This window comes from Pseudophryne corroboree, chromosome 4, assembly GCF_028390025.1.
Source record: "Pseudophryne corroboree isolate aPseCor3 chromosome 4, aPseCor3.hap2, whole genome shotgun sequence".
Taxonomy (NCBI): Eukaryota; Metazoa; Chordata; class Amphibia; order Anura; family Myobatrachidae; genus Pseudophryne; species Pseudophryne corroboree.
The window spans coordinates 572870162-572942250 of NC_086447.1; the positions used below are offsets into that span (position 1 = coordinate 572870162).

Here is a 72089-nt window from a genome sequence, read left to right on the forward strand (position 1 = left end):
GTCATTAACCACTGGTGCGCCTTTAAGGCTGTTACCCGTGGTGCAACTATACAAGCTGGTGCCATCCTCAAGAAACAAGCTCTCCAGTTACAGTCAAAACTGGAGGTCGAATTACTGGATCTTGAGTCACGCAATATGGCCACTCCCTCTAGAACCCTCAAGAAGGAACTCTCCAGTGTTCGTAGCCAATTTCAAAAACTGCTTCTTGCCCGTACGCAAGCGGCTTTAAATAGATTGAGACAAAAGTTATATCTTCTGGGTAACAAATCTGGTAGAATGTTGGCCCGTAAGCTCCGAGCTCAGCAAGCCAGGAACAAGATCAAATTTGTCTACTCCCCCTCCAAACGGAAAGTCCTCAATCCTAAAGACATCACAAATCAGTTTGCACATTACTATGCTAAACTTTACAATTTACTGACTGACCCCTCTACCCCTCAACCCACCCCTCTCTCCATCTCTTCTTTTCTGGACGATCTCTCTTTCCCCACACTGAATCCAGAGCAACTGTCCGCCCTTAACGCCCCATGGACCCCTGCTGAGGTTGCTGCAGCCGTTAAGTCCTCTCCCCGCAACAAGGCCCCTGGCCCTGATGGGTTCGTCTCTGATTTCTATGCCTTGTTCATTGATGTTCTCTCTCCCTACCTGGCTGACCTCTTTAACAATTTCTCTGATCAAGGAACTTTACCGGCGGAACTTCTAGAAGCACGAATAGTCACTATTCCCAAACCCGGCAAAGACCCTGCTTATGTACACAATTACCGCCCCATTGCCCTCCTTAATACCGATATCAAATTATACGCTAAATTGATTGCGTCATGAGTGAACAGTTTTCTGCCATTGCTGGTACACCCGGATCAGACTGGTTTTGTCCCGGGCCGTCAGGCGTCGGACATTACACGCAGAGTTTTTAATTTGATTGATTCTCTCTCTACAGATCAGGGCCTTCTCCTGCTATCATTGGATGCTGAGAAGGCCTTCGATAGACTTAATTGGTCCTACATGCGTGAAGTTCTTCTCCGATTTGGATTCAGGGATCGCATCCTATCCTCTATTTTAGCATTATATAGCTCTCCTTCGGCCCGAGTGTTCAGCAATGGTTTCCTATCTGACCCTTTCCCAATTACAAATGGCACCAGGCAGGGATGCCCTCTCTCCCCCCTAATGTTCGTTTTGTCAATTGAACCCCTGGCTATTACAATTCGTGACAATCCCCACTTTCCAGCTCTACAGTTCGGCTCGTCCTGCCATAAATTAAGCCTTTTTGTGGACGATGTTCTTCTCTTTATTTCTGACCCTCACACCACTCTCCCTCTCCTGACCTCTATCTTACATGCCTTCAGTTTAGCCTCCTATTACAGACTTAATGTCACTAAGACTGACGCCCTGCCCATTAACCTCTCCCACGCTCTTTCGACCCTGCAATCTTCTTTCCCCTATAACTGGCAGGTTAACTCGATAACATACTTAGGTATCCGTATCCCTACTCGCACTCCCGATGTCTTCACCTATAATCTTTCACCTTTATTAGTTACATTAGAGGCTCTCTCAAAATCTTGGGCGACATACGAGGTCTCCTGGCTAGGGCGTATGGCTGCATTCAAAATGTCCCTCCTGCCCAAACTGATGTACCTGTTCCGCACGATCCCGTATACCTTCCCAAAAAAGGCCCTTTAGACCTGTTCTTCTATATTGACCAAGTATGTCTGGTCTTCTAAACCCCCGTTATTGGCTCACTCCAAAATGATTTTACCAAGAGCCTTAGGGGGCCTCTATTTACCCAGCATTCCTCTATACCAGGAACCTTCCCTGTTAGCCTCCCTTAAACATTATTTTATAACTGATTCTCTGGTATCTTGGGTGGAACTGGAACAAACACAAGCCCATTCGGTCCCCCTTGCGGATCTTTTCCGCATTCCCAAGATACTTCGACCTGCCCTCCCGCATCTTCTCCCATCCACTCAAGCCTCGCTTAAAACTTGGGATAACCTACCCGCCGTCCTGTTGTCACCTGCTTGCTGCATCGCCCAGGTCTCCATTACCACCCTCTCAGCGATTATCCCCCATCTAAATCTTTCGAAATGGAGACAGCTGGGCATACTATACCTGGGGGATGTATTGGATGGACTTTTCATGTTCATGTTCATGTTTTCATCCCTGCTCTCCAACAGAAATTCTCCCTTCCTGCTCTGGAACTTTTCCACTATTATCAGGTCACGCACTGGTGGAAATCGATCCATACCACCTTACTTACCCTGGATTCCACCTCGCAAGCCCTTTTCTCCCGGCTTTCTTTAAATAAATCCAGGGGTGATATCTCATTCTGGTACAAGCTACTGATTACCCCTATCTCCCCCTCTAAATCTACTGCTCAGATGAAATGGGAGTTTGATCTGGGTAGAACACTGTCATCTCTGGAATGGCGCACTGTTTTCCTGACCTCCCACTCCATGTCCCTATGCCTAAACCACACTGAAATGCATGTTAAACTAGTCCATAGACTGTATTTGACCCCCGACCGTTTACACAGGTTTTGGCCTACTTGCAGCGACAAATGCTGGAGACTCTGTGGATCAATAGGACATATCTACCACATATTCTGGTCCTGCCCGAAAATTACACAATACTGGTCCGAGGTGTTCAATTTGATTAATAAGGTTCTCCATACACAACTTACCCCAGACCTGATTGTAGCGTTGCTTCAGTTACTTCCCTCCCTCGCTCCTCCTTCTAGCAGATATGTTCTGGGACATATTTTGATAGCCGCTCGCGCTAATCTCGCTCAGTTATGGAAGCAATCTACTGCCCCGGTTCTACTAAACGTCATTCACAAAACGCACCACCACTACCTCATGGAGACTGAATACGTCCCTGTCTCCAACACCACTTCCTCCCCCCTGACCCGCTGGTCCCCATGGCAGGTGTTTGTCACCACTGGTCCAGGTTCCCAGTACTTCCACAACCCTTCTAACAGCATTACAGCCCATTTTAGCCTAACTGAACACCCTGTTAGTGAGTGATGGCATTGTAGGTCCCCTCCCGGAATAGTACCCTTGGTCTCATTATAATGTGGGCTTTCCTTCACCGGTTTTAATCGGAGGTAGGGTTATGTTTATGTTTCTGATTCAGTCCCCTTTCTCTCCTTATGCCTCTCCAGATCCCTCTCGACTTATATTGTTCCACACACTATGCCTTTTTAATACGATATCTCTGTTCCTTTTACACAGTTTCCACACCTGAGCCCCTCTTTCAACCTAATGTTCTCTGTCTGTTTTCCGCTTGAAGCGGTCTCCTCTCCTTTTTCTGCCCTCCGTATTTCTCTTGTCTCTGCTCTCTTTCTTATTTCTTATGTCTGCCATATTTGTTTCGAAGCACCTTCACCATTGTGTTACTGGATGCTCCCCCTCCCCTCCCCTGTGCCTCCCCCTGCACCCCCCCCCCCCTATATCGTGTTGCTGTGATATGTTATGTGCCCCCTTCCTTTTTTTTCTTTTGTACCCCATAAAATTGTTTTTCTCTAATAAAAACTATTGACGTTAAAAAAAAACAAGTGAACTGTGGGCCCAGGTGCAACAATATCCTTTAGGCACCAGGCCCCCCAACTCGTCACGGAACCCCTCCCCCCACATCCCAGTGACTAGCATTAGTAATAACCATAAACTACAAACAGCATTAGTGACCTACATTTACTTCAGACAGCATTAGTGACCACCATATATTACAGACAGCATTAGTGACCACCATATATTACAGACAGCATTAGTGACCACAATTTGGTACAGACATTGTTAGAGTTAACAATATGGTACAGACAGCATTAGTTGCCGCCATATAATACAGACAGCAATAGTTACTCTCATATACCACATAAAGCACTAGTGACCACTATATACTACAGAAAGCATTAGTAACTGCCATATATCACAGACAGAATTAGAGACTGCCATATAATACAGATAGCAATAGTTACCCCCACCTACTGTGGACAGCATTAAGCTCCCAATTACATCCTTCATCCCTTGGACACTCCAGGCAGGCATCCTGCAGACTGTGGAGCTACACAAAGCATCCTAAGCAGCCAGTGGCCCTACTAGGTATGGCATCATGACATTACAGGTTATGGGCAGGGCAGCATCGAGCCCTGTTTCCAGTCCTACTAGGAGGCCTATTTACTGAATCAAGACCTAAATTTAGGCACAATGTCAGTTTTTATTGGATAAGTGTTATTTTGGGATTGGGTTTATTTATTAAAGATTTGATGTCAGATACCACCATCTCCATACATCTCTATTGGGACAGTGATATTACATAATCAGTTAAGCTCTGTAAAGCTAAGCTTACCCCCAGGAGCGAAAAACAGATATGGAGGCAGGTTATACAGGATGAGTCTCCCATATCTGTTATTCTAAAAACCAAAATATACTAAAAATTGGAATATTTTGTGATGACCCCACCGTGCTCCCTCCAGGCTATCTGGTGCATGTGCACAGCGTCTATTCACTGAGACAGAGGGAGAGGGGGCATGCCAGCAGCTCACAGAGCGCTGGGCATGCCCCCTCAGTGACAGATTCGGGGAGCGTGGCTCACGATCGAGGCCCTCCTGCGACACCACGTCCCCTTTTGCAGGTCACGCCCCTTTTCAAAATCGTCCGCCGCTGCGCCGCGCGGATGTCCCTCTGTCCCTAGCTCAAATGTTGGGAGGTATGCAAATGTAATAGAGTGCGAGTCCATAACTCGCACCTCAAATTTTACCAAAAATTGCAAAAACAATAGACCAGGGCCCTCATTCCGAGTTGTTCGCTCGCAAGCTGCTTTTAGCAGCATTGCACACGCTAAGCCGCCGCCTACTGGGAGTGAATCTTAGCTTAGCAAAATTGCGAACGAAAGATTCTCTAAATTGCGAATAGAAATTTCTTAGCAGTTTCTGAGTAGCTCGACACTTACTCTGCCACTGCGATCAGTTCAGTCAGTTTCGTTCCTGGTTTGACGTCACAAACACACCCAGCGTTCGCCCAGACACTCCCCCGTTTCTCCAGCCACTCCCGTGTTTTTCCCAGAAACTGCAGCGTTTTTTCACACACTCCCATAAAACGGCCAGTTTCCGCCCAGAAACACCCACTTCCAGTCAATCACATTACGATCACCAGAACGAAGAAAAAACCTTGTAATACCGTGAGTAAAATACCAAACTTCTTAGCAAATTTACTTGGCGCAGTTGCAGTGCGAACATTGCGCATGCGCAATAAGCGGAAAATCACTGCGATGCGAAGAAAAATACCGAGCAAACAACTCGGAATGAGGGCCCAGGTTCAGATAGGCGAGTTTAGTCTCACATGAAATAAAAATTAACATCTGAGCAAAAAAAAAAAAAAAAACCACAGAACACCATAATCACCAATACCACCCCTATATAAACCACATCTACAGTCATTGCACCTGTGTGGGTGTAGGAATAGTGTTTTTTCATTGTGATATTGAACTGTATGTGAGTCATCTCATATCTTTGGAGGAGTTGCGCAGGAGGAAGGCGCAGGAACATCATCAGATCCCTATTAGGCTACAGGCCAGGCATGCCTACAGAGCACGGTTAGACATGGACTTCCTTTATGAACAAGAGGTGGTTCAGCTATTTAGGTTGAACTGCACATATCTCCTGAACTTATATGAGGTGAGAGATGGTTTGGAGCCTTTGACTGGCAGCAATTATGCATATCCACCAGCGGGATGCAGTCAGTTTACCTCCAATCAAAATCCCGACGTTCAAAATCCCGACACCAATTGACCGATGGTCAAAATCCCGACAAGGTCAAAATTCCGACATGGACAAAATACCGACATTTAAAATACCGACAAGGTCAAAATACCGACATGTAAAATGCCGACAGGTCAAAATACCGACATGTACAAGCATGTTATACTGATTTTAGACATGTGTGGTGAATGGGTATGATACGTTGGGTCGACAGTAACTAGGTCGATAGTCATTAGGTCAACCACTATTGGTCGACAGTGACTAGGTCTACACGGTCATTAGGTCGTCAAGGGAAAAGGTCGACATGGGAAAAGGTCGACATAAGTAAAAAAAAAAAATTGGTGTCATTTTCTTCGTAAAGTGACCGGGAATCCCAATTAGTGCACCATGTCCCCTAGCTTCAGGCAAGGTGCTGCGCTCTGCACAGGTTACTATTCCCAATCGTAGTCTGCGTGGATCGTAAAGTATGAACTCACGTCGACTGCTTCATGTGTCGACCTTTGCCACATCGACCTAGTGACCATGTCGACCTAATGCATGTCGACCAATAATGGTCAACCTAATGAGTGTCGACCTAAAAAATCGGATACCATGTTAAATGTATTGCATGTATCTTTCTGATCTCCACATACCTATGGGATTATGTGCAAGCATGCTCTATTTTGATGTGGTAAAGACAATTTAACACATATAAATTACTCTCTTTTTATGTGCACTTAAAGCAGCGTCGATACATCACTTAACCACTTGCCTGGCATGGTCGCATCAGATGCAACCACACCAGGCAGTGATTTATCTGACCTGGTCGCGCAGGTTGTGACCAGTCAAAAAAACAGTGTTAGCAGCAGCAGGGAAGGGAAAACTTCCCTCTGCTGCTGCTGTCAGAGGGACCGAAGGTCTCTCTGCCTTCCTGCACCCTCCCCTCAGTGTTGCCATGCTGCCGATCATTTATGATCGGTCAGATGTGCAGGACCTCCCCCCCCCCTCCCCCCCCCCCCAGACAATGGCAGCCGCTGGGAAAGTGTAAAACTAAAACAACCCCCCCCCCCCCCCCTAAGCCACCCCCAGATTCCCCCTGTGTACCTAGCAGCTGTCACCGATCTTATCGACCAATGTTCCGATGTTTGATAAAAAATTACAAATAAAAATGTTAAAAAATAAATAAATAATTTTTTAACTAAAATCATTTTGGGTAAAGTTAAATTCATGTCCTTCACCTAATTCACTTATTAAAAAAAAACCCAACAGTTTCTGAGCGTTTTTTTGGGGGAAAAATTGTCAGTTAACTGGTTAAGAATTGCTGTGTAAGAACTTAATTTTTTGTTCTGGAACAGGAATGTCAATGTATCTATTTTGATTGTTCTGCACCCTTAAAGCAACATTGTTCCTATTCCTAACCTTTATTCATAATCACTCTCATCAGTGATCCAGAGGATGTGCTGAATCTCACATCCCCTGCTGGAAGCCCCACCGAATAGGTGGGGAGGGCTGCGGGCAGGTGTAAAGGCCCCTACACATTTGGCGATCCGCTGCCGAGCTGCCCGACGGGCGACCCAGCGGCAAGGCAGCAGTGATGGGGGGAGTGAAGTTTCTTCACTCCCCCCGTCACCCGGCTCCATAGAAGTGCATGCAAATATGGACAATCTCATCCATATTGGCCTGCATGCATAAGCGACTGGGCACCAACGATGAACGAGCGCGGGGCCGTGCATTGTTAATCGTTGGTGCCTACACACTGCACGATATGAATGAGTTCTCGTAAATTAATGAACGAGAACATTCATATTGTTTATTAAAATCTATTAGTGTGTAGGGCCCATAAGAGCCTATCCTGGGCGGCTCTCTCCCTCACTGCCTGTGGCAGCTACAGCTGGGCATCGAATAGCTCTCCAAGCTACTGCCTGCCTCCATCCTCCTCCAACACCTGTATCATGGAGTGCTCTCTCCCGTCTGCTACTCCAGGACCATAATCCCCGGGAATCCCCGGGACCCTGCCACTGCCTGACTGGCTGCCAGCTGTCTCCGGTGCTGTCTCCCCAGTGCTCACCTCACTGTGGAGCCCTACTCGGCCGCATACTCATTGTGACGGTCGGGCCGGCCCTGCCTATATGCCTTACATGTAAACATTACAAATAATGGTATAAGGTGAGCATACCGATGGATGGGATCCCAGCTGTCACAACACCACCGCCAGGATCCCGTCAGGGGCACCATACCGCCACCGGAATACTGGCGAGGTAGGCGATTACCCCACTATGGGTGTCCATGACACCCATAGACGACACCCATAGAGGGAGAATAGAACCTGTGGCGAACTAAGCTCGCCAATGAGCCCGCAGCGTAGCAAGTGCAGCGAGCCTGCAAAGGGCTTGTTGCGCTCGCCCCTCCCCACCCCCTTTCCCCCACCGCCAACATTCTAATGACTGGGATCCCGACGTCAGTATCATGACCGCCGGGATCCCAGCCACCGGGATTACACACTGATCCCCAAATAATGTATACAAAATATATTTTTATTATAGCGCAAAATTCAAAATGCCCTTGGGATGTACTGGGATAATATTATGGTCACTAAAAAATTTGGGGTTTTAATGTATACACAAACCAAACAACATATGTGTTGTGTCATTTTAATTTATTTTTCAAACCCAAAAGTTTGTTCGTTATACCATGTACACTTTTATAATAGAGAAATAATAAGTATCATTGATATCACTTTATAACCCAAACCAACAATATTATTTTATTGTGAGTGCGTTAATCTGATTATGATAAAAAACACATCACATAGATTATGTCATACAGATGTAGGCGCACTCAGCTTTGCGGTCAAGTGTCCTAGTCGTGGCAAAGCTGGTGCAGCCAGTATGCTCATGTACAATGACACATGCACCGCGATTGGAAATACATTGGGCAGGGCCGGATCCAACAAGCGGCAACAGGGGTCGGTCGTCCCAGTGCCCCCACACATCATAGGCCCCCACACTCTCCCACTAATTGCACATGTAGCATCACTAGTGAAATCGGAGCACAGCATGATTCCACAGCGCAGTGTCTCCGATTTCACAAGTACACATCCACGGCCAGCCAGCACTTCCCTGCCGAGGAGTTCCTGCAGTCAGGAACTCTCGCGGGATTTCAACTGTTTTCTCACCGCCGCGGCCGCTGGGATGTCTGTGACGTGCTGGAGCTGAGAGTAAGGCGGCGCCATTTTACTCTCAGCTCCTTCCTCAGTGGCGCCGCAGCAGTGAGTGAGGCTCTGGCTGGCAGATGGGGGCTCTGCATTGTGTGGCGCCGCCCGGATGCCCCTACCGCTACTAACCCCAGCAGCTGCGGGTGGAGATGTGCTGAGATGCCTGGCTGGCATAGAATATATATATATATATATATCACACATTAGTATACAAACACTGAACTGTGTCTAACTGCCGTGCTGCAGGTGAGGTGACAGTATCATCTGCAGCACACAGCAATCAGACACAGTGCTGTGTTTGTATACTATATAGTAATATTTTATATATATATATATATATATACCCTAGCAGAATTTGTGATTTTCTGGCCATTTGTCAGAGAATATGAATGATAACTCACAAACTTTTCTTTCACTCATGGTTAGTGGTTGGGTGAAGCCATTTATTGTCAAACAACTGTGTTTACTCTTTTTAAGTCATAATGACAACAGAAACTACCCAAATGACCCTGATCAAAAGTTTACATACCCCAGTTCTTAATACCGTGTATTGTCCCCTTTAACATCAATGACAGCTTGAAGTCTTTTGTGGTAGTTGTGGATGAGGCTCTTTATTTACTCAGATGGTAAAGCTGCCCATTCTTCTTGGCAAAGAGCTTCCAGTTCCTGTAAATTCTTGGGCTGTCTTGCATGAACTGCATGTTTGAGATGTCCCCAGGGAGGCTCAATGATATTGAGGTCAGGAGACTGAGATGGCCACTCCAGAACCTTCACTTTATTCTGCTGTAGCCAATGACAGGTTGACTTGGCCTTGTGTTTTGGATCATTGTCATGTTGGAACGTCCAAGTACGTCCCATGCGCATGACTTTTTCTGGCTCATAAAGATGAGGTGTCAAAAGGAAACAAAAGAAGACACAGGAACATACAATTAGTACCTTTTTTTGGGTTCCGGGTTGAATAACCAGGTTAGACCCTTTCACACTGCACATCGACACGGGTCCGACCTGTGTTTAACACTGCTTTAATCCTGGGTTAAAATTCCTCGACCTGGGTTATTTCACTTTGGAGCTTTCACACTGCACCTCAACCCAGGTCGACCTGGCAACAATACGGTTTATTTTGGCGATGTGATGTAAAAGGGGTATAACTAATTTATCATTGTTGACTATTTTTATATTGTTCTTTTAATGTTTTATGAAACTTTCATAATGTTCTATCCTATGTGATTTGTTACTGATATAATCCACCAGCGCTTCCACTTCTTTTTACTTCAAAAACTGGGGTGTAAAGTAGTCTTTTCCTGCAAGACCACGCACATTTTAGCGAGGGCATGCCCATTTTAACCAGGCCATGCATAAAATTATTTTTTAAAATGTCTATGGGGGACGCATTTTAGAATGTCTATGTGGGGGGTGGGCACATTTTTTTAATGTTCGCACTGGGAGCCAAATTGTCTAGTAACAGCCCTGCTGGCTGTCCACAGTTACACTTGGACTGGATCCACTGGATTTAATATTATCACCTGTTGATTTTGTTCTTCATGAAGGACAAGTGGTGTTTGTGGAAGTGAACATGAAGGACCTTAATAATAGAAAGTATTGGTAAGTAATCATACTTAAATTTAAAAATGCCCACTGTCAGGGGCACCAGAATGTTTTGTGGTGATGGTGGTGGGTGCATAGTAAAAAAATACATTTTGGCGCTCCCCCCCCCCCCCCGATTCACCCCCTCCCCTGTGCGGGGAGCACTTATCTCCCCGAGGAGAGACTCCTACTTTAAAAAGGCTGCCGCCGGCACCGCAACTTGTTGCCCCATGTCCTGTCCTAGCTGGCTCTTCACTCTTCAGGGATGCATTACTGGGAGGAGGCGTGGCCATGCTAAGCCTCCTGGGACATCCCTGACTCCACCCAGTAATGCATCAGTGAAGAACCGGCTAGGACACGACAGGAGGCAGCACGTTGCGGCGCCGGCTGCAGACTTTTAAAGCAGGAGTCACAACAGGGATCTGGAGGTAAGCGCTCCCCCTCCCCGGCGCCTGCACCTTTTGCATGTTTTTTGGGGGGCATGCTGCCCCCTGCCCCCCCCCCCCCCTCCGTTTTGACGCCCCACAATATAATTTTTTTTTTTTTAAATTGTGGTTAGTCCAACAGCAATAACAATTTAGGGGTCTATTCAATTCTAGTCGGAATTGGCGTCAAGTCGGAATGACGGCACTTTTCGACTTACTTAGGTCGAATCAGGATTTGACCTATTCAACTTAGTTGCCGTTTTTCCAACTTGTCGGAAATTCTGACTTCTCGAAAATCACATGGTTCGGCTGATTAGCCGCGGATCCACATATTTTGTCGAATTTGCGACCATTTCCAACAAGTGTTTTGCCCGTTTTTGACAATGCTGATCCGACTTAAAAAAAAGTCGTCTCAGCATTGTCGAAAACGGGCAAAACCTGTCGGAAATGCCCGCAAATTGAATACTGAACTGTCGGATCCTCTCCGTCGGAGAGGATCCGACAGGAATTAAATACACTTCATAGACTACATATCATTGTTTTGTAATTGTATGAAGTAAGCATTTCTAAATATATAACTGATATTATTTAGGCCGCATGACATGGGTAAAAGGTTATGTGACTAAATGTCACGATACTGTCATTAATGTTACGTAACTTTAGGGATGGTTACTAAACCAGATACTAATTTAAGCACAGATTTTCTCATTCTCTTTTTTACAGGACTTACGGCAACATCGTCTTCCACACGTGGCTTGGTCCTTTTTGAATGAGCCTTCCGCCTCAAAGGTGCAGCTGTTGGGAGATTTTAAAAAATGTTTCTGTGGCCTATTTTGATACATTGATCAAACTTATCTTGTGGAATACACATAATTTTTGTTAACTAAAAAAAAAAACTTCAATTACAAATGTATCTTCTTAATCTAAAACTATTTGGGGTATATTTGTTAAAAAGTCAATATTGGTTTTATTTAAAATCGACCGGAATAGAACCACAAAATTGACTAAAGTGTTTCTATTCCAAATAGCTTATTTACTAAAAGTTGATTTTGAGTTATTTAAAAAATTGCTGTGTGATGTGAGTTCTATTTTACTAAAAGTGTTCTATTCATCAAAAATCTATCCCCCCACCAAAAAAAATAAAAATCAATAAAATCGAACAAACATCGATCACCCATCAACAAAATCGACTCTAAATATATTTTGGTCAAAACAGGTCACATGCACTGTATTACCCACAAACACCTTCATTCCTGGGCTAATTTGCATAGCCACGGCACTACCTCACCTGCCATAGACTTTTTACTCCAGAGTTTTGGCTATAAAAATTATTAGAATAACATAAAGAACATATTTCAAACAAATTCTTTGTATTTTTCACATACTTTATACAGTCAAAACTCTGACTTAAACGTTCATATTACAGGAAAGGCTCTGCCTCATCTGCCTCACCCCACCGTACATCACTGGTAGGAGCAGAGGTGTAGCGTGGAGCCATGGCTCCCGGAGCAAGCTCACGCGATGGCTTCCCCCCCTCCCCCGCGCCCCTATGTACACACACATTTTTTGCTATTCAATTGGTGCGGGTTTTTTTTTTTTTTTCCTCCCAGCCCCAGATCACGACCAGATTTTCCTAAAATCCATATCTTTAGGAAGATTGGTAGGAATTGCTTAATTACTTAGCTTAATTAGTCTGTAATTACTCACCTTCCGCAATGCTGCATCTCCTCCGGTTCTCTTTTTCTCCTCCAGTGTCACAGAGAGATCTTCCAGGGACGTCCAGGAAAGGTACATACTACCCCGCCCCTCTTCCACATATACTACACTGCAGCTTCTACCCTGAACTACACTCCCCACACACTACATCGCCATTACCCTGCATTTCCCACCCCGCACACACGACACTACCACTGCTACCCTGCACCCCACACACTACATCCCCGCTACCCTGCATCCCCCACCCCGCACACACGAGACTACCACTGCTACCCTACACCCCACACACTACATCGCCGCTACCCTGCATCCCCCACCCTGCACACACGACACTACCACTGCTACCCTGCACCCCACACACTACAACACTGCTACCCTGCATCCCCCACCCTGCACACACGACACTACCACTGCTACCCTACACCCCACACACTACATCGCCACTACCCTGCATCCCCCACCCTGCACACACGACACTACCACTGCTACCCTACAACCCACACACTACATCGCCACTACCCTGCATCCCCCACCCCGCACACACGACACTACCACTGCTACCCTGCACCCCACACACTACATCCCCGCTACCCTGCATCCCCCACCCCGCACACACGAGACTACCACTGCTACCCTATACCCCACACACTACATCGCCGCTACCCTGCATCCCCCACCCTGCACACATGACACTACCACTGCTACTCTGCACCCCACACACTACAACACTGCTACCCTGCATCCCCCACCCCGCACACACGACACTACCACTGCTACCCTACATCCCACACACTACATCGCCGCTACCCTGCATCCCCCACCCTGCACACACGACACTACCACTGCTACCCTACACCCCACACACTACATCGCCGCTACCCTGCATCCCCCACCCCGCACACACGACACTACCACTGCTACCCTGCAACCCACACACTACATCGCCGCTACCCGGCACAAAAATTTGTACCCCCTCCCCCGCACACACTAATAGGACATTCCTCCCCCCAGCACACATTAATAAGACACCCCTCCCCCCCAGCACATATTAATAGGACACCCCTCCCCCCTAGCACATATTAATAGGACACCCCTCCCCACCAGCACAAACTAATAGGACACCCCTCCACCCCAGGACATATTAATAGGACACCCCTCCCCCCCAGCACACACTAATAGGACACCCCTCCCCCAGAACATATTAATAGGACCTCTCCCCCCCAGAACACATTAATAGGACACCCCTTCCCCTCAGCACACACTAATAGGACACCCCTCCCCCCAGCACATATTAATAGGACCCCCCTCCCCCACAGCACACACTAATAGGACACCCCCTCCCCCCAGCACACATTAATAGGACACCCTTCCCCCCCCCCAGCACACACTAATAGGACCCCCTCCCACCAGCACACACTAATAAGACCCCCTCCCCCCGCACACACTAATAGGACCCCCCTCCCCCTAGCACACACTAATAGGACCCCCCTCCCCCCAGCACACATTAATAGGACCCCCCTCCCCAGCACACATTAATAGGACAGTTTCTCCCCCCACCCCCACCCTCTTTTGTTTATCTGCAGCAGCGCAGACTAACCTGAGCCTCCGATCCTCGTGTGGCTGGCTGGCAGTGCTGCTCCTTGTCTCAGGGCTGCTCTGACGGACAGGGAGTGGAGAGAGGGAAGCGGTGCTGAAGACCGCTGTGCTGTGTTTGAAGTCACAAAGGGGAGGGAAGAGAGGTGGGCGATACTGCTGCTGCTGCCTGTCTTCTTACATGACTAGTGCAGCGGGGATGAGTACTTAGGATGGGAAGGGCCCTGGCACAAGGAGGAGATTAAGAGCCGCCTCTGTTGTTCGTGCTGCGGCCCGGCGCCACAGCCCTTTACAGTGTGACAGGCGCTGAGCATCAGCAGGTTGCAGAGCAGGGAGGGAGAGCGGTGCCCCTCTCAAGCCCAGCACCTCCCTGCTTTGCAGACCTTGCTGAGCGGGTAGCGTCAGGCCTGCTTGTGCTGCCGGCGCTGCTGCAAGGCGCCCTCTGAAGTTTCTGGCGCCCGGAGTGTGTGCTCCACCGGAACCGCCCTCCCTACGCCCCTGGATAGGAGGTGCGTTTATTGATCAACCCTGGTCTATTTGTATGCACAATTTGAATTAGGTTGTTACAGAGAGTTAAGGTACACAAATTGTTTGGGTACTCACCAGATGGGCCCTTGGTTGGAGGTCGGTCAGTGTCCTCTATGCGGACTGCTTGGAGGACTTTGGCAAGAATTATCTGCTTCAACTCTTCCGTGTATGCCGTAAAGTGGATGGATATGGGGTGCCCACCTCCTGTCCTGTGAGCCTGCTTCATCTCATTTGCCATTTTACTTTTAAGGATGCGCTTCACATCATTGAACCTTTTCTTGACATTAGACACATCCCACTGGCAGGAACTCACACCTTTAACAGCATATATAATAGTCTGCCACATCTGCTTCTTCTGGGTCAAGGTAGCGCGGTGTGCCAGGTCTCCTAGGAGGAGATAGAAAACTGGTGCATTAGTGCACAATTTTCCTCATAGGTGAAGCGTACATTTCTGCCTGTGCATATATTTTTCCTGGTAATGGGCTACCAGCTGTCACTCTTGTATGTACTCCCACCGAATGTGATGGTCTACAATTGAAGGTAGACAATACAGCATTTCAGAGATGGTAGAGGTGACCAAACTTGTGTTCATATACTCCTCCCCAACACTGGTTTCCATGCAAAGTTCCTAAAGAAAAATTGGAAAAGTGCTCCCAATAGTGTAAGACCGTTTTAATAAAAAATAACATGTATACATAAAACAATTGGGTAAATTGGACTCTCACCAGCATAGATGGAATATAACCAGGTGTCCCCAGATGGTGTTGCTGTCAGCCAAGTGGAGGTCCAAAAGTCCCCAAAAGTCTCTCCATCAATGCGTTTCAACTCCAGAATGGTGTCTTTTTCAAGGAATTGATAGATCCACCTTCCTATTTACTGTGCAGTACCTTATCCAAGTGGTATTTAACTTTTCTTCTGCTTTGAATTACAATACCTTAATGCCCTGAGGTTTGGGGCTATGCAGAGCTGTAAGTATCTCTGTTATCATCACACTTATACATTTCTCTATAATTAGAAAAACCTGAATGAGCCTATGAATCTTCCAGCAGAAAAGGAGGCAGAAGAGTAGTCATTGCATGGTCAGAACAAGAAATCACTGACCCCCTGGCCCAGTCCACAAACTCATCGCAGTCAATGTAGGGGAGGGGGATTTGGAAGCTTAAAGTGTAATATGACACTGGAGGTACTGGCAAACAGGGCTGTCTTAACAACAGTGTAGGCCCCTGGGCACAGCAATGCATTGGGCCCCCTACCCATCCTCCAGCGGTAGGGGTGGGGGGTGATATCAGCATCAGCTTTAATGTCCCGCAGGCGGTAGGGGGTGTTCTATCTTCCACTCAGCATGTAGGACCTGGAGCAGTCATTTCTGCTAATTGCTCCTTTACTGCACAGATGGGACTAAACTGTAGAAGGGGGCATTGGACTGGATGAAGGGGCCCCGGTACATGACTTCCAGGGTGGTAGGGGGTGTTTAATACGTAGGGGAGGGGTGGATAGTGGAGTGGGCTTAATAATTATCATTTTCTAGTGGGAGGGCAGCTTGCTTGCAGATATCTCAAGTTCCTGAAAATATATTTCTTAGCTTTGAAATGGATACAAAAACTAGAGAGTCCCACCTTTCAGAGGTTTCTCGGGACTTGGGGGTCAGAGTTCAGGAGCCAGAGCAATTCACCAATGAAAATCTAAAACTGCATATTAGGCATGTGGAGCTGGAGCAGGGACCAGCAGCTTGAAGGCTGATATCTCTGGTTCTGGGCATAGTAGAAACAAGCAGTCAGTGTCCACTGAAAGGGAAGAGTCACAGCTTTTGGATTTTAGCCTCAGAAAAACTCTAAATCAGACAGAACCCGAGATATCTAGCTGGGAGGTGCAAAAAACAGGCTTGGATGGGGACCACTGCTTTCAAGTTGGATATCTCAGGTTCCACAGGGCCGATTTTCAAAAATCTGGTACCCCTGGAAAGAGGGGACCCTCAGCTATCAGACTAAGGCCCTTATACTCTTGGGGCCCTTGGGCAAGAGCCCATTGAGCCCATACGAAAAGACGGCCCTGCTGGCAAACATACCTGTAAGAAGTAGTTTAGGACCATAAGGGACCATATCACTCCTGCAACCCTTGTTGCTACATCCCATCCTCTGTTTTTTATATGCATACCTGACAGAAATATCAGATAATTTTGAGGGTGTGCACCATGCTGCTTGCATGGAAGCATTATCCAAGATTACAGAGCTGCATGCACCTTTACTGCCTTGAAATACTTTATTGCAATATAGTTGATTGTATATTGTTGTCAGTGGCGCCACAACCTTTTAGGCTGGGGGGTGGCAAGATTTCATTTAATTTTGGCACTACCTCAATGGCAGCAGGACTTACCCACCACACTACCTACCTGATGACAGAGATCGATCAATCTATCTATCTATCTATCTATCTATCTATCTACAGATGAAGCCGAACTCATCTGAGGCGGCTCCATCGCAGGCGTGCACTCCCGAGTGCACAGAGACGCTCCCATTGTGAGCGTCTCCGTCTGGGCATGTGACGGAGACGCTATCTCTTTCTAGTGAGTGGGGCACGTCTCTATCATGGGCGCGTGTGCCCGGCCGGATGAAGACACTGTTGGCGTTAGGCACGCCCGGGTGGGCGCGACTAGGCACAGACAGAGCCATGACTAGCGTGGCTCCATCTGTATCTCAGTGGTTCCCAAACTCGGTCCTCAAGTACACCCCAACAGTTCATGTTTTCCACCTCTCCTCACAGGATTGCAAGTGAAATAATTTAAAATGTGTCAGTGAGTAATGAATACACCTGTTCAACTGCTAGATGACCTGGAAAACATGAACTGTTGGGGGGCACTTGAGGAACGAGTTTGAGAACCACTGATCTATCTCTATATACATACACACACATTTATGTAAAGTGTTAACACCCCCGGGGTTCGCAGGGTATGTGTAAGTGGTTGAAAGAGGTATAACAGGTGGTGGAGGCTGAAAAGTACACTTGTCTGTAGCTGGCTGTCAGTTGCAAACAGTACTCACTTAGACCCAGGGAACGGAATTTCAAGCTGGCTATTCCTGCTGTAATGGCTCCTCACTCTCTTCCCAGCACTTTCCGCTTCTCCCAGCAGCCACTCACCAAACCACTTTCTCTCCTGAGGCCACATGACCTAACCCAGAGCTGCAGTTTACTCCTCCTGCCCCAGCACTTCTCCTGCTGCTGCAGAGCTCTAGCAAAAGTTCCTTAAATGGGCACACACAGGAGTGCCACACTCCTACCAGCTAAAAACATGCATGTCCTCAAGCATCTTGAGGCTTTCCCTAACTAGGCCTAAACACACAGACCTTGGCATTTTTAACTCACCCTGACTTACATCTGACAGCTATTTTCAAAATTCACAAATCTAACTTTGCAAAACATAACAAGTTTGTAACACTTTTTAAAAACACAGTGTACTCTTGTCTTATAACTTTTTTAAAGGTGCTGTTTCTTCTTCTGCCTTCTCAACGATATTTTCAACGATAGTATTCATTTTGTAATGTGTTTGAATCTTCAAACAGGGGGGTCATTTACATTTTCTTCTGCCACCATTGGTTCTACAGTTACTGATAACTCTTGGATTGGTTCAGGTTGAGGTACATGGACTGGTTCTATTGGTTCAGGTATTCTCACTGGTGTGCACAAAAGGTCCATGGGTCGAGAGAAATCACTTTCTTCTGCTGCAGGTTTAATTGTAGAATCTTCACTTCTAGACTCAACATTCTCATTGGACCAGGGCCATCTCTTGCACTCACTATCACTATGACTTCTTCATCCTCACATGATTCTTCTGAAGTTTCACAATTTGCACTTTAGGGTCCACTTCTGGTCTTTCCACTAATATCAAATCCTGGGTTGGACTTTTGGGTGCTACGCCTCCAATCAGTGATTTCTCTTTTTCCACCCTCCCCACTGGAATCTTGGCCATTTTGGTGTTCTTGTTGTAATTGGATGGTATGTTGCTCATTTCTCACTTCTTGTTCATCTACTGCCTTAACAGCTCGTAAGGCCTCTTGCAATCCCAATGCATAGTCTCTTAAAGTTCCTCCTGTTAGCTGTTTTCTCAGACAGAACTTGATCTTCAATTCAGGGATGGTGTGAAGCTCAAATATCTTTGCTAGACTTTGCAAAACTTGTTCTGCAGTTTTCTTGTCCTCTTGGGGCAATGATGCTACTTCTCTCAGAGCCGAACCCTTGAGTTGCATGGGTTAGGATTTCTACTTGTTGAGCATCTGTCAAGGCATACAAATGAAACATGGATCTTCTCTCTAAGGGCCTAATTCAGACCTGATCGCTAGGCTGCATTTTTGTACAGCGGGCGATCAGGTCTAAACTGCCCTAGCATATGCACCGCAATGCACAGGCGCGTCACACGGGTACAAAGCGGATCGCCACTCAGCGATGGGTTTGTGCAAAGAATCCATTCACACTGGCGTTCACAAGGAGATTTACAGGAAGAAGCCGTTTGTGGGTGTCAACTGACAGTTTTCTAAGAGTGGTTGGAAAAATGCAGGCATGTCCATGCGTATGCAGGGAGTGTTCCTGTCGTCAATTCTGGTCCCGGACAGGCTGAAGTGTTTGCAGTGGCTGAGTAAGTCCTGTTTGCACAGCTCTGCTACACACGCGTTCGCACACTTGCAAAGTGAAAATACACTCCCCTATGGGGCGGTGACTATGCGAAAGTAGAACTGCAAAAAAAACCTAGCGAGCGAACAGGTCTGAATTAGGCCCTACATTTTATAAATGTATCATATTTCTTTTTTCGAGGCTCTCCTGAATATGTAGGTAGCCAGGGGGTGCCAAAGTAATATTGTAACATTAAGTTGTTCAATTGGGCTTGTTAAGGAACTTTTGACAAGGCTTTGGCCACTCCTGGCTGTAGAGAGTTTGGGGCGTTATCAACTCACTGTTGCAAAGGTTTTGGGGCAATATCCCCACCTGGTTGTGGTGGATTTGGGACTACTGTCACTTGGTCCTGGTGTTGCGAAATGATCACTCTGGTAGAGGCTAAAAAGTACACTTGTCTGTGGCTAGCTGGCAGTTGCAAACAGTACTCCCTTAGACCCAGGGAACGGAATTTCAAGCGGCTATTCTTTCTGTAATGGCTCCTTACTCTCTCTCTAAAAATGGCCGCAGTGTTCACCCCTGTAACTAGATCTGACAGTGTCCGGTCCTCAAGTTACGGCGTATCACCGCCCGCTCACCGGCACTCCACTGCTCTCTTTAACAGAGCTGCTCTTACCGTCCAGAGTCTCTGTCCAGTTTACAGCTCCCACTCTGCTCTAAATTCCTCCATCTACCAGCACACACCACGCTCTCCATCTTCTTCTTCCCAGCACTCTCCGTTTCTCCCAGCAGCCACTCCCCAATCCGTTTTCTCTCCTGATGCCACATAACTGGACACAGTGCTGCAGTTAATTCCTTCTGCTCCAGCATTTCTCCTGCTGCTGTGGAGCTCTAGCAAAGGTTTCTTAGAGGGGCACACACACACAGTTCCAGGGTGCCACAACAGCAGCACAGAGGACACTATGGGGAATGCAGATAATAGTGTATTAAATGAAAAACACAACATTAAGAGGCCCATTTCCTGTTTATTGAAGTTTGGACTCAATAAATAGAATTTGTTATTGCCGCTATTTGGGCAATAAGAAATTAATTTTCATCCACATGTATTCAATATCACATCCAGGGATAGGTGCTCCGATAGGAGCCCATACCAGCATTGTGTAAACTAAAGTGATCACATCAGGGATCACTTTCATTTATGTTGCGGACCTACTGCACATGCACCAGTGGCTGCTACCAGGGAGGGATCTTGACAATCCCCACTCCGGGGAAATTTTGCGATGGGAAACAGGGAAACAAAACAGAAGTACTTTTAGGGGATACTTACATTTTAAGGGTATCCTGATTTTTTGGTTGATTTCCCACAAAATGTTTTTAATAAATATGCCCCAAAAACATAACTGTAACATGCGAGTGACTTTATATAGAAGAACAGGCAGGAACCAATCATAGCTCACCCCTGACTGAGGCTGTGCATGGAAGGTAATGAGACTCTACAGGGTACATTTTCAGCTGAACTCGGTTGTAAATGGGGGGAGGTCAGGGTGTGTTACGAGGGAAGTGGGTGGGAGGACAAAGGTGAACTGAGGGGGAAGAGGTGAGGAACATATGAAGTGGGAAGTGAGAAGGGCACAGGGATGGTCCCAGAGGACCAGCCCACAGTGAATAGCAACACACTGTAGGGTTTGGAGCTGGGTGCAGGTTGGAATAAGGCTCTGGAGGCAGAGGGAGAAGGGCTGTGTGAGGGTTGGAGGTGTACCAGCCAGAAAGGGTATTATCTCTGTCCTGACACTGCCCATTATAACTGTAGATAGCAGGCACACTGCGCCCCATGACCCAGTACTTTGACTAGAGCCTCTCAAATATTTGAGGGGGGGTGAGCCAACTCCTCTCCCCCCACCTGTTCCAGTGCTTATGATTGTAGTGATAGATTCTATTATACTGTGCCATGAAATATAGCACATTACAGTGCTGTTCTGATGTAGGAAAGTTATATGGAAATGCAGCTCTACAAATGCAACAAATTGTTTCTGAAGCAGGATAGCAGCTTTCAACTAAGCATTAAGCAACTATTATAAGGAATTATATCTTCCCTCTTAAGGTTCATTTTTATACTGTAGGTTTGTCTTGGGAGCAGTTGTATAGTACTTATGAGTTCTATTTACAATGTAACCGCAGGAAGTGGAATATTTCCTTGACTCTCTTTATCACGGTACGTGTGTAACCAGAAAGATTACTGTTTGCTTGTCATCCAAATATTCTCACCAATGAATGTCTAATAAGTAGGTGTTGTATCAAAAGAATGTACATGGCTAGCGCTGCTACCAGAGGAAGCCTGTCATATTGAAAGAGGTGTTATTGTTGAGGCACATTAAGCTTCAGTGACTAAGCTCAATTTGCTAATGTTTTAGGAGTAATGTTATCTAATGTGATGTCAGGAAACCAGTGGGAAAAACATGAAAGAGTAACAGTGGGTGAAAATGCATGGTACAGGATTGCTTTCATTCCAAATGCAAGGCAAAACTGGCAAGCACCTGCAGATCAAATGTCTTCCAATTTCCAATTTGTGGTACAGTCAATTGTATTAAAAATGGTTCAGTGATAACTAGACAGAGCATGATATTATAGTCACATTGTACTGCATAAACCGCTGGTTAGTGATTTCAGTGGAGCAAGAGTACTGGAAATGGAATACTGAGCAGTGTGAGAAAGGTGGTATAGTCAGATTATTTATCTTTCACCTTGTTTCAAAAAGTGTGTGTGTAGTCTTGACCTAAAAAAAACTCTGAAACCCTTTATCCTTTTTCCTACAGTTAAGTGTTCTGGTCGTTCCACAATATTGTGGGTAATATATTTCTAGTACGTTACAAGTGCATAGAAAAAACAAGTATGATTCTGCAATGAGATTAAGAATGATATTAGTAAAAAAGCCAACATTCATCTAATATTGAGACTCACAGCCTCTATTTCATCCTTTGGTGGTGCACCCTGAAGACGGTAATAACTTACTGAGTATACCAGACAAAAGAGAAGAAAAATTACTTCTTTTTGAAACTTCTTTGGAAAATTCATCTAAATTGTTTGATGAAGAGATTAAAACATAACTTTAATTGAAATACAATAAAATGTAGTCTCCTATCATTGTCAGGCCTATCATAGGATCTTTAAGTGTCGCCTAAATAAAAACTGGTATGTGTTCACACATATGTAACACCCTCTAATAGGTAGGGTGTGGACCTGCAAGTATTCATACTCAGAATTTTGGTTTGGACTATGTCAGGTGCATTGAACTTCTTAACCTGTTATGGTGTGTGTTCAGTTATACGTTTTCAATACTCTGTAAATAAACATCTCATGTGTTGGCCTATATCTGAGTCAATTGTGTCTCTCACCGGACATGTGAATAATTAAAGAAGAAAACCAGAATTAGAGGTGAATCTGCTGTCAACGTTAGGCTGGAAAGAATTGATTAACCCAGACCTACAACACCAGGTATTCCCAGGTGGTCTCCTACAGGGTACTAGCCTGGCCCTACACTTCATAGCTTCCAAGATCAGATGAGATTGGGCAAATACAGTGTGGTGTGGTAGTAGATCATTGACATTGTTGGTGCCTACAGGATCATTGATGAGAGTTCACAGAATAAAAAGGTTGAGAATGTGTTAGAGCAGTGACCTCCAACCCGTAGCTCGCGAGCTACCGGTAACTCGCCGTAGTATTTTCGGTAGCTCACATAGCGCACGGGCTTGGCCAGTCACTGGCACTCCTCCTACCTTCATTTTTAATATAGTGCCGGCAGTCAGCCAATCAGAGCTCATGGACCGGCAGTGGCAGCACCTGATTGGTTGCCGGACTGTGAGTTTTGATTGGCTCACTTACCGGCACCATATTTTAAATGCCCGCCGCCGGAGACTCTGTCGCCCTCACCGCAGCCGTTCTCCGGACTTCACAGGAGAAGCACGCGCTACACTCTCCTCCCCTTCTGTCCCTCATACAGGAGGAGCAGCACCGATGGCAGTAGAAGAAGCCAGCAAGGGTTAGCACGGTGTGGGGCACTGTATCGGACACTGCGGGGGGGGGGGGGAAGTTTATCTGGCGCTGCGGGGGGGCATTTTAAATGGCACTGCGGGGGGGAATTGTATCTGGCACTGTTGGGAGCATTGTATCTGGCTGGGGGGCATTATTGGTGTTTCTGGCGCTGCCGGGGGCATTATTTGTGTATCTGGCACTGCTGGGAGGCATTATTTGAATATCTGGCACTACTGAGGGGCATTATTTGTGTATCTGGCACTGCTGGGAGGCATTATTTGAATATCTGGCACTGCTGTGGGGCACTATTTGTGTATCTTGCACTGCTGAGGGGCATCATTTGTGTATCTGGCACTACGCATGGGGTGCATTACTTGTAGTTGTGAGGCCACACCCACTTTTGTGAGGCCACACCCACTTTCGCAGGAATGCACACGCATTGGGGAGAGGGGGTAGCTCCTTCAGAGGTTTCATTTTCCAAAAGTAGCTCACACCCCAATTAAGGTCGGAGACCACTGTGTTAGAGAGTATGGTATCAAGAAAAGAAAAAGTGAGAGAGGGAACAAAAAGGTGGTTCTGCTTTTGGTGTTAGACAATGTTGAAACATGCCAGTTGTGTGAACTGCCGCATGTAAAAGGAAGAATTTAAATCACCAATGAGAGTCCACTAAATGATAGGAGACAGTTATTAGACCCTAGAGTGGGAATCAGAGTATTGTTTTAACAAGATTAAAGCCTTTTGGGCAATGAGTCAAATGTAATGCTCTATAACAAAAACCATCAATTAAGGAAAAGCAGATGTCAATGAGTATGTCAATGAATATTGCTATGAGGATAAGCTACCTGTATTAGTTAGGTGTACCTCATATACATATAATGTATAACTGCCAAAGTAACATAGTGTTTTATACCTTCTATTGAGAAATGTGTGGTGTCCAGAGGGGCTCCCCCATTACCAAGGTGTTATAACCCATGTACTTTAAGTTAATTTAAACAAATAGCCATGGATATACAGAAAAGATAAGAGATTTGCGCAAGGGTAATGGTGGTGCTAGGTTAAAAATAAACCCATATAGTCTATGGACATTCAATAAGCATGCTCTACCAAGTGAGCTAATTACCCATGTCATAAAGCAAAGTCCCCTGATGCGCTGGTGATTAGTGCAGGTTGCCGGTTGGAAGACGATCCCAGGCTTGATCACTTCCTGTCCATCCCAAATCCCAGTGGCGCCTTAAATGCATAATGTTTTAATCTCTTCATCAAACAATTTAGATTAATTTTCCAAAGACTGTGCCAAAAAGAAGTCTTCTTTCTTCTCTTTTGTATTGTACAAGTGCAGTCATTCCCTCAGAAGGCAATGCTTAATCACTATTTAATGGTACGGAGAGATCGCACATTCTATTATAAAACAGACAGCATTTTCTACCACCATCAACCCGCAATCAGCTGAATGATTTTCTTGTGGAAATATAGTGCTGCATGCCTCCCACACATTCTATACTGTACTTTATAGGACAATGCCATGGTACAAACATGCTATAATGGGTGCATGTGGTGACCCATTGCTGTTTATATTGGCATTTCCTTTTTTTCTCATTACATAAAAAAGGTCCAAATGGAGTAATAACAGACAGACATAGAGGTAGGAAGGTCCTGTTTGCTAAGTTACTACCTATAAGGAAATAGGCATTGACACACAAGGGTTGGTGTTATTCACTGCATAATGGTCCACCAGATTGCAAGGGTTCTTGGTGGACTATATGATATGGTCAAATAGCATTGTTGGCCTGCGGTAGGAGCATGGAAAAGTGGAGAAAGAGAAAATGTGAGGATATGAGTCGACTGTACACTGGGGATGCAATTGGATAGGAAAGTTTACGAAGGTTACGCGCACAGTTTCAGAATTTGAAACGTTGTCTAAAGAGGTGAGTTTTCAGGGAACGCTTGAAGGGTTGTAGACTAGAGGAGAGTCTTACTGTGGGGTGGAGTGCATTCCACAGAGTGAGTGCACCCTGAGAAAGTCCTGCATTCGTAAATGTGAGTGAATAATGAGTGTGGATCAGACACGTAGATCTTGTTAAGATAAAGAGGTCAGGTTGGGAGATATTTTGAAATAAGCAAAGAGATGTACATTACTGTTGTTTGGTTAATGGCCTTGTGTGTGATTAAAAGCATTTTTTATTGAATACAGTAGAATACAGGTAACCAATGGAGGGACTGACAGAGCGGATCTGCAGGCAATGAACGTCTAGCGAGAAAAATTAGCCTTGCAAATGGATTGAGAATGAATTGTAGTGGTGAGAGTCTCTTTTTGGTAAGACCAGTAAGAATACTATTACAAATAATAAATGCAGGAGATAATGAGAGCATGGATTAGAGTTTTTTGCTGTGTCTTGGGTAAGATATGGTCATATTTTGGATATGCTTTTTAGATACATGTAACATGATTTTGAGAAAAATTGAGTTCAGAGTCAAGGATGACGCCTAGGCAGCGAGCTTGTGCGGTAGGTATTTTTGTCTAGTTCTCAACAGTGATAGAGATAGCAGGTTGGTAACTACTATTGGTCAGTGGAAATATAATTAATTCTGGTTTAAAGATATTAAGTTTGAGGTGGTTAGATGACATCCAAGATGAAATGGCAGAAAGGTATTCAGTGGTATGGACCAATACAGATGGTGACAAATCTGGGGAGGATAGGTAAATTTGGGTATCATCTGTGTACAGATGATACTGAAATCCAAAAGAGCTGATTAGTTTGCCAAGAGATGTAGTATAGATTGGGAAAAGCAAAGGACCTAACACTGAGCCTTGTGGTACTCCAACTAATAGAGGTAGCGAAGAGGAGGTGGATTCAGAGAAGCAGACACTGATAGAGCAATTAGATAGGTAGGATGAGAACCGAGAAAGGGCTGTGTTCTGAAGACCTAGGAATTGTATTGCTTGTATGTATGAAAAGAAAGTGGTCAACAGTGTCAAAAGCAGTATAATGATCTAGAAGAATTAGAGGTGAGTAATGGCCTTTAGACTTAGCAGTGACCAGATCATTCACTACTTTAGTGCTGTGGAGTGTTGGAAACGAATGCCTGACTGAAGTGGGTCCAATACGTTGTGTGAGTTAAGGAAGTGTGTGAGGTGAGTGTAGGAAAGTCTCTCAAGTAGCTTGGAGGGACATGGGAACTGAGAGATGGGGCAGTAGTTTAAGAGACAGGGTCAGAATTTAGTTTTTTCAGAATGGGAGTTATCACTGCATGCTTGAACAATGAAGGAAATATACTATTTAAGAGAGAGAAATTACAGATTTTAGTTAAGGTTGGGATTAGCACAAGAGACAAAACTTTACATCTTTGTGAGGGTATAAGAGGAGAGGTAGTTAAGTAGGAGGATGAGAAGAGTATGGATACTTCATCTTCACTTGTGGGATCAAATGAAGAAAAGGTGCCAGAGTTTTAGGCGGGAAATTGAGGAGGTCACTGGCTGAGGAAGAACATATAATTTCATCTTGGATCTTATCAATCTTTTCCTAGAAGTAGGAAGCAAGAACTTGCGCATTAATAGTGACTGGGGGGTTTGCTGAGGGAGGGTAGTGAAGGGTGATTTAAATGTATTAAAAAGTCACTTGGGGCTAGAGGCTTGAGCAGAGATGAGAGTTTGGAAATATGTTTGTTTTGGAAATGTCAAGGACATTACCATAGGAGTTGAAAATAGTCTTATATCTGAGGAAGTCACTTGGAGTATGAAATTTACGCCACTGGTGTTCAACTTTATGTGAGAGTGCTACGGTTGACATCAAGGCCTACATGGAGTGTGATAGGTAGCTGGAACCACTTCATCAAGGGCTATTTCTAGAGTCTAGTTCAGGTGTGATTAAGTCATCTCAGGAGAAGTGAATGCAGTAGCAGGTGATAGCAGTTGTTGCAGAGAGGTGGACAGTTCTTGAAAATTCGTTGTGTTAATATTTCTGCAGGTTTGAGGAGGATTGGAGGACTTCAGTGGCAATGAGTTTGAAGTGATAGAGAGAGAATGCAGGTAATAAGGTTGTGATCCAAGAGAGGGAAAGGAGTGTTAGTGAATTCAGACACTGAGCATAGTCTGGTGTATACAAGATCAAGGCAGTGGCCCTCCTGATGACTGGAGGAGTCAATCCATTGGCAGGGGCCAAGAGAGGAGGTTAGAGAGAGTAGTTTGTAGGCATGAGCTACAGATTTAAGACAATCAATCGCGATATTCAAATCACCCATGATGAAGGTGAAGATCTCACAGGATAGGAAGTGAGGGAGCCAGGCAGAAAAATCTTCCAGAAATTGATTTGGTTGCCCAGGTGGCTGATAGATAGCTGCAACACAAAGAGAGAAAGGAGTGTAAATCCTTATAGAATAAACATTCAAATTATGTGAATGTGAGTAATGGAACCTGCAATAGAACTGTGTATGTTAAGGATTGGGATAGGGATATTCCAAACCCACCTCCTTTATTGTTGCCAGACCTGAAGGTGTGTGTGAAGTGCAGACCACCGTGTGATAGTGCTGCAGAGGAGGCCAAGTCTGATGAGCCATGACTCTGTTATAGACAGCAGATTGCAGTTATTAGATATGAAGAGGTCATGGATGGATGTTAATTTGTTAGAAACAGAGCGTGAATTCCATAAGGCACATTTAGTGATTTGGAGGGTGATGGGAGACATGTGATGTTTATGAGGTTTGCTAGATTTATATACTGTTGCGAATCAGGTGAATGTGAGTGGGGCAAGTATTTGGGGCCCAGACTTGGTAAAAATGTCACCAGGTAATAAAAGTATGAGAGAGAGATAAATATAGTTGTAGGAGGTTTGTTAATGTTTTTTTTTTTGTGGTGAGAGGATGTGGATTATCAATAGAGATGAGCGGGTTCGGTTTCTCTGAATCCGAACCCGCACGAACTTCATGTTTTTTTTCACGGGTCCGAGCGACTCGGATCTTCCCGCCTTGCTCGGTTAACCCGAGCGCGCCCGAACGTCATCATGACGCTGTCGGATTCTCGCGAGACTCGGATTCTATATAAGGAGCCGCGCGTCGCGGCCATTTTCACACGTGCATTGAGATTGATAGGGAGAGGACGTGGCTGGCGTCCTCTCCATTTAGATTAGAAGAGAGAGAGAGAGAGAGAGATTGACCTGATTTACTGGAGCTTAGGAGTACTGTAGAAGTGTAGAGAGTGCAGAGTTTACTAGTGACTGACCACAGTGACCACCAGACAGTGCAGTTTTATTTAATATATCCGTTCTCTGCCTGAAAAAAACGATACACACAGTGACTCAGTCACATACCATATCTGTGTGCACTGCTCAGCCCAGTGTGCTGCATCATCTATGTATATATTATATATCTGACTGTGCTCAGCTCACACAGCTTATAATTGTGGGGGAGACTGGGGAGCACTGCAGTGCCAGTTAATAGTTATAGGTTATAGCAGGAGCGAGGAGTACATATTATATTAAAATTAAACAGTGCACACTTTTGCTGCAGGAGTGCCACTGCCAGTGTGACTGACCAGTGACCTGACCACACTGACCACCAGTATAGTTAGTAGTATACTATATTGTGATTGCCTGAAAAAGTTAAACACTCGTCGTGTGACTTCACTTGTGTGGTGTTTTTTTTTTATTCTATAAAAAACTCATTCTGCTGACAGACAGTGTCCAGCAGGTCCGTCATTATATAATATATACCTGTCCGGCTGCAGTAGTGATATATATATATTTTTTATATCATTATTTATCATCCAGTCGCAGCAGACACAGTACGGTAGTTCACGGCTGTAGCTACCTCTGTGTCGGCACTCGGCAGTCCGTCCATAATTGTATACCACCTACCCGAGGTTTTTTTTTCTTTCTTCTTTATACATACATACTACTACATCTCTTTATCAACCAGTCTATATTAGCAGCAGACACAGTACGGTAGTTCACGGCTGTAGCTACCTCTGTGTCGGCACTCGGCAGTCCGTCCATAATTGTATACCACCTACCCGTGTTTTTTTTTTCTTTCTTCTTTATACATACATACTACTACATCTCTTTATCAACCAGTCTATATTAGCAGCAGACACAGTACGGTAGTTCACGGCTGTAGCTACCTCTGTGTCGGCACTCGGCAGTCCGTCCATAATTGTATACCACCTACCCGTGGTTTTTTTTTCTTTCTTCTTTATACATACATACTACTACATCTCTTTATCAACCAGTCTATATTAGCAGCAGACACAGTACAGTACGGTAGTTCACGGCTGTAGCTACCTCTGTGTCGGCACTCGGCAGTCCGTCCATAATTGTATACCACCTACCCGTGGTTTTTTTTTCTTTCTTCTTTATACATACATACTACTACATCTCTTTATCAACCAGTCTATATTAGCAGCAGACACAGTACAGTACGGTAGTTCACGGCTGTAGCTACCTCTGTGTCGGCACTCGGCAGTCCGTCCATAATTGTATACCACCTACCCGTGGTTTTTTTTTCTTTCTTCTTTATACATACATACTACTACATCTCTTTATCAACCAGTCTATATTAGCAGCAGACACAGTATAGTACGGTAGTTCACGGCTGTAGCTACCTCTGTGTCGGCACTCGGCAGTCCGTCCATAATTGTATACCACCTACCCGTGGTTTTTTTTTCTTTCTTCTTTATACATACATACTACTACATCTCTTTATCAACCAGTCTATATTAGCAGCAGACACAGTACAGTACGGTAGTTCACGGCTGTAGCTACCTCTGTGTCGGCACTCGGCAGTCCGTCCATAATTGTATACCACCTACCCGTGGTATTTTTTTCTTTCTTCTTTATACATACATACTACTACATCTCTTTATCAACCAGTCTATATTAGCAGCAGACACAGTACGGTAGTTCACAGCTGTAGCTACCTCTGTGTCGGCACTCGGCAGTCCGTCCATAATTGTATACCACCTACCCGTGGTTTTTTTTTCTTTCTTCTTTATACATACTGTGACAAGAACACTGGGATAGTGTTTGAGGGCAGGTATATTTGTCCCAGGTTCATGTCTTACATGTTTTAGAAAATGTTAACTTCTAGGAAAAATGCTTTTTGTTTTGTCTGAACCTTTTCAGTTTGCTGTAAAAGCTGGGTAAAGGCTCTGAGAGAGAGATAAGGCGAGTTCTAGACATTGGGCCCAGTTCGGGTCTTTGGCCTCACAGAGGGCTAATCAGGGTTTCAGCTGTGTAAGAGTGTTATAGTGCTCCTAACCTGATTAGTATGGGCAGACTGCCTGGGAAGGCTGCAGGATCTGTGTGTGAGAGACACGCTTTCTGATGCAAGTAAGCTATACAGTATGTACTGAAGAACTCTGTGTTTTGTTTAGTGACAGTTAGGAATATCTTATGTTTAGTTAGTGCCGGACAGGCAAGGTATTTTTATTTTGGGGTTTGTTTTATTTTCTGTTTCAATAAAACTGGCCGGGGTCAGTTGTACCAGAAACTGGACTTGTGTTGTTCCTCAGCTGCTGCGTGCGGCCATATTCCCCAGGAAAAGGCGCCTTGCACCCCTACAGTGTTACAACTTGGTGGAGAATGCGAGCAACCCCGTTCTGCGCATAAGTGAAAGCAGCAGCTTTGTGAGGCCTGCAGAAAACGGTGGTTTATGCAGATACAGCCCAGTGTGAAGTTACTGAGACTCACCCCTGAGGGTTTGATATATGTCCTGGGTGAAAGCAGCTACAAAGCCGCCTGAAAAATCTGTCGACATGGAGGATCTGCTTAAAGCCTTGCTGCAAGCTACAGCGGCTCAGCAGGAGGCCAACCGACAGCAGCAGGTGGCAATGGAAGAAAATAGGAGACAACAGCAGGTGGCAATGGAGGAAAATTGGAGACTACAGCAGGAGGCCAACAGACAGCAGCAGGTGGCAATGGAGGAAAATAAGAGACAACAGCAGGCAGTTGTTGATGAACTTTACAGGCAACAGCGTCAGGATAGAGAGGCCTTAGCAGAAGTGGTGCAGAGACTTGCAGCTCGGGATGGAGATGTGGCCGTCAGTGCTCCAACCAGCTCTAGTTCTATACGGGCCAGTCACTTCCTGCAGAAAATGACAGAGGCTGATGATGTGGAGGCCTATCTGACCACGTTTGAAAGGACTGCCGAGCGTGAGAACTGGCCGAAAGCACAGTGGGCCAGTCAGCTGGCACCTTTCCTGTCAGGTGAGCCCCAAAAAGCTTACTTTGATTTAAGCCCTGCTGAGGCTCGGGACTATGATAAACTAAAGACTGAGATCCTGACCCGCCTGGGAGTCACGCTGTCAGTACGAGCACAACGGGTGCACCGTTGGCTGTACGCCATGGAGAAGCCTCCGCGCTCCCAGATGCACGACCTTATTCAGCTAACAAAAAAATGGCTACAGCCAGAGACATTAACTGGTCCCCAGATGGTGGAAAGAGTCGTCATGGACCGCTACTTGAGATCTTTGCCCATGGTCCTGCGCAAGTGGGTGAGCCATGGAAACCCGGGTACTGCTGACCAATTAGTGGACATGGTAGAGAGGTATTTGGCAGCAGAGGAACTACTGATGACCACCCAGCAACCCATAGATCCTCGACAGCGCCCTTCAGTAAAGACTGGTAAGACTGTTCCGTGGGAAAACGTTGCTGGGCGGTTAAGAGAACGCAAGGCTGGAGAGACTGTAAACACTGGCCCTGGAGACAGGCCAATGGGGCTAGAACGGTCTATGCTGCCCAAACGGGTTGATAATCGTGTGGTTAAATGTTTTAGGTGTGGTATGCCAGGTCATGTTATTGCCAATTGCCCAGTCACGCAAGAACCCATGCATTGTGATGCTGCCTTTGAATGTCGCAGAATGTCTTTCTTTGCTAGGTTAGCCTGTACTGTGGTACCTTCACCTGAGCTGGAAAAACAAATGTGTGATGTGTTCTTAGAGGGTAACCGGGTAGAGGCCTTGCTAGATTCAGGAAGTTTAGTTACCCTCGTGAAAGCTGGGTTAGTGAACCCCTTAAAGGTCCAGCAAATACCTATTGGGGTAACTTGCATACATGGGGATACCCAACATTATGCCACTGCTGAGGTGAATATAGAAACTTGTTGTGGGTCAGCAATGGTTAAAGTGGGACTGGTCCCTACCTTGGTGCATGAGGCCATAATAGGGAGGGATTTTCCTCATTTTTGGAAACTGTGGGAATCACGGTTATCAACAGATGTGAGAAGTAAAAAGCCAGTTGATAATACCGGTGATTTTATGGATGTACGTGGGTCTTCGGAACTTTCTGGCCCTTTGCCTTTTGCTAGTTTGGCTGGGGAAGTGACAGATGGGGAGTCAAGTGAGGACCCTCTTGCCGGGAACAGAGACATAGTAGTTAGAACTGAAAGCGTGCCTGACCTGGAGGTAAAGAAGGATCTGTTTGCGTCTGAACAGTTAAAGGATCCTACCTTAATAAAGGCTAGAGAGAATGTTAAGATTGTTAATGGGGAACCTGTGGTACCAGGTGACAGGGTTACGTATCCCCACATGGCCATCTGTAATGAGCTCTTGTACCACATTGTCAAAAGGGGTGAGGATGTGGTGGAACAGCTGGTAGTTCCCCAGCCTTATCGGAGAACGGTACTAGATTTAGCTCATAGTCACGTTACCGCAGGACATTTAGGGGCAGAAAAAACCACTGAAAGAGTTTTACAAAGGTTCTTTTGGCCAGGGGTTTATAAAGAAGTGTCTGAATATTGTTCTTCCTGTCCTGAATGCCAGTATCATGCCCCTAGACCCCATTTCAGGAGCCCACTAGTTCCCATGCCTATTATAGAGGTCCCGTTTGACAGAATAGCCATGGATCTCGTGGGGCCCTTGTTAAAGTCTGCTCGGGGCCATCAGTATATCCTGGTAATTATGGACTATGCCACTCGATATCCTGAGGCTGTCCCTTTACGCACTATCACAACCAAGGCGATAGCTAGGGAGCTGGTGCAGGTATTTAGTAGAGTGGGAATACCAAAAGAAATTTTGACTGACCAAGGTACTCCATTTATGTCAAGGATCATGAAAGAGTTGTGCAAGTTATTTAAGGTCACTCACCTCAGGACGTCCATCTACCATCCCCAAACTGACGGGTTGGTGGAAAGGTTTAATAAAACATTAAAAAGTATGTTAAAAAAGGTTGTTGAGAGAGATGGGAAAAACTGGGATTGTTTGTTGCCCTACTTGTTAATGGCCATCAGAGAAGTTCCTCAGTCCTCTACGGGGTTTTCTCCATTTGATTTGTTGTATGGTAGACACCCCAGAGGGCTGTTGGATATTGCCAAAGAGACGTGGGAAGGACAGCCCACTCCTTATAGAAGCGTTATTGAGCATGTAACACAAATGCAGGATAGGATTGCAGCCGTGGTACCTGTTGTCAGAGAGCACATGGAACAGGCCCAAAGTGCTCAACAGAGGGTCTATAACCGGAGTGCCAAGATACGGGAATTTGCTCCTGGCGATAGAGTTCTTGTTTTGGTACCCACTGTGGAAAGCAAATTCCTAGCTAAATGGCAGGGTCCATTTGAGATTAGGGAAAAAGTGAATGAGGTTAATTACAAAGTATACCAGCCGGGAAAGAGAAAACCCGAACAGATCTACCATGTTAACTTAATCAAACCCTGGAAAGATAGGTTGTCTCTGTCAGCGGAGCCTTGCCCTTCGGTGTCTTCACCCCGGTTGCTTCCCGCAGTGAAGGTGTCAGAGACATTATCAGCTGATCAGAACAATCAGGTTAAAGAATTTCTCATCCAAAATAGGGAGGTATTTTCAGAGCTGCCTGGCCGAACGACCATAATAAAACATGACATTGTCACAGAACCAGGGGTCAGGGTTCATTTAAAGCCATATAGGATTCCTGAAGCTCAGCGAGAAGCTATTTCTAAGGAAGTTAAAACCATGTTAGAACTGGGAGTCATAGAGGAGTCTAACAGTGAGTGGTCCAGTCCCATAGTGCTCATCCCGAAGCCCGACGGTAGCATACGCTTCTGTAATGACTTTCGTAAGTTAAATGAGGTGTCCAAGTTTGACGCATACCCCATGCCCCGTGTGGATGAGCTTGTAGAAAGGCTGGGAACAGCCAGGTTTCTCACCACATTGGACCTGACCAAAGGTTACTGGCAAATACCTTTATGTGATAGCGCCAAAGAAAAAACAGCCTTTTCGGTTCCGGAGGGGCTGTACCAGTATAAGATGTTACCCTTTGGGTTGCATGGGGCTCCAGCAACCTTTCAACGGGCGATGGATAAAATTTTGAGGCCCCATAGAAAATATGCAGCTGCCTATTTGGATGATGTGGTAATTCACAGTACAGACTGGGGGTCCCATTTGGTTAAAGTACAAGCAGTACTGGACTCAATCAGAGAGGCAGGGTTAACTGCTAACCCAAAGAAGTGCTGCCTCGCAATGGAGGAGGTCAAATACTTGGGCTTCACCATAGGCAGAGGTCTGATTAGGCCCCAATTGAATAAAGTTGATGCTATTCAAAACTGGCCTCGTCCAGTGAATAAAAAACAGGTTAGGGCTTTTTTGGGAATTACTGGGTACTATAGACGGTTTATTCCTAATTTTGCGACCACAGCGGTGCCATTGTCAGACCTTACCAAAGGGAAGCAGTCAAATGTGGTGAAATGGAACCCTGATGCAGAAAAGGCGTTCCAAGCGTTAAAAGTGGCTTTGTGTTCACAACCGGTGTTGATAACACCAGATTTTTCAAAAGAATTTGTGGTACAGACAGATGCCTCAGAGGTAGGGATAGGTGCTGTGCTGTCCCAAACCAGAGATGGGGACGAACACCCTATCATTTATTTGAGTAGGAAACTCAATGAGCATGAAAAAAGGTATGCCATTGTGGAAAAGGAGGCTTTGGCCATTAAGTGGGCACTAGATACCTTGAGATATTACCTCTTGGGTAGACAATTCAGACTAGTGACAGACCATGCCCCTTTAAAATGGATGTATGTAAATAGAGGCAAGAATGCTCGTGTAACTAGATGGTTTCTAGCGTTGCAGGACTTTAAGTTTACTGTCGAACATAGACCGGGAACACAATTGGCCAACGCAGATGCATTGTCTCGCATCTTCTGTTTGGGGGCTACAAGTGTTCCGGCCCCTAGGTCGAAACAGGGGAGGGGGATATGTGACAAGAACACTGGGATAGTGTTTGAGGGCAGGTATATTTGTCCCAGGTTCTTGTCTTACATGTTTTAGAAAATGTTAACTTCTAGGAAAAATGCTTTTTGTTTTGTCTGAACCTTTTCAGTTTGCTGTAAAAGCTGGGTAAAGGCTCTGAGAGAGAGATAAGGCGAGTTCTAGACATTGGGCCCAGTTCGGGTCTTTGGCCTCACAGAGGGCTAATCAGGGTTTCAGCTGTGTAAGAGTGTTATAGTGCTTCTAACCTGATTAGTATGGGCAGACTGCCTGGGAAGGCTGCAGGATCTGTGTGTGAGAGACACGCTTTCTGATGCAAGTAAGCTATACAGTATGTACTGAAGAACTCTGTGTTTTGTTTAGTGACAGTTAGGAATATCTTATGTTTAGTTAGTGCCGGACAGGCAAGGTATTTTTATTTTGGGGTTTGTTTTATTTTCTGTTTCAATAAAACTGGCCGGGGTCAGTTGTACCAGAAACTGGACTTGTGTTGTTCCTCAGCTGCTGCGTGCGGCCATATTCCCCAGGAAAAGGCGCCTTGCACCCCTACAGTGTTACAATACATACTACTACATCTCTTTATCAACCAGTCTATATTAGCAGCAGACACAGTACAGTACGGTAGTCCACGGCTGTAGCTACCTCTGTGTCGGCACTCGGCAGTCCGTCCATAATTGTATACCACCTACCCGAGGTTTTTTTTTCTTTCTTCTTTATACATACATACTACTACATCTCTTTATCAACCAGTCTATATTAGCAGCAGACACAGTACAGTACGGTAGTTCACGGCTGTAGCTACCTCTGTGTCGGCACTCGGCAGTCCGTCCATAATTGTATACCACCTACCCGTGGTTTTTTTTTCTTTCTTCTTTATACATACATACTACTACATCTCTTTATCAACCAGTCTATATTAGCAGCAGACACAGTACAGTACGGTAGTTCACGGCTGTAGCTACCTCTGTGTCGGCACTCGGCAGTCCGTCCATAATTGTATACCACCTACCCGTGGTTTTTTTTTCTTTCTTCTTTATACATACATACTACTACATCTCTTTATCAACCAGTCTATATTAGCAGCAGACACAGTACAGTACGGTAGTTCACGGCTGTAGCTACCTCTGTGTCGGCACTCGGCAGTCCGTCCATAATTGTATACTAGTATCCATCCATCTCCATTGTTTACCTGAGGTGCCTTTTAGTTGTGCCTATTAAAATATGGAGAACAAAAATGTTGAGGTTCCAAAATTAGGGAAAGATCAAGATCCACTTCCACCTCGTGCTGAAGCTGCTGCCACTAGTCATGGCCGAGACGATGAAATGCCAGCAACGTCGTCTGCCAAGGCCGATGCCCAATGTCATAGTACAGAGCATGTCAAATCCAAAACACCAAATATCAGTAAAAAAAGGACTCCAAAACCTAAAATAAAATTGTCGGAGGAGAAGCGTAAACTTGCCAATATGCCATTTACCACACGGAGTGGCAAGGAACGGCTGAGGCCCTGGCCTATGTTCATGGCTAGTGGTTCAGCTTCACATGAGGATGGAGGCACTCAGCCTCTCGCTAGAAAAATGAAAAGACTCAAGCTGGCAAAAGCAGTAGCACCGCAAAGAACTGTGCGTTCTTCGAAATCCCAAATCCACAAGGAGAGTCCAATTGTGTCGGTTGCGATGCCTGACCTTCCCAACACTGGACGTGAAGAGCATGCGCCTTCCACCATTTGCACGCCCCCTGCAAGTGCTGGAAGGAGCACCCGCAGTCCAGTTCCTGATAGTCAGATTGAAGATGTCAGTGTTGAAGTACACCAGGATGAGGAGGATATGGGTGTTGCTGGCGCTGGGGAGGAAATTGACCAGGAGGATTCTGATGGTGAGGTGGTTTGTTTAAGTCAGGCACCCGGGGAGACACCTGTTGTCCGTGGGAGGAATATGGCCGTTGACATGCCTGGTGAAAATACCAAAAAAATCAGCTCTTCGGTGTGGAACTATTTCAACAGAAATGCGGACAACAGGTGTCAAGCCGTGTGTTCCCTTTGTCAAGCTGTAATAAGTAGGGGTAAGGACGTTAACCACCTCGGAACATCCTCCCTTATACGTCACCTGCAGCGCATTCATAATAAGTCAGTGACAAGTTCAAAAACTTTGGGCGACAGCGGAAGCAGTCCACTGACCAGTAAATCCCTTCCTCTTGTAACCAAGCTCACGCAAACCACCCCACCAACTCCCTCAGTGTCAATTTCCTCCTTCCCCAGGAATGCCAATAGTCCTGCAGGCCATGTCACTGGCAATTCTGACGAGTCCTCTCCTGCCTGGGATTCCTCCGATGCATCCTTGCGTGTAACACCTACTGCTGCTGGCGCTGCTGTTGTTGCTGCTGGGAGTCGATGGTCATCCCAGAGGGGAAGTCGTAAGACCACTTTTACTACTTCCACCAAGCAATTGACTGTCCAACAGTCCTTTGCGAGGAAGATGAAATATCACAGCAGTCATCCTACTGCAAAGCGGATAACTGAGGCCTTGGCATCCTGGGTGGTGAGAACCGTGGTTCCGGTATCCATCATTACTGCAGAGCCAACTAGAGACTTGTTGGAGGTACTGTGTCCCCGGTACCAAATACCATCTAGGTTCCATTTCTCTAGGCAGGCGATACCAAAAATTTACACAGACCTCAGAAAAAGAGTCACCAGTGTCCTAAAAAATGCAGCTGTACCCAATGTCCACTTAACCACGGACATGTGGACAAGTGGAGCAGGGCAGGGTCAGGACTATATGACTGTGACAGCCCACTGGGTAGATGTATGGACTCCCGCCGCAAGAACAGCAGCGGCGGCACCAGTAGCAGCATCTCGCAAACGCCAACTCTTTCCTAGGCAGGCTACGCTTTATATCACCGGTTTCCAGAATACGCACACAGCTGAAAACCTCTTACGGCAACTGAGGAAGATTATCGCGGAATGGCTTACCCCAATTGGACTCTCCTGTGGATTTGTGGCATCGGACAACGCCAGCAATATTGTGTGTGCATTAAATATGGGCAAATTCCAGCACGTCCCATGTTTTGCACATACCTTGAATTTGGTGGTGCAGAATTATTTAAAAAACGACAGGGGCGTGCAAGAGATGCTGTCGGTGGCCAGAAGAATTGCGGGACACTTTCGGCGTACAGGCACCACGTACAGAAGACTGGAGCACCACCAAAAACTACTGAACCTGCCCTGCCATCATCTGAAGCAAGAAGTGGTAACGAGGTGGAATTCAACCCTCTATATGCTTCAGAGGTTGGAGGAGCAGCAAAAGGCCATTCAAGCCTATACAATTGAGCACGATATAGGAGGTGGAATGCACCTGTCTCAAGCGCAGTGGAGAATGATTTCAACGTTGTGCAAGGTTCTGCTGCCCTTTGAACTTGCCACACGTGAAGTCAGTTCAGACACTGCCAGCCTGAGTCAGGTCATTCCCCTCATCAGGCTTTTGCAGAAGAAGCTGGAGACATTGAAGGAGGAGCTAACACGGAGCGATTCCGCTAGGCATGTGGGACTTGTGGATGGAGCCCTTAATTCGCTTAACAAGGATTCACGGGTGGTCAATCTGTTGAAATCAGAGCACTACATTTTGGCCACCGTGCTCGATCCTAGATTTAAAGCCTACCTTGGATCTCTCTTTCCGGCAGACACAAGTCTGCTGGGGTTGAAAGACCTGCTGGTGAGAAAATTGTCAAGTCAAGCGGAACGCGACCTGTCAACATCTCCTCCTTCACATTCTCCCGCAACTGGGGGTGCGAGGAAAAGGCTCAGAATTCCGAGCCCACCCGCTGGCGGTGATGCAGGGCAGTCTGGAGCGACTGCTGATGCTGACATCTGGTCCGGACTGAAGGACCTGACAACGATTACGGACATGTCGTCTACTGTCACTGCATATGATTCTCTCACCATTGAAAGAATGGTGGAGGATTATATGAGTGACCGCATCCAAGTAGGCACGTCACACAGTCCATACTTATACTGGCAGGAAAAAGAGGCAATTTGGAGGCCATTGCACAAACTGGCTTTATTCTACCTAAGTTGCCCTCCCACAAGTGTGTACTCCGAAAGAGTGTTTAGTGCCGCCGCTCACCTTGTCAGCAATCGGCGTACGAGGTTACATCCAGAAAATGTGGAGAAGATGATGTTCATTAAAATGAATTATAATCAATTCCTCCGCGGAGACATTGACCAGCAGCAATTGCCTCCACAAAGTACACAGGGAGCTGAGATGGTGGATTCCAGTGGGGACGAATTGATAATCTGTGAGGAGGGGGATGTACACGGTGATATATCGGAGGATGATGATGAGGTGGACATCTTGCCTCTGTAGAGCCAGTTTGTGCAAGGAGAGATTAATTGCTTCTTTTTTGGGGGGGGTCCAAACCAACCCGTCATATCAGTCACAGTCGTGTGGCAGACCCTGTCACTGAAATGATGGGTTGGTTAAAGTGTGCATGTCCTGTTTTGTTTATACAACATAAGGGTGGGTGGGAGGGCCCAAGGACAATTCCATCTTGCACCTCTTTTTTCTTTTCTTTTTCTTTGCGTCATGTGCTGTTTGGGGAGGGTTTTTTGGAAGGGACATCCTGCGTGACACTGCAGTGCCACTCCTAAATGGGCCCGGTGTTTGTGTCGGCCACTAGGGTCGCTTATCTTACTCACACAGTCAGCTACCTCATTGCGCCTCTTTTTTTCTTTGCGTCATGTGCTGTTTGGGGAGTGTTTTTTGGAAGGGCCATCCTGCGTGACACTGCAGTGCCACTCCTAGATGGGCCCGGTGTTTGTGTTGGCCACTAGGGTCGCTAATCTTACTCACACAGCTACCTCATTGCGCCTCTTTTTTTCTTTGCGTCATGTGCTGTTTGGGGAGGGTTTTTTGGAAGGGACATCCTGCGTGACACTGCAGTGCCACTCCTAAATGGGCCCGGTGTTTGTGTCGGCCACTAGGGTCGCTAATCTTACTCACACAGCTACCTCATTGCGCCTCTTATTTTCTTTGCGTCATGTGCTGTTTGGGGAGGGTTTTTTGGAAGGGACATCCTGCGTGACACTGCAGTGCCACTCCTAAATGGGCCCGGTGTTTGTGTCGGCCACTAGGGTCGCTAATCTTACTCACACAGCTACCTCATTGCGCCTCTTATTTTCTTTGCGTCATGTGCTGTTTGGGGAGGGTTTTTTGGAAGGGACATCCTGCGTGACACTGCAGTGACACTCCTAAATGGGCCCGGTGTTTGTGTCGGCCACTAGGGTCGCTAATCTTACTCACACAGCTACCTCATTGCGCCTCTTATTTTCTTTGCGTCATGTGCTGTTTGGGGAGGGTTTTTTGGAAGGGACATCCTGCGTGACACTGCAGTGCCACTCCTAAATGGGCCCGGTGTTTGTGTCGGCCACTAGGGTCGCTAATCTTACTCACACAGCTACCTCATTGCGCCTCTTATTTTCTTTGCGTCATGTGCTGTTTGGGGAGGGTTTTTTGGAAGGGACATCCTGCGTGACACTGCAGTGACACTCCTAAATGGGCCCGGTGTTTGTGTCGGCCACTAGGGTCGCTAATCTTACTCACACAGCTACCTCATTGCGCCTCTTTTTTTCTTTGCGTCATGTGCTGTTTGGGGAGGGTTTTTTGGAAGGGACATCCTGCGTGACACTGCAGTGCCACTCCTAGATGGGCCCGGTGTTTGTGTCGGCCACTAGGGTCGCTAATCTTACTCACACAGCTACCTCATTGCGCCTCTTATTTTCTTTGCGTCATGTGCTGTTTGGGGAGGGTTTTTTGGAAGGGACATCCTGCGTGACACTGCAGTGACACTCCTAAATGGGCCCGGTGTTTGTGTCGGCCACTAGGGTCGCTTATCTTACTCACACAGTCAGCTACCTCATTGCGCCTCTTTTTTTCTTTGCGTCATGTGCTGTTTGGGGAGGGTTTTTTGGAAGGGCCATCCTGCGTGACACTGCAGTGCCACTCCTAGATGGGCCCGGTGTTTGTGTCGGCCACTAGGGTCGCTTATCTTACTCACACAGTCAGCTACCTCATTGCGCCTCTTTTTTTCTTTGCGTCATGTGCTGTTTGGGGAGGGTTTTTTGGAAGGGACATCCTGCGTGACACTGCAGTGCCACTCCTAGATGGGCCAGGTGTTTGTGTCGGCCACTAGGGTCGCTTAGCTTAGTCATCCAGCGACCTCGGTGCAAATTTTAGGACTAAAAATAATATTGTGAGGTGTGAGGTATTCAGAATAGACTGAAAATGAGTGGAAATTATGGTTTTTGAGGTTAATAATAATATGGGATCAAAATGACCCCCAAATTCTATGATTTAAGCTGTTTTTTAGGGTTTTTTGAAAAAAACACCCGAATCCAAAACACACCCGAATCCGAAAAAAAAAATTCGGTGAGGTTTTGCCAAAACGCGGTCGAACCCAAAACACGGCCGCGGAACCGAACCCAAAACCAAAACACAAAACCCGAAAAATTTCAGGCGCTCATCTCTAATTATCAATGCATAAAGATAAGTAAAAAGCTAATAAGTGTTAATAAGAAGAGAGTGGATAATTGAGGAGGCAATGTGTTCAGAGAGGTGAGTTGCAGGGAAAATGAAGGATGCAATTGCTTTGGAGGAAACACCACAGAGTGCAATGAAGAAATAAAACTAAAGTTACATAAGGAAATTTACTAAGCTCCCGATTTTGACCGAGATGGTGTTTTTTCTTCAAAGTGTCATCTTGGGAATTTACTAAACTCAAATCACGGCAGTGATGAGGGCATTCGTATTTTTTCGGAACTCAAAGAAAAAAATTACGAATGAATACACCATCGGTCAAATACGCCTGTAATTTGGTAGAACTCTGTGAATTACACTTTTTAGTAAATTACCGAGTGCGCTCCATTGTAACCAATGGTGGGAACTTTGCGGTCAGCGGTTGACCGAAAGTAACCTCACCGCTGACCACAAAGTTCCCACCATTGGTTACAATGGAGCGCATAGGCGCTACATTGTATCACTGCCGTGTGCTGCCTGACAGACACTACAGGAGCACACAGCCAATCAGGAGGGTGCCACGACGTGGCGCTCCCTGATTGGCTGAAGGAACCCTCTTAGACAGAAGTCAAGGGGGGTTCCTGGCAGTCGGGGAAAGGGGTCCCATGTGAAAACATGGGGCCCCTTTCAGTGCGTGGTCGGGTGTCCGTTTTTTTATTTTGCAAAGTACGTGGATTACAAAAAGAACAGAAGAGGACCGATCTACACTGGATTTTGTGAGTAAAATTTTTTCCACAGGTACCCCATGGATTCTACATGGAGAAGAGGACCGACCCTCGTGTGAACATAGGTAAGTATGTATGTTTGGAGGTGTGGATGTATGTAATAAACTTTTACTTTCAAGGTGTGTGTCTCCTGTTTTTATTGGGGTATTTTTTTAGTAGTAGTACTACAGGTACCAGCGGGCCCGGTTTTCCTCTGCATGCTGGTACTTGTGGTTCTCCAAGTACCAGCTTGCGGGGGAGGCTTGCTGGGACTTGTAGTACTGCTACTAAAAACAATATTCACATTTTGACAAAAAGGCTATCAGCCCCCCATCCGCCGCCCTTGGATGGGGTGGACAGCCTCGGGCTTCACCCCTGGCCCTTGGGTGGCTGGAGGGGGGGGGACACCTTGATTTAAGGGGTTCCCACTCCCCCAGGGTACCCCGGCCAGGGGTGACTAGTTGGGTATGTAATGCCAGGGCCGCATGGACCAATATAAAAGTGTCCCTCGGCTGTGGCATTATGTATCTGGCTAGTGGAGCCCGGTGCTGGTTTCAGAAATACGGGGGACCCCTACGCTTTTTGTCCCCCGTATTTTTTAAACCAGGACCAGGCACAGAGCCCGGTGCTGGTTGATTAAATATGGGGGAACCCCTGTCACTTTTTCCCCCATATTTTTTCAACCAGGACCGGCTCAAAGAGCCCGAGGCTGGTTTTGCTTAGGAGGGGGGACCCCACGCATTTTTTTATTTTATTTTTAACAATGTTTTATTTTTTACGAAAGGTGCACAATGAAGCCCAGCATGGATCTCACAGATCCGGCCGAGATTCATTGTGTTAAAGTCGGCAGTGTTTTACAATTCACTCCCGTAAAACACTGCCAAAAAATACGAATGACATCGACATCGGTAAATACGAAAATGCAGAATACGACAGCTTAGTAAATTAGTCGTAATAAATTCAAAAAGTTGCAAATTTACACTTTCGATGTCATTCGTGTTTGAACTTTAACCTCATTCGGAAAAATACGAATTTTAGTAAATTTACCCCACAGTATTTAGACTTAGAGCATAATGAACTTGCTATTATTATAGTTAAATGTTTAAATACTTGTGTCAGGAATCGGCATTCAGTGATATCTCACTTACCGGCGCGCTGGTGTGCAGGCCTCCGGAGGTCACGGCCCCAGTCTGTGGCTGTATGAGCATCCTGTCTACGGAGCGCAGTACCCACTATTGTGGTGAACCCCTGAAGTCCATTCGGCGGGTGCCCTCCTGTGTACCGGCCATCTGCACAGCATGGGCGCCGCCATGACACTTGCAGTCAGCTGACCAGAGAGCACCCAATCCTGCACTGTGATTGCTCACATGATCCAAGTATCCAATGACTGCCGACCAGGGGGTATAAGTCCAGAGCATCGGCTCAGTGTCATCACCTTGGACAATGCGTCACATTGCTGCATAGCGTCTCCTGGTTCCAGTTTCCAATCTCCAGTTTTCAATCTCCTGTTTCCAGCGATCTCCTATTTCTGGCATCTCCAAGTGATCTCCCGGTTCCAGTATTCCTGTGGAACTACAGGTCCCAGCAATCACTTCAGCTCCAACTTCTGCTACAGTCAGCCTCCACCTTTTGCAGTAAGAGACTTTCTTCAGGTGCTATTCATTATCCTCACCTGTGTATGGTTAACTTGCATCCAGCATTGTGCTCTGGCATCTGGCACTTAATACAACCACTCCATATGTGTTTCAAGTTGTCTCCTGCTTAACCTTGCTTGGTTGTGGACTTTGCATTATAAACTGACTGTGTGAAGTATTGTTGCTGGCTTCTAAAATCAACTGTGGGAGTGATCACCATCTGATTGCTATACTAGTTTCCAGACTAGTTCATTGTCTGTATTTCATTGCCTAATTACTGCACTGGTTTCCAGAACAGCTAAATATCTGCGACTGTTTATTTCATCGTAGTCAGCATTTCTTGTACCATCCATCTCAAGTTATCATCTGCTTTAATTCCTGTATATATTCATGAGCATTTAATAAATATCATTACGCACATATCCTACAGCCTCCTCGTTTTCTCCATCACACCACCACTGACCCGCTAGTGCCCCCTCCGGGGACACACATAACCACAGATCTGACAACCTGTTTACTGGTGGTGTTCAGCTGTTCATTTTCAAACACTTAGTGTTATGAACAATATTAAGTAGATTTTTTTTAAACTACTCTTTCAAAGGCACAGATGTGGATGGCAGCTTCACACAAACAGCAGCATGGCAATGTTTTCACAGGGCTCCTCCAATCACAGCACAGAGGGATTGTGCTGTCCTACATATCTGCATAGGTTCCATTAATTCAAGGAAAGTGGAGGAGAGAGGTGAATTTTTGGGGGGAGACATAAGATTTTGTAGGGACACTTGATGGGCATATATGGGGCATTGAGGGAGCATAAATACGCATGGGGGACATCTGATTTATTATTCTTTATTAATTAAGTTTTTAACACTAGCATAATTTGTTGCACTTTACTGATGGGCTTAACAGGGGCACAGAGACATCTGGAAGACATATAAGGATCTAAAGACATATGATGGGCATATAAAGGGCACAAGAAGAACATGATTAGCATATAGGTACACATGAGGACATCTGATGAGAATGTAAGCGGCACCAGTGGGCATTTGATGGGCAAATAAGGGGTATGGACTCATCTAATGGGATTACAAAGTGCATGGGGGGACATCTAAATGGCATATGAAGAAGGAAGGTATATGATGTCGCAACACTGCGCAGCTAAATATGCAATATTAATTATAATATGAATCCTTTCTCAAGAGTGCTTTTAAGAAAGGATTCAAATCTGAAATGGAGGATCAATGAAGCATGGACCTGCTGCAGGATCTGAAGTCTGTTTTACCACCGTATATACTACGGAGAATTTGTCTTGCAGATTATCTTCTGGTGTTTACGGGACATTAGATTAATTGATGTGCCCTCACGTTTTTAAAATCCAGCAGGAAAAATACCAGAGGGGGCTGTGGTCACATGGAGGCGTATGTTTTATGCTACTTGTTTTATTATTCAATGTGTTTTGTATTTGTAATTAATATTGCCCCTTGAGATGCACAGTGTTGCAATATCATGTACTCAGGGCCGAAACTAGGATTCTTGTCACCCGGGGCAAGGCAGTAATGTGGCACTAGCCCCACCACCACCCACCCCACACAGGTCTATTTACTCGGGGACATATTCCATATAGATGCACTCCCTATGGTTGTACCCCCTATAGATACTTTCCCTATATATATGCTCCCAATAGATGCACTCTTTAAAGGTACTGCAAAGGTGTACATCTTCTAGACTTACCCCTGTTATATATACATTTCCTTTAAATGCAATCCCTATGGATGGGCTCACTATAGATGCTCTCACTCTGTAGCGGCTGTGATCTCCCATGCAGAGATGGCCGCACTGGGGTCGGTGTGTGAGGGCAGGGGGCTGCTGCTAGGATGATCCTCAGAGGAGCAGGGTGTGTGGTCAGTGCTGGAACTCAGCTGCTGCTGCCTCAGGTGTCTGTGTCTCTGTGTACAGTCACAGCTCCTGTCCTGGCATGTGACTGGAGGAGAGCCGTGGGGGGCACTGCCATGCACAGCCCGGTATAGAAGTCCAAGCCCGCTGACTGGCTGGGACACTGCAAAACTTTCCCAAGGTTTCCTCTGCCTTGGAGAGACTGAGCGCTGACACCCACACAGGCTGCAGCAGCGACGCTGGGAGCGAGGCACATGAAGATAGCTGCTGTATGTACGATGACCGTGTGACCGGGAGAGGAGAGGATGCGGCAGGGTTGGGAGGGCGGAGAGCTTGCATCCCCTCAAATCTGGCACCCGGGGCGTGTGCCCCCCTAGCAACCCCCCTAGTTACGGCAATGATGTACTTTATTTCTTTTTATGTTCATGAGATTTCATTTGTGGTATGATACTGTATGTATGTGTCTCCGTCTCCAACCTGACCATAAGTTAATGCAAATACATTTGTGTGAATACTCTGTCAAGACCTGAAAATTATTGCTTTTTTCCAACTTCCCATGTTAAAGTTAAATTAATACATCTTCCAAAGCACAATATATTTATAAATAGTAGCAATGCTAGATAAGCGCAAAGTACATTTTTATGACATAATGCATATACTGTAGATAAAATGTACTGCCCACAGAAATCCTGACACTACATTTAATATTTGTGGGACATTAAACACCTGTTTTCAGGGGGTATCCGCAAATATTAAGGCTCCCTGGGATTCACCATGGAAGTACCGCAGCAGATATCTCCGATCTCTTCCAAAAGCCACCCATTTCTGACTGCAAAGCTGCCACCATGGCTTTTTGTAGGGGCTGCTAAGCAGTGCGACTTACCAAGCTCTGGAATGCGAACCATTGTGGAGCTTGGCTGGGAAAGGCTTTTAGGATCCCTTCTCCCAGCAAAAGCATAATAGTAAATTCATGTGAAAATATTAATGTTCACGATACAAATATATGCAAAAAATATTTATCACATCTGCGTTAAACATGCGGATTGTTAGAAAATATGCCCTAAGAGACCTAACTTGTATGATGCTTTTAGAAAATTCTCATTATTTCCAAGCTTCTTTAATAACAAAGAGGCCAGAGGTGTCAGAAGGGGAGTGTGGACCTCACCTGGTGACACCATAATAGCAGTGCCACGGTGTCACCGAGCAGCAGTGATTGTGGGAATGCGTGCGTCATCCACACTCTATCAGAGTAGGCTGGGGGCTGCCCAGCAGTCATGCTCCAAAATGTCACACAAGGGGTGTGGCTTCATGTCCATGAGGCCACACTTTCTGGCGACAGAACTGACAGGGGCTGATTCTGAGCTAGACACACAGTAGCTATGATCGCAGGTAGTAGCAGAAGCCTGGTTTACTACTTTATGCTAGTAAGAGTTTCCATTGGGCTGATATGAGAATTTAGTAATTTCACTAGAAAGTTGCAGCAGAGAATGGTAAATCATTATTGAATCCTTATAACATTGGCTCGGAATCAGTGGAGAAACTTGTGAATGGTGGGCCCAGGTGCAAAAATATCTTTTGGACCCCCTCCTCCACCCCAACCAAAGTTTGCAGTATGCCACATAGCAGTGGATGACAGGGAGAGACAGAGGGTGACAGTGTAAGACAGGTGGAGGCAAAGGGTGACAAGAGAAGGCAAGGGGAGGCAGACGCTGACAGCTGAATGCAGGAGGAGGCAGGTGGTGAAAGGGAGAGATAGTGGGTGACACGGGTGCAAGCACAATGTCCTGCATGGTGTAGAGAACAGGGGGCATGTACCTTGGTGGGGGCAGGAACACAGCAGCCTCTGCTCTGTCTTTGACAGGGACCCCCACCCTTTGTGCTTGCCATAGTTTTGTACTAGGTCAGGCAGACTCTGACAGTGCTAGTTACATCGGTTGTGAGCTGCCTTTAATTCTCAGACAGCAATGAATCAGAACAAATGTACAGCTTCCGTTAATTAGAGGCATTATGTAGCTGTGATCATCAGCGCTGATAGATGGCAGGACTCCGCTTTCAGGGCCTAATTCAGACCTGATCGCTGCTGCAGAGGTTTACAGAGGTTTGAGATCAGATGGTCGCAGCCCAGCATGAATGAAAATCCTCCCCGTGCAAGTCTGCATACGCCGTGCGAAAAGCTTTGCAAACTCCGGTCAGCTGCAAATCTGTTTGCAACTCACCATGGAATGATTTTTCCAGTCTGTACGTAGCCCAGGACTTACTCCTACAGTGCTAAAAAATCAGGCTGATCGGGCCGGAGCTGACATCACACACTCGCCCTGAAAACGCCTGGGAACGCCTGTGTTTTTCTTGACACTCCCAGAAAACGGGCAGTTACCACCCCCATAGTCTCCTTTTTGTCAATCAAGAAGAAAAGAGAAGGAGAGGCGCCCGTGACCTTCAACCCCGGGGAACTTCCTAATGCTGCACAATATGGAAAGGGGGAGATTTCCAACCCCCCCAAAAAAATACAATAACAAGAAGAAAAGACCAAAATGTGCGCAGAAGGAAGAGTCAATCGTAAATTTAGTTTTATTTATTTCGTTATCAATAATAACCAAATAATTGGGTAAATTAACTAAAATATAATCCTAATAGTGACCACATCAGAATATAAAAAATATTATAATCCACAACCATCTAGTAATATTCCCACGTACAACTTAATGTTTCAAAGGACCGGTAATAGATACAGATGTAACAGAATCTTGCAAAATAAAACCGTTCCTAAATAGGTAATACTGTGACAGCTCAGGATGCACTAATAAAATCACAATGCTTTAAAATAAATCAAAGAACATATAGTGTCCACAGTGGCTGGCCAGCCTATAGTAACTTATGGACGTATTGTAGTTCTTAATAAAGATTCATCCAAAGAGTCAGTATATAATATGAATGATAAAATTGCCTGTCAATTAACAGGATTCCGTGGGGTTAAGTCAATATTGGAAGGGCTAGAAAACACTTGAATACCGTCCCAATCTGATGGTATAGTTACCCGTTGGTGATATAACCCAGGTCCCGTACGGCTCAGTGGCTCCTATCCTCATATAGCCGCTGGCGTGAGTTGCTATAACCGTCAGGACAGCGTGCAGATGCCGGTCCTGTCCCACTTATCGGTAATAAGATGTGAAGTCCCGAATGGCTCAGCAGCTCCTAATCCCGCATAGCCGCCGGTGTAAGCGGCTAATCAGTCGGGATTCCGTATCTGTAAGTTAGCCTCGTCTCATCCGTAGTCGCCCTTATGGTGGCCGTCCAGCCGAATTAACACCGGACCTCCGCCGCTCCTGGTCCACAAGCCGTCGTGTGCTGCACTGCCTGGGTGCTTCCCCGACAGTGTAGCTGGATAGTCCTTCCCGGCTGGGATCAAGTAAATGAAGATGTTTGTGGCGGGTTTGGGCTAGTGGTGGTGTATGATCGTCTCCAGGCAATTGAAGGCAACAGATAGATGGTTTGGATAAAAAGAGGGGGTCACTCCAAAGCCGTTCTAACTAACGCGTTTCTCGACCGTAGGCACTGGTCGTTTCATCTGACTATATGTAAAGCTCCACATTAATTGTCTGAGTATAAACAGCTGATGAATTTCAGTCAGATCGACTATAGGAATCAAATTAAATCAAATTAAAGTGACATGGAGTCCAAGGACTGCACGCTGTCCCGACGGTTATAGCAACTCACGCCAGCGGCTATATGAGGATAGGAGCCACTGAGCCGTACGGGACCTGGGCTATATCACCAACGGGTAACTATACCATCAGATTGGGACGGTATTCAAGTGTTTTCTAGCCCTTCCAATATTGACTTAACCCCACGGAATCCTGTTAATTGACAGGCAATTTTATCATTCATATTATATACTGACTCTTTGGATGAATCTTTATTAAGAACTACAATACGTCCATAAGTTACTATAGGCTGGCCAGCCACTGTGGACACTATATGTTCTTTGATTTATTTTAAAACATTGTGATTTTATTAGTGCATCCTGAGCTGTCACAGTATTACCTATTTAGGAACGGTTTTATTTTGCAAGATTCTGTTACATCTGTATCTATTACCGGTCCTTTGAAACATTAAGTTGTACGTGGGAATATTACTAGATGGTTGTGGATTATAATATTTTTTATATTCTGATGTGGTCACTATTAGGATTATATTTTAGTTAATTTACCCAATTATTTGGTTATTATTGATAACGAAATAAATAAAACTAAATTTACGATTGACTCTTCCTTCTGCGCACATTTTGGTCTTTTCTTCTTGTTTTTGTCAATCAGTCTGCGTTCCCCTTGTGATCAAAAAAGACGCAGGATATGTTCACAGTTTGGCCTCACGTCTGCGCATTACGATCCATACGCATGCGCAGTCGATCATTAATCATCCACTGTGCGATTTCGCACAGCAGCGATCAGGTCTGAATTAGGCCCTCAGTCCAGCACACACAGTGGTGCAAGTAGAAATGTTTTCTTTGGGGTACTGAGTGCCAAAAAAGGGTTGTGGTCATGTGTTGTGGAGGGGCATGGCCACATGCTGCTTGTGGGAGTGGCTACATGACACTAGCGGCATGGCTACACGACAGCCCCTTTTTGGGGGGGAATCTGGAGGCAAGGCTAAAAATATATAGTGATATCTCCAGTATAACAGAAATATATAGTAATGCCTCCAATTTAATAACAATATATAGTAATGCCTCCATTATAACAGGAAAAATAGGATTTTAATACCTACCAGTAAATCCTTTTCTCTTAGTCCGTAGAGGATGCTGGGGACGCTTCAAGAACCATGGGGTAAAGATGGGATCCACAGGAGACATGGGCACTTTAAGACTTTAAAAGGGGTGTGAACTGGTTCCTCCCTCTATGTTCCTCCTCCAGACTCCAGTTATAGGAACTGTGCCCAGGGAGACGGACATTTAGAGGAAAAGGATTTATTTAATTTAAACTAAGGTGCGATACATACCAGCTCGCACCACAAACATGCCGTACACCATGGCATTCAACACAACGCATGCAACGGCATGAATAACGTCAGCAACAGTCTAACTTAAGGCAACACAACATGTGTGTAACTATAACTAATAACTGCAGATACAGTACGCACTGGGATGGGCGCCCAGCATCCTCTACGGACTAAGAAAAAAGGATTTACCCGTAGGTATTAAAATCCTATTTTCTCATACGTCCTAGAGGATGCTGGGGATGCTTCAAGAACCGTGGGGTTTATACCAAAGCTCTAGAATGGGCGGGAGAGTGCGGATAACTCTGCAGCACCGATTGACCAAACAAGAGGTCCTCATCAGCCAGGGTATCAAACTTGTAAAACTTCGCAAAGGTGTTTGATCCCGACCAAGTCGCTGCTCGGCAAAGCTGTAATGCCGAGACCCCTCGGGCAGCCACCCGGGATGCGCCCACCTTTCTGGTAGAACGGGCCTTCACCGATTTCGGTAACGGCAATCCCACCGTAGAATGAGCCTGCTGAATCGTATTACAGATCCAGCGTGCAATAGTTTGCTTGGAAGCAGGAGCCCCAATCTTGTTGGGAGCCCACAGGACAAACAGAGCCTCCATTTTCCTAATCTGAGCCGTTCTGGCGACATAAATCTTCAAAGCTCTGACCACATCGAGAGGCTTCGATTCCGCCAAAGCTTCAGTAGCCACTGGCACCACAATAGGCTGGTTCACGTGAAACGATTAAACCACTTTTGGCAGAATTTGCTGACGAGTTCTCTATCTGCATGGAAGATTAAATAGGGGCTTTTGTGAGACAAAGCCGCTAATTCAGACACCCGCCTTGCGGATGTCAAGGCCAACAGCATGACCACTTTCCAAGAAAGAAATTTCAATTCAACCTTACGTAAAGGTTCAAACCAATGAGACTGCAGGAACTGCAACACCACATTAAGATCCCATGGTGCCACTGGGGGCACAAAGAGAGGTTAAATGTGCAGCACTCCTTTCACAAAAGTCTGAACTTCTGAAAGGGAGGCCAATTCTTTTTGAAAGAAAACTGATAAGGCCGAAATTTGTACTTTAATGGAGCCTAACTTTAGGCCCGCATCCACACCTGCCTGCAGAAAATGGAGAAAACGCCCCAGCTGAAATTCCTCCGTAGGAGCCTTTTTGGATTCACACCAAGACACATATTTTCTCCAAATACGGTGGTAATGTTTCGCCGTTACTTCTTTTCTAGCCTGAAGCAGTGTGGGAATGACTTCATTGGGAATACCCTTTCGGGCTAGGATTTGGCGTTCAACTGTCATGCCGTCAAACGCAGAAAGAATATATAGTGACCACACCTGGCGCTACCTTACATGTAAGGTAGCGCCAGGTGTGGTCACTATATATTCTTTCAGTGTTCTGCTTGGGGTCTTGGTGAAGGCCTCTTTTGTACCACATAGGCTGCCACTATATATGTTTTAGCGCAGATCAAATCACACATTTTTTTTGGAATGCCGTCAAACGCAGCCGCGGTAAGTCTTGATACACGCACGGCACCTGCTGTAACAGGTCCTCTCATAGAGGAAGAGGCCAAGGATCTCCTATGAGTAATTCCTGAAGATCCGGATACCAGGCCCTCCTTGGCCAGTCTGGAACAATGAGTATCGCATGAACCCTTGTTCTTCTTATGATCTTTATCACTTTTGGAATGAGTTGAAGTGGAGGGAACACATAGACCGACTGAAACACCCACGGTGTTGCTAGGGCGTCCACCGCTATTGCTTGAGGGTCCCTCGACCTGGAATAATATCTCTGAAGTTTCTTGTTGAGGCGAGACGCCATCATGTCTATTTGAGGAGTTCCCCAACGACTTGTCACTTCTGCAAAGACCTCTTGATGAAGACCCCACTCTTCTAGATGGAGATCGTGTCTGCTGAGGAAGTCTGCTTCCCAGTTGTCCACGCCTGGAATGAAGACAGCTGACAGAGCGCTTGCATGTCTTTCCGCCCAGCGGACAACTTTTGTGGCCTCTGCCATTGCCGCTCTGCTCTTTGTTCCGCCCTGGTGGTTTATGTACGCCACTGCTGTTATGTTGTCCGACTGAATCAAGACGGGCAGACCGCAAAGAAGATGTTCCGCTTGCAGAAGGCCGTTGTAAATGGCCCTTAATTCCAGAATGTTTATGTGCAGACAAGCTTCCTGGCTTGACCATTTTCCCTGGAAATTTTCCCCCTGTGTGACTGCTCCCCAGCCTCGGAGACTTGCATCCGTGGTCACCAGGATCCAATCCTGAATCCCGAACCTGCGACACTCTAAGAGATGAGAGCTGTGCAGCCACCACAGGAGGGAGATTCTGGTCCTTGAGGACAGGATTATTTTCCGGTGCATGTGCAGGTGCGACCCAGACCACTTGTCCAACAGGTCCCACTGAAACACCCTGGCATGGAATCTGCCAAACTGAATGGCCTCGTAGGCCGCCACCATCTTCCCCAGCAACCGAGTGAATTGATGAATCGACACTCTTGCCGGTTTCAGAATCTGTTTGACCATGTTCTGAATTTCCAGAGCCTTTTTCCACTGGAAGAAAGACTCTCTGCAAGTCTATGTCCAGAATCATACTCAAGAATGACAGCTGTGTTGTCGGAACCAACTGTGATTTTGGCAGGATTAGGAGCCAACCATGTTGTTGCAGAATTGTCAGGGAGAGCGTAATGTTCTGCAGTAATTGCTCCTTGGATCTCGCCTTTATCAGGAGATCGTCCAAGTACGGGATAATTGTGACTCCCTGCTTGCGCAGGAGAACCATCATTTCCGCCATTACTTTGGTGAAAATTCTCGGAGCCGTGGCCAGACCAAACGGCAACGTCTGAAACTGATAATGGCAATCCTGCATCGCAAACCTCAGATAAGCCTGATGTGGAGGATAAATGGGAACATGCAAGTAGGCATCCTTTATATCTACCGACACCATAAACTTCCCCTCCTCCAGACTGCAGATCACTGCCCAGAGAGATTCCATCTTGAATTTGAATTTCTTTAGGTAGAAATTGAGGGATTTGAGGTTTAGGATTGGTCTGACTGAGCCGTCTGGCTTCGGGACCACGAACAGGCTGGAATAAAAGGCTTCTCCCTGTTGCCACAGGGGAACCCTGACAATGACCTGATTTAGACACAATTTTTGTATTGCTTCGCATACTACCTCCCTGTCCTGAAGGGAAGCTGGTAAGGCCAGTTTGAAAAATCGGCGAGGGGGAACGTCTTGAAACTCTAGTTGGTAACCCTGGGACACTATTTCTAAAACCCATGGGTCTAGGGCCGAACGAGCTCAGAATTGACTGAAGAGTTTGAGACGTGCCCCCACCGGTGCTGACTCCCTCAGAGGAGCCCCAGCGTCATGTGGTGGATTTGGCAGCAGCCGGGGAGGACTTCTGCTCTTGGGAACTTGCCACAGCCGGTGACCTTTTTCCCTTTCCTCTTCCTCTAGAAGTAAGGAAGGAAGTCCCTCTGCCTTTTTTGTATTTATTGGGCCGAAAGGACTGCATCTGATAGTGGTGCGTTTTCTTTTGTTGTGCAGGAACATAAGGTAAAAATGACGACTTACCCGCGGTAGCCGTAGATACCAGATCAGTGAGGCCGTCACCAAACAAGACACCACCTTTATACGGCAGAGACTCCATAGCCTTCTTAGAGTCCACATCAGCATTCCATTGATGAATCCACAATGCTCTCCTGGCTGAGACTGCCATGGCATTGGCCCTTGATCCCAAAAGGCCAATATCCCTCGCAGCTTCGTTTAGATAGGCTGCAGCGTCTCTGATATGACCCAGTGTCAAAAGAACGCTATCTCTGTCCAGGGTATCTATATCAGATGTCAAGTTAAATGCCTATTTTTCAATAGCGCAACTTACCCATGTCGAAGCCACGGCAGGTCTGAGCAGCGTACCCGTAGTGACATACATGGATTTCAAAGTATTTTCCTGCTTACGATCCGCAGGTTCCTTTAGGGCTGCCGTTTCAGGGGACGGCAGCGCCACCTTTTTGGACAGCCATGATAAAGCTTTGTCCACAGTGGGGGATGACTCCCACTTTTCCCTATCCCCCGAGGGGAATGGATATGCCACCGGAATTCTCTTGGGAATCTGAAACTTCTTGTCAGGATTTTCCCAGACCTGTTCAAAAAGTGTGTTCAGTTCATGAGAGGGAGGAAACGTTACCTCAGGTTTCTTTCCTTTAAACATACAGACCCTTGTATCAGGAACAGCAGGGTCCTCCGTGATATGTAACACGTCTTTTATCGCCACAATCATGTACTGAATGCTCTTAGCCAGTTTTGGATTTAATCTGGCATCACTATAGTTGACACTGGAGTCAGAGTCCGTGTCGGTATCTGTATCTGTAAATGAACGCTTTTGTGACCCCGAGGGGGTCTGAACCTGGGACAACACATCCTCTACGGATTTTTTTCCATGCCTGGTTTTGAAACTCAGATTTATCCAATCTTTTATTCAACCGAGCCACATTCGCATTCAAAGCACTCAGAACATTTACCCAATCAGGAGTCGGTGGTGCCGACAGGGTCACTCCCACAGCCGTTTCTTTCCCTAATCCAGTCTCCTCCTGGGAAGAGCACTTTGCCTCAGACATGTCGACACACGTGCACCGACACACACAAACACACTGGGCATATAGGGGACAGACCCACAGTAAAGCCTGTCAGAGAAACACAGAGGGAGTTTGCCAGCTCACAACCCAGCGCATATCCCGGTTCTGAACACTTTTATATAAAGTCCCAGACCTGTTAGCACTTTATATTACATTAAATAGCACGAAATATACTGTGCCCCCCCCCCCCCTTTTTTTTTGCACCCTGGTACTTGTACAGCAGGGGAGTGGAAGGCCAGCATATCTGCAGCTCTGTGGAGAGAAAATGGCACTGGTGAGAGCTGTGAGGGCTAAGCCACGCCCCCTCAATGGCGCGCTTCAGCCCCGCTATTTTATTCAATATTTATACTGGCGGGGGCCCGGATTCAGTGCCTAGGCACTTAAAAACCACTTTTGCCAGTTCTAAAGAGGATTTACATGCTGCCCAGGGCAACCCGCGTCCTGCACCCTGTAGTGCCGTTGTGTGTGGGAGCATGGCGCGCATAGGCACTTAAAAAACACTTTTGCCAGCTCTAAAGAGGATTTACATGCTGCCCAGGGCAACCCGCGTCCTGCACCCTGTAGTGCCGTTGTGTGCGGGAGCATGGCGCGCAGCGCGGCCACTGTGCGGTACCTCCAAGCCGTCACTGAAGTCTTCTGATCTTCTTCTACCCACCCGTCTTCTGACTTCTGGCTCTGCAAGGGGGGTGACGGGCTTCGGGAACGAGCATCTAGGCGTTCAGACCCTCATGAGCTAATGGTGTCCTGTAGCCTAAGAACCAGAGCCTTGAAACTCACAGAAGTAGGTCTGCTTCTCTCCCCTAAGTCCCACGATGCAGGGAGACTGTTGCCAGCAGTTCTCCCTGAAAATAATAAACCTAACATAAGTCTTTTTCTGAGAAACTCTGGAGAGCTCCCCAGTGTGCAACCAGTCTCACTGGGCACAGATTCTAAACTGGAGTCTGGAAGACGGGCATAGAGGGAGGAGCCAGTTCACACCCCTTTTAAAGTCTTAAAGTGCCCATGTCTCCTGCGGATCCGTCTATACCCCATGGTTCTTGAAGCGTCCCCAGCATCCTTTAGGACGTATGAGAAATACAGCCACTGTTGCACTCCCAGTACAGGGCCGGTTCTAGCCCTTGTGGCGCCCCGGGCGGAAAATAGGGGCGTGGCTTCATACAGGGGCATGGTCAGTTACGCCCCCTGTAGAGTTGTGCCCCCAGTAGCGCCATTTGTGCCCCCAGTAGCGCTATTTGTGCCCCCAGTAGCGCCATTTGTGTCCCCAGTAGCACCGCTTAAAAAAAAAAAAAAAAAGGATACTTACAATCCCTGCTTCCGAGTCCCGGCCGTTGCAGACCTCCTCCGCCCCCGCCGCTCCTCTCGTCGGATCTATGGGAGACGTCATGACGTCTCTCCCATAGCACAGCATAGACACTAGAGGTCAATCATGACCCCTAGCGTCTGTGGCAGTCCCACAATGCTGTGCGGTGCGCGCACCGCACAGCAAAGGTCCTCTGCATGAAGGGAAACTAGATGGATAGCGTCTAGTTCCCTTCACTGTGGGGGGACCAGCGGGGGACACAGCGGCAGCGGGGGGCACAGTGGCGGATCTTGCCATGGTGCGGCGCCCTCCGGAAGGCGGCGCCCCGGACAAAAGTCCTGCTTGCCCGTGGCAAGATCCGCTACTGTCCCAGTAACCCTGACAAAGTGGGAGGAGCCATCATTCTGACAATAACCATGGTCTTGTTGCTTTGTGGCACATTATAATTGTGGTAATGGTAAAGTGTGTGGCAGGTGCTACTGCGTACCTGCTGCCAAATTCTTAAGGGTACTCCGTACCCGAGGGTACCCACATACTTGCACCGCTGAGCACACACAAGGTCAGCCAAGCCTCCTTAAGGTAATGGCGAAGTCACTCAGGCAGTGGGCCGTTCATCTGATATTGCTCAAAAAGGTCTGCAGGGAGGGGGATTCAGGGGATAACTCATTGCTGGTCTAAGCAGCAGTGGGCCCCTTAGACCCCAGGGGACCCGATGCAATACACCTGTTGCACCAATGGTAGTTCCACCTCTGCTCAGAATGCACCATATTATATTTCCTATTTAACCATTTAAGTTCAGATACACTAAAGTTTTATTTGCTTGTAAAACATCTGTGACAATGACCACATAGGCACCGGTGGTATTGGGGGATAGTATTCACTGTAAACCACAGTCTCCGAAAATATAAGTACCCAAGTCTATGAAACTGATTAGTGTAGCAATAAGTAACACAATGTATTGCATTCAAAATGGGAAATAACGTGTATGCACCATTCTATACAATGCATACCTTCAGCAGCACTGGTTCCAATCCAAAACCACACATGAAATAATCACTTGATGAGAACTATGCCCACAAAACCAAAAGATTACTGCTCCGGAATGCCCACGCCTGACATATACTTGTATCATAGTAGCTTTCATGGCATCTATTTAACTTTCGTCAGGTAAGGTGTTCGGCTCTGAAGCGTGCATGGATGATGAAGAGTGTACTAACTGTACGTATCGCTCATCCACTTAACAGTGCAATACGTCATCATGGGCAACAACGTACACTAGCACTACACTCACACATCATTCCGGGATTCCGAAGCCTGCGCCTTGCACAAAGCACAAATGACGCCACTGGGATGGTGAGCCAATCAGAACGCAGGTTAAATATAGCCCTATATAAATGTAGCAGCGGCAACAGTCCGTGTCAGTCTAGGAGAGTATGCAGGTGAGTGCGACTGCTCTGTACACACCTCACCGCAGTCTCTGGGAAAGGCTTCTGGCTTCCAACTGTACTAATGATTCAACCTTCCTAATACTGTTCAGTGTAATCTGGGACAGTCATTAAAGGTGGTGACATACTGTATGACTAAATAACCGGATGTGTGCAGTCATTTCAGTGTTGTTGGAAATAGACATGGGTAATTGGATTCCTGCAGATAAATCTCTAACCATATGACATTGACTTATATAGTATCAATGTGCTTACACTTGCTGGAAGCTTGAAGTAATGTAAAGCTGGTGAACAAGAACTGTAAGAATATTATGCTCTTTTTTTCCTGAACTATTTTCAGTTTGCATTTACCTGATGTAAATGAAACAGCTGTACGCGTTTATTCCACAGGGGCAGTTGGTGATGTATCTGATCTAAGCATGTGACACAAATTTGCAGTAAGCATTGGATTACTACAATCTCCATCAACAAGGGCGTAGCCAGAACTACAACCGCAAGTTTTTTTTTTTCTCTGTCACAACCTGGTGCCCAATTGAATTCCCCTCACAGTGTTCCCAGTACATATGAGGCCATATTACAGTGCAGTTGCCACACTATAGTGCCTCCACTTCATATCTTTCCACATTACAGTGCCCCAGTTATTATATAACATAATGCCCTCCAGTTCATTCTATACCACATTACATTGTGTAAGTCCAGGGGCATACCTAGATATATTGTTGATCCCAAGGCAAAAGTTTGTAGGGCCACTATGTTCCACCCAATAGTGAAAAATTTATATAACACGTAACTTTGGGGTATATTCAATTAGCAGCGATAACGGACTTTTAGCGCGAAAAACCGGACTTTTCCCACGAAACGCAATTACAGCCTATTCAATTTTCCTGGAAAATTTTTCGGTGATAATTTTTTCACTAATTTCACTTCACCTACTCTGAAGCAGGTGAAAAGTTGGGAAAAGTCACTATTTTAAGGTAAAAATGTTTGGATATGGTACAGAACTCCTGGGACACCCCCCTTAATGACTAATTAGGCACGTTGAGGTTTTTAATTATTTTTAATTGGCCAATAATGACATGTAATTTTTGGGGTGAAAAAGTACAAAGTGATGGAAATTGGGTTCAAGGTATGGGACAGGTATATTGGGGTGCTTTATGGGTGGGGGAGGTGTTTTTAGGCTTGCAGATGGGAGTAATCGGTCTGTTTCCACTTTTTTTTAAAGTACCCTAAAATGACCCAAATATATACTTATACCCATTTTCATGTACCCCAAATTTAATGAGCATTTATTTTGCTCAAAAAAACTTGCTTTCTATCATTTTTTTTCCCATTTTTAAAAAAATGCATATAACAGCTATTTCACATAATTTAAGTCCCCAAAAACGCTCTAATGTGAGCTCTAACACACTTCTCTTCTGTTTTCCTATGTTAGTTTAGCATTTTTTGGGGTACAGGCTGATTTCCCCATTTTCACCTGCACTTTTCACTGCAAGAATTTTCAGGTGAAACCCGTTTGGAATTAAATAGGTCAAAAAACGGAGCGTTTTCGTGGCAATTTTCGCCCGATTGCCGCAAAAAAATTTCGGGCGGAAAATTGCTGCAAATTTGCCGATAACTGAATACCCTAGTTTGTCTCTCTGCACCTATGGTATCTACTCCCATGGTAGCTACTCCCTCATATCACAATTTTATTATATACATTGCATCCAGAAAGTATTCACAGCGCTTCACTTTTTCCAAATTTGTTATGTTACAGCCTTATTCCAAAATGGAATAAATAAATTTTTTCCCCTCAAAATTCTACACACAATGGGGGTAATTCCGAGTTGATCGCTCGCTAGCAGTTTTTAGCAACCGTGCAAACACTATGCCACCGCCACTGGGAGTGTATTTTAGCTTAGCAGAAGTGCAAACGGTTGTATCGCAGAGTGCCTGCAAAAAATTTTTGTGTAATTTCAGAGTAGCTCAAAACCTACTCAGCGCTTGTGATCACTTCAGACTATTCAGTTCCGGATTTCACGTCACACACACGCCCAGCGTTCGCCCAGCCACGCCTGCGTTTTCCCCGGCACGCCTGCGTTTTAATGAACACTCCCTGAAAACGGTCAGTTGCCACCCAGAAACGCCCACTTCATGTCAATCACTCTGCGGCAACCAGTGCGACTGAAATGCATCGCTAGACCCTGTGCAATACTGCATCGTTCGTTGTGCCCGTACGTCGCGCGTGCGCATTGCGCCACATATGCATGCACAGAACTGCCGTTTTTTTAGCCTGATCGCTACGCTGCGAACAAATGCAGCTAGCGATCAACTCGGAATGACCACCAATACCCCATAATGACAACGTGAAAAAAGTTATTTTTGAGATTTTTTAAAATGTATTAAAAAAAACAACTAAGAAATCACATGTACATAAGTATTCACAGCCTTTGCTCAATACTTTGTTGATGCACCTTTGGCAGCAATTACAGCCTCAAGTCTTTTTGAATATGATGCCACAAGCTTGGCACACCTATCTTTGGACAGTTTTGCCCATTCCTCTTTGCAGCACCTCTCAAGCTCCATCAGGCTGCAAAGCCATTTTCAGAACTCTCCAGAGATGTTCAATCGGATTCAAATCTGGGCTCTGGCTGGGCCACTCAAGGACATTCACACAGTTGTCCTGAAGCCACTCCTTTGATATCTTGGCTGTGTGCTTAGGGTCGTTGTCCTGCTGAAAGATGAACCGTCGCCCCAGTCTGATGTCAAGAGACATCCAGGATGTCTCTGTACATTGCTGCATTCATCTTTTCCTCTATCCTGACTAGTCTCCCCATTCCTGCCGCTGAAAAATATCCCCACACCATGATGCTGCCACCACCATGCTTCACTGTAGGGATGGTATTGGCCTGGTAATGAGCGGTGATTGGTTTCCTCCAAACATGACGCCTGGCATTCACGCCAAAGAGTTCAATCTTTGTCTCATCAGACCAGAGAATTTTTTTTTTCATGGTCGGAGAGTCCTTCAGGTGCATTTTGGCAAACTCCAGGTGGGCTGCCATGTGCTTTTTACTAAGGAGTGGCTTCCGTCTGGCCACTCTACCATACAGGCCTGATTGGTGGATTGGTAGATTGCTGCTGAGATGGTTGTCCTTCTGGAAGGTTCTCCTCTCTCCACAGAGGAATGCTGTAGCTCTGACAGAGTGACCATCGGGTTCTTGGTCACCTCCCTGACTAGGGCACTTCTCCCCCGATTGCTCAGTTTTGACGGCTGGCCAGCTCTAGGAAGAGTCCTGGTGGTTCCGAACTTCTTCCATTTACGGATGATGGAAGCTACTGTGCTCATTGGAACCTTCAAAGCAGCAGATATTTTTCTGTATCCTTCCCCAGATTTGTACTTTGAGACAATCCTGTCTCGGAGGTCTACAGACAATTCCTTTGCCTTCATGCTTGGTTTGTGCTCACACATGCACTGTCAAGTGTGGGACCTTATAGAAACAGGTGTGTGTCTTTCCAAATCATGTCCAATCAACTGAATTTACCACAGGTGGACTCCAATTAAGATGCAGGAACATCTCATGGATGATCAGTGGAAACAGGATTCACCTGAGCTCAATTTTGAGCTTCATGGCAAAAGCTGTGAATACTTATGTACGTGTGATGTTTAGTTTTTTTTAATTTTTAATAAAATTAGCAAAAATCTGATTTTTTTTTCATGCTGTCATTATGGGGTATTGTGTGTAGAATTTTGAGAGAAAAAAAAAAATAATTTATTCCATTTTGGAATAAGGTTGTAACATAACAAAATGTGAAAAACTGTAGCACTGTGAATACTTTCTGGATGCACTGTATACTCTTGTCAATAATTAGTAATAAAACCTAGAAAAGATTGAAATAGATGATAGGGGATCCGTTCAGGATCCCGGCGTTTGGGATACTGACACTTCTCAGAATACCAATGCCGAGATCCCGACATTGGTGGTCATTCCGAGTTGTTCGCTCGTTATTTTTTTTCCGCAACGGAGCGATTAGTCGCTAATGCGCATGCGCAATGTCCGCAGTGCGACTGCGCCAAGTAAATTTGCTAGTAAGTTAGGTATTTTACTCACGACATTACGAGGTTTTTTCTTCGTTCTGGTGATCGTAGTGTGATTGACAGGAAGTGGGTGTTTCTGGGCGGAAACTGGCCGTTTTATGGGTGTGTGCGAAAAAACGCTGCCGTTTCTGGGAAAAACGCAGGAGTGTCTGAAGAAACGGGGGAGTGTCTGGGTGAACGCTGGGTGTGTTTGTGACGTCAAACCAGGAACGAAACTGACTGAACTGATCGCAGTGGCAGAGTAAGTCTCGAGCTACTCAGAAACTGCTAAGAACTGTCTTTTCGCAATTTTGAGAATCTTTCGTTCGCAATTTTGCTAAGCTAAGATTCACTCCCAGTAGGCGGCGGCTTAGCGTGTGCAATGCTGCTAAAAGCAGCTTGCGAGCGAACAACTCGGAATGAGGGCCATTGATTGCAATGCCGGTGCCAGCATCCCCAACGTAAGTATGACAGGACTTTTTAGGGTTAGGCCATGGGCGGGGGTAGGGGGTGGTTCAGGCTGCGGGGAGAGGGTTAGGCTGCGGGGAAGGTTACGGTTAGGCTTCAGGGAGGGTTAGGGATAGGCTTCAGGGGCAGAAGGCTTAGGTTTAGGCTGATGGGAGGAAGATTTAGGCTTTGGAACTGTCAGGCTCCGGAGCCTTACCTCCGGCGGGTGCTCCCGCAGGTTACCGTCCCGCTGGTTGGCGCGGCTGTGGCGGCAGAGAGCTGCTAGCTGCGGGTCATCCTGGACGGATGTACGGCTGCCATGGGCCGGGGGCCGAAGGTCTGGAGAGCCGGGCGCTGCGGCGGGGATCGCTCCGGTAAGGTCCTCTAGTGGTGACACAGTATAGTGTGTCAGAGACAGAAGCTGGCTAAAGCTGTGTGCTAACAGCTAAGTATGTCTCCTGTGCTGGGGGCAGCCATGTTGGAGACCAAAGTATTACGAATGAAGTTCCCAATCTGTGTCCAGCCAATCCTGCGTGTTCTCCACTTACAAAAGGGGGCTGGCTCAGAGGGAGAGTGCCAGTGTTTCAAGTGGGTGTAGTATGGTATGCCGGCGGTCGGGCTTCCGGCGACCAGCATACCGGCACCGGGAGCCCGACCGCCGGCATGCCGACAGTGTGGCGAGCGCAGAGATCCCGACAGCCGGCATACTGAAGACCACCCCTTCAAGTTACCTCCTTGTGAATGGTTCTCCAGCTATGTGCTCCCAGGTTACTTCTGGTTCCCGGTCCTGGTTGCTCTTATCCATCGGTTACCTAAACGCTGCTGCAGTCCTGCTGTCTAAGTCTGTTGCCACTCATGGAAGCGCTCACAGGGTCCCAGGTCGTAGAGGCGCTCCAGATGCTAATGGCGGTTCCCGCAGACGTCTTCATTTCTTCAAAGTCCAAGTTCTTTAGTCTCATCTTTCAATCACAAATCACAGTCTTTATTTCTTCAAAGTCCAAGTTCTTCAGCCTCGTCTTTCAATCACAATCCACAGTCTTCAGTTCTTCTTTACCGGAGTTCTTCAGCTTCACTCTTCAAGTCATTTAACCATAGACTCTAATTCTTCCAGTTTCTTCTATTTCTCCAATATTCGTGTACAGCCTGATTATTCACTAAAACTACAGTTATCTTCCTACGAAGTCCTCCTTTTCTTTACGCCCTCCGGCCAACGTTAACACTTAGTTTGGCTTCCACCCCATGAGGAGGAATCACATTCAGCCACCTCATTTAATCTCCTCACAGGTAGCTGTCCCTTCAGCCAAAACTCAGTTGTCGGAACCCCAACTTACGCCCAGCGTGACAGGCACCACATAGCAGGATTAGGCTGTGTGGAGGGTCAGAGAGGTAGGTGGTTAGACTTATTATGCTTACCTAGTAGGTGGCGGGATCCTACGCGTCAGGGATGCCGCTGTGTGTATTCTGACCGCTTGCATCACAAGCGCCGGGATCCCGATACCATCCCAATGGTAGGACACCTAAGATGCATAAAAACATTTCTCTAACGTCCTAGTGGATGCTGGGGACTCCGAAAGGACCATGGGGAATAGCGGCTCCGCAGGAGACTGGGCACAAAAGTAAAAAGCTTTAGGACTACCTGGTGTGCACTGGCTCCTCCCCCTATGACCCTCCTCCAAGCCTCAGTTAGATTTTTGTGCCCGAACGAGACGGGTGCAGGCTAAGGGGCTCTCCTGAGCTGCTTAGTGTAAAAGTTTAAAGTAGGTTTTTTATTTTCAGTGAGACCTGCTGGCAACAGGCTCACTGCACCGAGGGACTAAGGGGAGAAGAAGCAAACTCACCTGCGTGCAGAGTGGATTGGGCTTCTTAGGCTACTGGACATTAGCTCCAGAGGGACGATCACAGGCCCAGCCATGGATGGGTCCCGGAGCCGCGCCGCCGGCCCCCTTACAGAGCCAGAAGAGTGAAGAGGTCCGGAAAATCGGCGGCAGAAGACGTCCTGTCTTCGATAAGGTAGCGCACAGCACCGCAGCTGTGCGCCATTGCTCTCAGCACACTTCACACTCCGGTCACTGAGGGTGCAGGGCGCTGGGGGGGGGGGCGCCCTGAGACGCAATAAAAAACCTTTATTTGGCAAAAAATACATCACATATAGCTCCTGGGCTATATGGATGCATTTAACCCCTGCCAATTTTTCCATTAAAAAGCGGGAGAAAGGCCGCCGAGAAGGGGGCGGAGCCTATCTCCTCAGCACACTGGCGCCATTTTTTCCTCACAGCTCCGTTGGAGGAAGGCTCCCTGACTCTCCCCTGCAGTCCTGCACTACAGAAACAGGGTAAAACAAGAGAGGGGGGGCACTAAATTGGCATATTAATATATACAGCAGCTATATTAGGGAAAAACACTTATATAAGGTTATCCCTGTATATATATATATAGCGCTCTGGTGTGTGCTGGCAAACTCTCCCTCTGTCTCCCCAAAGGGCTAGTGGGGTCCTGTCCTCTATCAGAGCATTCCCTGTGTGTGTGCTGTGTGTCGGTACGCTGTGTCGACATGTATGAGGAGGAAAATGATGTGGAGGCGGAGCAATTGCCTGTGTTAGTGATGTCACCCCCTAGGGAGTCGACACCTGACTGGATGGTCTTATGGAAAGAATTACATGATAGTGTCGGCACTTTACAAAAGACTGTTGACGACATGAGACAGCCGGCAAATCAGTTGATACCTGTACAGGCGTCTCAAACACCGTCAGGGGCTATAAAACGCCCGTTACCTCAGGTCGATACAGACACTGACACAGACACTGACTCCAGTGTCGACGGTGAGGAAACAAACGTATTTTCCAGTAGGGCCACACGTTACATGATCACGGCAATGAAGGAGGTTTTGAACATTTCTGATACTACAAGTACCACAAAAAAGGGTATTATGTGGGGTGTGAAAAAACTACCCGTAGTTTTTCCCGAATCAGATGAATTAAATGAGGTGTGTGATGAAGCGTGGGTTTCCCCCGATAAAAAACTGCTAATTTCTAAAAAATTATTGGCATTATACCCTTTCCCGCCAGAGGTTAGGGCGCGTTGGGAAACACCCCCTAGAGTGGATAAGGCGCTCACATGCTTATCAAAACAAGTGGCGTTACCGTCTCCTGATACGGCCGCCCTCAAGGAACCAGCTGATAGGAAGCTGGAAAATATCCTAAAAAGTATATACACACATACTGGTATTATACTGCGACCAGCAATCGCCTCAGCCTGGATGTGCAGTGCTGGGGTGGCTTGGTCGGATTCCCTGACTGAAAATATTGATACCCTGGACAGGGACAATATATTATTGACTATAGAGCATTTAAAGGATGCATTTCTATATATGCGTGATGCACAGAGGGATATTTGCACTCTGGCATCAAGAGTAAGTGCGATGTCCATTTCTGCCAGAAGAGGGTTATGGACGCGACAGTGGTCAGGTGATGCGGATTCCAAACGGCATATGGAAGTATTGCCGTATAAAGGGGAGGAGTTATTTGGGGTCGGTCTATCGGACCTGGTGGCCACGGCAACGGCTGGGAAATCCACCTTTTTACCCCAAGTCACCTCGCAGCAGAAAAAGATACCGTCTTTTCAGGCTCAGTCCTTTCGTCCCCATAAGGGCAAGCGGGCAAAAGGCCACTCATATCTGCCCCGGGGCAGAGGAAGGGGAAAAAGACTGCAGCAGACAGCCTCTTCCCACGAACAGAAGCCCTCCCCCGCTTCTGCCAAGTCCTCAGCATGACGCTGGGGCCTTACAAGCGGACTCAGGCACGGTGGGGGCCCGTCTCAAGAATTTCAGCGCGCAGTGGGCTCACTCGCAAGTGGACCCCTGGATCCTGCAGGTAGTATCTCAGGGGTACAAATTGGAATTCGAGACGTCTCCCCCTCGCCGGTTCCTGAAGTCTGCTTTACCAACGTCTCCCCCCGACAGGGAGGCTGTATTGGAAGCCATTCACAAGCTGTATTCCCAGCAAGTGATAATCAAGGTACCCCTCCTACAACAGGGAAAGGGGTATTATTCCACGCTGTTTGTGGTACCGAAGCCGGACGGCTCGGTGAGACCCATTTTAAATCTGAAATCCTTGAACACTTACATAAAAAGGTTCAAGTTCAAGATGGAGTCACTCAGAGCAGTGATAGCGAACCTGGAAGAAGGGGACTATATGGTATCTCTGGACATCAAGGATGCTTACCTCCATGTCCCAATTTGCCCTTCTCACCAAGGGTACCTCAGGTTTGTGGTACAGAACTGTCCCTATCAGTTTCAGACGCTGCCGTTTGGATTGTCCACGGCACCCCGGGTCTTTACCAAGGTAATGGCCGAAATGATGATTCTTCTTCGAAGAAAAGGCGTCTTAATTATCCCTTACTTGGGCGATCTCCTGATAAGGGCAAGGTCCAGGGAACAGTTAGAGGTCGGAGTAGCACTATCTCAAGTAGTACTACGACAGCATGGATGGATTCTAAATATTCCAAAATCGCAGCTGATTCCGACGACACGTCTGCTGTTCCTAAGAATGATTCTGGACACAGTACAGAAAAAGGTGTTTCTCCCGGAAGAGAAAGCCAGGGAGTTATCCGACCTAGTCAGGAACCTCCTAAGACCAGGACAAGTGTCAGTACATCAATGCACAAGGGTCCTGGGAAAGATGGTGGCTTCTTACGAAGCGATTCCATTCGGCAGATTCCACGCAAGAACTTTTCAGTGGGATCTGCTGGACAAATGGTCCGGATCGCATCTTCAAATGCATCAGCGGATAACCCTGTCTCCAAGGACAAGGGTGTCTCTCCTGTGGTGGTTACAGAGTGCTCATCTCCTAGAGGGCCGCAGATTCGGCATTCAGGATTGGGTCCTGGTGACCACGGATGCCAGCCTGAGAGGCTGGGGAGCAGTCACACAGGGAAAAAATTTCCAGGGCTTGTGGTCAAGCATGGAAACGTCACTTCACATAAATATCCTGGAACGAAGGGCCATTTACAATGCCCTAAGTCAGGCAAGACCTCTGCTTCAGGGTCAGCCGGTGTTGATCCAGTCGGACAACATCACGGCAGTCGCCCACGTAAACAGACAGCGCGGCACAAGAAGCAGGAGGGCAATGACGGAAGTGACAAGGATTCTTCGCTGGGCGGAAAATCATGTGATAGCACTGTCAGCAGTGTTCATTCCGGGAGTGGACAACTGGGAAGCAGACTTCCTCAGCAGACACGATCTTCACCCGGGGGAGTGGGGACTTCACCCAGAAGTCTTCCACATGATTGTGAACCGTTGGGAAAAACCAAAGGTGGACATGATGGCGTCCCGCCTCAACAAAAAACTGGACAGATATTGCGCCAGGTCAAGGGACCCTCAGGCAATAGCTGTGGACACTCTGGTAACACCGTGGGTGTACTAGTCAGTGTATGTGTTCTCTCCTCTTCCTCTCATACCAAAAGTACTGAGAATCATAAGAAGGAGAGGAGTAAAGACTATACTCGTGGCTCCGGATTGGCCAAGAAGGACTTGGTACCCGGAAATTCAAGAGATGCTCACGGAAGACCCGTGGCCTCTACCTCTAAGAAAGGACCTGCTCCAGCAGGGACCATGTCTGTTCCAAGACTTACCGCGGCTGCGTTTGATGGCATGGCGGTTGAACGCCGGATCCTGAAGGAAAAAGGCATTCCGGATGAAGTCATCCCTACCCTGATCAAAGCCAGGAAGGATGTAACCGTGCAACATTATCACCGTATTTGGCGTAAATATGTTGCGTGGTGCGAGGCCAGGAAGGCCCCTACGGAGGAGTTTCAACTGGGTCGATTCCTGCATTTCCTGCAAACAGGACTGTCTATGGGCCTCAAATTAGGGTCCATTAAGGTTCAAATTTCGGCCCTGTCAATATTCTTCCAAAAAGAACTAGCTTCTGTTCCTGAAGTTCAGACGTTTGTCAAGGGAGTACTGCATATACAGCCTCCTTTTGTGCCTCCAGTGGCACCTTGGGATCTCAATGTAGTTTTGGGTTTCCTAAAATCACATTGGTTTGAACCACTCACCACTGTGGACTTAAAATATCTCACATGGAAAGTGGTAATGCTGTTAGCCCTGGCTTCAGCCAGGCGTGTCTCAGAATTGGCGGCTTTATCCTATAAAAGCCCTTACCTAATTTTTCATACGGACAGGGCAGAATTGAGGACTCGTCCTCAATTTCTCCCTAAGGTGGTTTCAGCATTTCACTTAAACCAGTCTATTGTGGTGCCTGCGGCTACTAGGGACTTGGAGGATTCCAAGTTGCTGGACGTAGTCAGGGCCCTGAAAATATATGTTTCCAGGACGGCTGGAGTCAGAAAATCTGACTCGCTGTTTATCCTGTATGCACCCAACAAGCTGGGTGCTCCTGCTTCTAAGCAGACGATTGCTCGTTGGATTTGTAGTACAATTCAGCTTGCACATTCTGTGGCAGGCCTGCCACAGCCAAAATCTGTAAAAGCCCATTCCACACGGAAAGTGGGCTCATCTTGGGCGGCTGCCCGAGGGGTCTCGGCTTTACAACTTTGCCGAGCAGCTACTTGGTCAGGGGCAAACACGTTTGCTAAATTCTACAAATTTGATACCCTGGCTGAGGAGGACCTGGAGTTCTCTCATTCGGTGCTGCAGAGTCATCCGCACTCTCCCGCCCGTTTGGGAGCTTTGGTATAATCCCCATGGTCCTTTCGGAGTCCCCAGCATCCACTAGGACGTTAGAGAAAATAAGAATTTACTTACCGATAATTCTATTTCTCATAGTCCGTAGTGGATGCTGGGCGCCCATCCCAAGTGCGGATTGTCTGCATTACTTGTACATAGTTATTGTTACAAAAATCGGGTTATTGTTGTTGTGAGCCATCTTACAGAGGCTCCTTCTGTTATCATGCTGTTAACTGGGTTCAGATCACAAGTTGTACGGTGTGATTGGTGTGGCTGGTATGAGTCTTACCCGGGATTCAAAATCCTTCCTTATTGTGTACGCTCGCCCGGGCACAGTATCCTAACTGAGGCTTGGAGGAGGGTCATAGGGGGAGGAGCCAGTGCACACCAGGTAGTCCTAAAGCTTTTTACTTTTGTGCCCAGTCTCCTGCGGAGCCGCTATTCCCCATGGTCCTTTCGGAGTCCCCAGCATCCACTACGGACTATGAGAAATAGAATTATCGGTAAGTAAATTCTTATTTTTTTTTGTTGTTGTTGAATAATGGTCCTGGACAAACATTTCTACAACCTAGGACTGCTTTGCATACGGGGCCTAATTCAGACCTGACGCTAGGCTGCGATTTCGTACACCCTGCGATCAGGTCTAAACTGTGCATGCATATGTACCGCAATGCGCAGGTGCGTTGCACAGGTACAAAGCGGTTCGCCGCTCAGCGATGGGTTTGTGCGATGGATCCCTTTGCACGGCTGTTCGCAAGGAGATTGACAGGAAAAGGCCGTTTGTGGGTGTCAACTGACCGTTTTCAGGGAGTGGTTGGAAAAATGCAGGTGTGTCCAAGTGTTTGCAGGGAGTGTTCATAACGTCAATTCCGGCCCTGGACAGGCTGATGTGATCGCAGCGGCTGAGTAAGTCCTGGACTGTGCAGAGACTGCACAAGATCTGTTTGTACAGCTCTGCTGCACATGCGATCGCACACTTGCAAAGCTAAAATACACTCCCCCTGTAGACGATGGCTATCTGATCGCAGCAGTGCAAAAATAAGAATTTACTTACCGATAATTCTATTTCTCGTAGTCCGTAGTGGATGCTGGGGACTCCGTCAGGACCATGGGGAATAGCGGCTCCGCAGGAGACAGGGCACAAAAATAAAGCTTTAGGATTAGGTGGTGTGTACTGGCTCCTCCCCCTATGACCCTCCTCCAAGCCTCAGTTAGGATACTGTGCCCGGACGAGCGTACACAATAAGGAAGGATATTGAATCCCGGGTAAGACTCATACCAGCCACACCAATCACACCGTATAACTTGTGATCTGAACCCAGTTAACAGTATGACAAACGTAGGAGCCTCTGAACAGACGGCTTACAACAATAACAACCCGAATTTGTTTGTAACAATAACTATGTACAAGTATTGCAGACAATCCGCACTTGGGATGGGCGCCCAGCATCCACTACGAACTACGAGAAATAGAATTATCGGTAAGTAAATTCTTATTTTCTCTAACGTCCTAAGTGGATGCTGGGGACTCCGTCAGGACCATGGGGATTATACCAAAGCTCCCAAACGGGCGGGAGAGTGTGGATGACTCTGCAGCACCGAATGAGAGAACTCAAGGTCCTCCTCAGCCAGGGTATCAAATTTGTAGAATTTTGCAAACGTGTTTGCCCCTGACCAAGTAGCAGCTCGGCAGAGTTGTAATGCCGAGACCCCCCGGGCAGCCGCCCAGGATGAGCCCACTTTCCTTGTGGAATGGGCCTTGACAGATTTAGGTTGTGGCAAGCCTGCCACAGAATGTGCAAGTTGAATTGTGCTACAAATCCAACGAGCAATCGTCTGCTTAGAAGCAGGAGCACCCATCTTGTTGGGTGCATACAATATAAACAGTGAGTCAGACTTTCTGACTCCCGCCGTTCTTGAAATATATATTTTCAATGCCCGGACCACGTCCAACAACTTGGAATCCTCCAAATCGTTAGTAGCCGCAGGCACCACAATAGGCTGGTTCAGGTGAAACGCTGACACCACCTTAGGCAGAAAATGAGGACGCGTCCGCAGTTCTGCCCTGTCCGTATGGAAAATCAGATATGGGCTCTTATATGATAAAGCCGCCAATTCTGATACTCTCCTGGCTGAAGCCAGGGCC

General features: G+C 46.6%; 1 long non-coding RNA gene and 1 pseudogene across 1 annotated transcript; both read right to left on the reverse strand.

The window, feature by feature from the left end:
• Window positions 1-9376: 9376 nt before the first annotated feature.
• Window positions 9377-58592, reverse strand: LOC134911619 (uncharacterized). Its single transcript, XR_010176715.1, has 4 exons — window positions 58323-58592; window positions 14864-15175; window positions 11682-11746; window positions 9377-9814 (listed from the first exon to the last, which is right to left on the reverse strand). It is a non-coding gene; the product is annotated as an uncharacterized LOC134911619 (long non-coding RNA).
• LOC134912105 (5S ribosomal RNA) lies at window positions 22868-22985 on the reverse strand (annotated as a pseudogene).
• Window positions 58593-72089: the final 13497 nt, after the last annotated feature.